The sequence below is a fragment of the Mus caroli genome, chromosome 1 (assembly GCF_900094665.2).
Source record: "Mus caroli chromosome 1, CAROLI_EIJ_v1.1, whole genome shotgun sequence".
NCBI classification, from domain to species: Eukaryota; Metazoa; Chordata; class Mammalia; order Rodentia; family Muridae; genus Mus; species Mus caroli.
Genome location: NC_034570.1, coordinates 5,806,648 through 5,878,736, shown reverse-complemented (window position 1 = coordinate 5,878,736; position 72,089 = coordinate 5,806,648). Strand labels below are relative to the sequence as shown.

At 37.8% G+C, this 72,089-nt stretch overlaps 2 protein-coding genes across 5 annotated transcripts in view; both read left to right on the top strand.

The window, feature by feature from the left end:
- The window catches only part of Vcpip1 (valosin containing protein interacting protein 1), a 25,015-nt gene extending 18,850 nt beyond the window's left edge, over positions 1 to 6,165 (top strand). The window contains exon 3 of the mRNA XM_021155371.2: positions 1,253 to 6,165. Within this exon, the coding sequence (XP_021011030.1) occupies positions 1,253 to 2,121 (869 nt within the window). The 3' untranslated portion in view covers positions 2,122 to 6,165. The remainder of the gene's footprint in view (positions 1 to 1,252) is intronic.
- An 11,994-nt stretch (positions 6,166 to 18,159) lies between these two features.
- Positions 18,160 to 50,887, top strand: Mybl1 (MYB proto-oncogene like 1). 4 transcript variants are annotated; one of them, XM_021167681.1, is made up of 16 exons: positions 18,160 to 18,434; positions 24,501 to 24,606; positions 24,901 to 24,972; positions 28,162 to 28,254; positions 30,548 to 30,768; positions 32,522 to 32,696; positions 35,167 to 35,238; positions 36,454 to 36,558; positions 39,804 to 40,037; positions 41,982 to 42,350; positions 44,411 to 44,553; positions 45,102 to 45,216; positions 45,663 to 45,779; positions 45,999 to 46,109; positions 46,563 to 46,742; positions 48,302 to 49,486. In XM_021167681.1, exons 1-16 carry the CDS (start codon positions 18,415 to 18,417, stop codon positions 48,428 to 48,430), a joined length of 2,262 nt encoding a protein of 753 aa, XP_021023340.1. In that variant the 5' UTR covers positions 18,160 to 18,414; the 3' UTR covers positions 48,431 to 49,486. The 4 variants fall into 4 exon arrangements, with proteins under 4 accessions (XP_021023340.1, XP_021023349.1, XP_029337062.1 ...); XM_021167690.1 differs by lacking the exon at positions 46,563 to 46,742 and having other exon boundaries at positions 48,302 to 50,887; XM_029481202.1 differs by lacking the exon at positions 36,454 to 36,558 and having other exon boundaries at positions 18,173 to 18,434; positions 48,302 to 50,877.
- The last annotated feature ends 21,202 nt before the right edge of the window (positions 50,888 to 72,089 follow it).

The following is a 72,089-nucleotide window of genomic DNA, read 5'->3' as shown; positions in this document are numbered from 1 at the left end:
TGGTGGAATATCAAACCTTCTGGCAGTTCATTCAGTCTGGCCTTGAACTTCTGATCCTTCTGCCTCCACCTCTTGAGTGCTGGGATTAAAGGCATGACCACTATGCTTTGTTTTTAATAAATAGCCATTTAGATCTGACTTGATGTTTTCTTTCTTTTGTATGGTTTGGCTGGACATGAGGATGTGCGTAGTGGAAGCTCCCTGCTCCTGAGCTAAAGCTCTGGCAGCTTCGGGGGTTTTTGTCAGTTGACTATGCCAGAAACATGTTAGGAGAAATTTCTACCTGAATTTTTATTAATTCACATTTTTCCTACTATTGAAATTAATATTTGTTTGAAATTATAGTTAAATTTTAGTAAATAAAATTATATTTTCTTCTTGGTTTACATTGTGATTGGATATTGTTGTTTTTTTTCTAATTCAGATGTTTAAACTTCTTTTCCTAACTTCTCAATAGGATGATGATTTCATATATATATATATTTCTCATTCCCTGATAGAAGTACTTTAAGGTCTTACTTTTTTTTTTTTTTTGGTACTATTATCAATTATTTTTTAGCAAATAATTTTTAAATTTTATTTATTTATTATGTCTAAATACACTGTAGCAGTTTTATTTATTTATTTATTAAATCTAAGTACACTCAGACACACCAGGAGAGGGTGTCAGATCTCATTAGAGATAGCTGTAAGCCACCATGTAGTTGCTGGGATTTGAACTCTGGACCTTCAGAAGAGCAGTCAGGCCGGGTGTGGTAGCACATGCCTTTAATCCCAGCACTCGGGAGGCAGAGGCAGGCGGATTTCTTGAGTTAGAGGCCAACCTAGTCTACAGAGTGAGTTCCAGGACAGCCAAGGCTACACGGAGAAACCCTGTCTCGAAAAAAAAAAAAAAAAAAAAGAAGAGCAGTCAGTGCCTTAACAGCTGAGCCATCTCTCAAGCCCAGCAAATAATTTTTTTTTTTTTCTTTTTTTGGTTTTGGAGGCAGAGTTTCACTGTGTAGCCCTGGCTGTCCTAGAACTTACTCTGTAGACAGGGCTGACCTCCAGCTCAGAGGATCTACTTTTGTCTGTCTCCTGTGCTGGAATTAAAGGCATGCACTAACACTGACCAGCTGCAAATAAATTTTGATAGTTGTTCATCTATCAATTGCATTCAGAAATTTTATTTTGACCATAAATGTCTTTGCTATGCTTTTGATAGTATTGTAAACAAGATTTTAACATGTTAAATATCTTTCCTTTTCTTTAGGCATGGCTGATGGCAAACATTGTACTTTTCCACATCTACCTGGCAAAACCTTTGTTTATAATGCTTCTGAAGATAGACTGGAGTTGTGTGTCGATGCTGCAGGACATTTCCCCATTGGTCCTGATGTTGAAGATTTAGTTAAAGAGGCTGTAAGTCAGGTTCGAGCAGAGGCTACTACAAGAAGTAGGGAATCAAGCCCTTCACATGGGTTATTAAAACTAGGTAGTGGTGGAGTAGTGAAAAAGAAATCTGAGCAACTTCACAATGTAACTGCCTTTCAGGGGAAGGGCCATTCTCTAGGAACTGCATCTAGTCACCTGCACATTGATCCCAGAGCTAGGGAAACTCTGGCTGTGAGAAAGCATAATACAGGGACAGATTTTAGTAATAGTTCCATTAAAACAGAGCCTCCTGTGTTCACAGCTGCTTCTAGTAATAGTGAGCTTATTCGAATAGCTCCTGGAGTAGTAACAATGAGAGACGGTAGGCAGATTGATCCTGATGTGGTTGAGGCCCAGCGAAAAAAATTGCAGGAAATGGTTTCTTCTATTCAGGCTTCAATGGACAAGCACTTGCGGGATCAAAGTACAGAGCAAACACCATCTGATCTTTCCCAAAGAAAAGTAGAAGTTGTGAGTTCTGTGAGGCCTGGGAATCTTCAGACTGGTTTGCCTGAACCTTTTTCTTTAACTGGTGGCACTGAGAATTTGAATACTGAAACAGCTGATAGTCATGTAGCAGATGTACTGGGAGCAGCATTTGCCACAAGGTCAAAAGCACAAAAAGAAAATTCCATGGAGGAACCTGAAGAGATGGATAGTCAAGATGCTGAGACGACTAACACAACTGAGCCGATGGATCACTCGTGATTTAATTTAGAGGCTAATAAAGGCAGAATGTTTATTGTGAATATGTAATATTTGTTGGCTGGGCCACATAACTTGAGTAGTCATTAAAAATCTTGTACGTATATAATTCAAAGATTATATCTTGTTATTCAGTGCATGATAGCAAGTGTGTGATTGGCAATAGCTTTTAATATACTGCTGCCCAGGCTGGCTCTGAATTCTTGTAAATTAGTTTAGATCTTTTGAAAGGGTTTCTTCCATATATGTGGTTCATTGGAAGTTCTTTGTCATTTTTAATTCCATGAAAGTCTTAATTTCCAGACATGAAAATTCTCTTGTTAAATGTTTGGTTTCTGCACAGGCCAGAATTGACAGTTTGTACACATTGTTATCAAGGTAGCCGTCCTACATTTCATGAGAATGTTGATTTCAAGTTTACCTGAACTAAATGTATCTTAAAATACATAAAACACTTTATTAGATTACTTATTATAGAGACAGCTATTGTTGGCAAAAATATCTTGACAGAAGAGAGTAATGATACAACATTTTCCTGATTTGAGCAAACTTGGGAAGAAATATCTACCCTAGTATGATAAAGTCAGTGTGATTCAGTTAGTTGGTCTGAGGTATGGCCAGTTGTGTGCTCTTGTTGATAATATGTTGCCAGTATTTTTTTAATCTTGGCCCTGTCAAGTTCCACCTATTATTTTTTAAATCTTACATAAAAGAGAATGGCATTTTGTTCTAGAATATTTAAAAATAATGGTAGCAGTAGTTAATTTCTAATTTTCAGAGTATGTCAGAGTCACAGAGAGTTTATCTGTATGAATGGTTCTATAGTTTTGACACAGTGGTGTGTAAGCCTGTATATGCTAAATGTCTCTAAGCCCCTTTGAACCAAAAATGTTTTCCTTTTTTCTTAGTGTCCTTAAGATTTTCTTTTTGTCAGCTTCACTTGAGTTTGGATGCATAGTTTACTCCAGCAGACCATTAGCATTTGCTTATATTGCTTTCATGCTTATGTAGTAAAGACTGCATATTCCTGAGATTGTTTGGTACTGCTCTTGTATTCTGTTCTGTAGATTTGTATTTGTAAATGTGCTTTTCAGTCCATCTTCCTTTGTTTACTGAAATTAAGTTGAATTTGAATGAACGAATGACAAATGTATGTTAATATAATCTCTTAGAGCATTCAAAGCCTGGCTGTCTCTGTTTGCACATGTAACAGATGCAGAACTGTTTGCAATTCTACAAAATTCTATGTCAGAAAATACATTATCAGGTGTTTAAAAAATCTCTTCCTGTTCATTCAAAAGGGATGTTGTACTTGAACTTTTTCTAGATAAGGGAGGTTTTGTTTTTTTCTGTGATAGTATCTTAACTGAAAGTCCACTTTGTTGAATGTGGAAGGAAGGGAGAATCTAGGCAAGTGTGGCTGAGGTTAAGATAATGTACAGCACCACACCACCTGGGTTAGTGTTTACCACATCAGACTTTGAAATATTATATCTCTACTCATTCACTCATATTAAAGTTCCAGGAAAATATATAGCTTTCATATACTAATTTTGCATGAAGTAAGATAGCCAAATTCTTAACAATTAGCTGTGCTTTAATGCCCCCTCCCCCATCCCTCCACTAACCACTATTATTTTGGCTTAGCCACTGAGATACTCTTCTCAATTTTTTTTTTCCTGGTTTAAGTACACGAAAACTGCTCAATAAGCAGAACATGTACTGCGTCAAATAAATTATATAATCATCCTGCTTTAACAGATGCTCTTCTGTGGCTTGGTATTTTAAGTTAATAACTGGCAGGATCTCAAAGTAGGAATATCAGAAACAAGTTTTGTTTTTTCCAGACATGGTCTTACTACTATGTAGCCTTGGCTGGCCTGGAGCTCACTCTATAGACCAGGCTGGCCTTAAAAAGAGATCTGCCTGCCTCTGTCTCCCAAGTGTTGGGACTAGAAGGCATACTCTACCATGCCTGGCTAGAGACTAATTTTATCTCCCTGTTAAATACTTGAATTTAGTGTAAATTATGCACATGTGAATGTTAGAAGATGGATTTAATCTCTGACAATACTTCATTGTCTCTAGTGACCGTACTGGTATTTAGGGTTAGAAAATTGGGTATAAAGAAAAGTTTGGGTTCTCCCTTGATAGAAAATACAAACAACCAAACAAAAAACAGGTTTGAGAATTCATCAGAATTCTTGAACATATTTCAAATCAGTTGAAATTTAATGAGATTATTAGTGGTTTGGGGTAAATTTTGAGAGAGTTTGTTTTAAACATTATTTGTGTATTTTATGTGAGTGTAGATGCATTTTTACCATTGTGGTACCACTGTGCTATGTCAGTGCAGTACAATAGTTTGTGATCTCAAGTAAAAATGGTTTTTTAGCCCTAGAAGTAACCTAACTGTAACTTAAACCTATTCAGTTCTATTTGCAGTGTTCACTGAATACTGAAGTAATACTGTAAATATTTTTCTTCAGTAATCCATTTTGTAACCATACCAAGTTTGAGTTGATGACCCAAAGTCCAGGCAGTTAAAGGTAGTGTATGTCCAGAAGGCTGGTAATGAACAATTGCTCAAGTTGAAGGAAACAAGACACTGCCAAGTATTATGAGTAGTATACAATTAGCTCCAAGGGAATGGTCACTCAGGAACTAAAGAACAAGCCTAGATAGCCCATTCATCTCCCACCCCTTAAACTATGTTTCAGGTGTTTATTGGAAATAATTAGGAAAGAGGCCTGAGAAATTTAGCAAATGCTAGTATTTGAAATGCTTTATACCTTCCTATAGTCTTTAGTTTGGTTTTTAACAATTAAGCTTTAATGCTTGCAGTTGAGATAGCATTCTGGAATGTACTTGTGAGACTAGCCACAGGTCTTACAGGTCTTTATTGCCATTATTTTAAGGATCATATTCATTGGATATTAACACTGTCTATTAAATAGGGTCTCTTACCTCAGGGAAGATAATTTACTAGCAACTCCTATATTATTATTGACAGATTTTGGAGAACTACTTTGACATATCACATGTTAGCTATCAAATGCAAAAAATGTATTATGTAGTTACCTGCTGTCTGCTACTGAACATTTCTCTAGATATTTAGGGCCCTATTATTAAGTAACATTTAGATACGAAATAAACTTCTAAGTTCTGTCATTAGATACTTCATGTTTTCACTATAGTGATACTATATTTTTTTAAATTTCAGAACATTAATATAGTTTTGTCCTCATTTTTCAACAGTCAATTTAATTTGCCCAAACTTAAATACTCAAATACAAACAAATCTTGAGAATTTTATTTTTCTTGCTTCCCCTCCCACTACCCTTGATCTCAAAGCAAGGTTAACCTTAAGATTCTTATAAAATCAGAGCCCTTGCAAAATTGGTTTAAATTCCACTCATTTTAACTTAGATTCAAAGTTACTTTTTTATAACATAAATAGATGCATATTCTAGGTTGGCTAGATGTTCAACTTTCCAAGACTATAACAAAATTGTACAACGTAGAGGCTCTTCACAGTTAGATTTTTTTTTTTCAAACAAGAACAGCTCATGAAAATAGGCCATGGTAGTAAAATGTGTGTTTAACAAAGGGGAGATCAGTCACTAATGTCACAGAGTTAATTGCAAGTTCTGCCATTCTTTGAGATGCCAAGTGTTTCAGTTCATATTTAATGATACTCAAATCGTGGAAATTTTAACGTTTGTTCCAAAGTAGCAGAAACTGTAAAAAAAAAATTGTGAATTATTGAAGAAAATACCATTACTTGTATACCTGACATTTAAAGTTTTTAATTATGGAGTTGACATGTTTTTGTAGTATAATAATACAATGACTATTCTCTTGTAAAAGAAAAGGAAAAACTAGTAAAGAAAAAGTTTTAGTTGATGTTATTTGCTTGTATCAATTACTAGTATTTTAAAATTTTAAAATTTAAGGTATTGCATACTTTTCTTTAGAATGCAGAAATCCCTCCTGGAGCCTTTATGCCTGTTGTAGAGCAATAAAGGACTGAAAAGCTTATCAATATTTTCAGGTTTGTTTGACTTTAAGTATTAGTGCTAAGAATTGGAGAGTCTCCTTTTTGGAGGGAAGTGCTTCTTAGATTAAAACAAAGCCATAATAGTATAAATATTTAGACAAAAAACTAACAAGTACTTTAATTGGCAGTGAAGTAGTGTAGATGCTATTATCTGTAAGGCACTAGCTGTTAGACATTACTTTCTGGTTTCATGATTCTTTGTATATATTAAAATTGAGACTAAATAATTGGTAGCAGTATAACAGTATAGTGTTTTTGAGCACACATCACTGTACAGTATTTGAAATTTTGTATTAATAGAAAACTAAATAATATATTCCTGATTCCCCCTCAACTTCACATTGGCTTTTTAAAAAGTAATGTTCTTTAGTTTCCTCTAATTAGAGTTTAATATCATAATGCATGAACAAACAGTTCAGTTTTATAATAAAATTTTTATCATAATAAAGTTGTTTTTAAAACTTACAGCCAGGCAGTGGTGGCACACGCCTTTTGTCCCAGCACTTGGGAGGCAGAGACATGCGGATTTCTTAGTTCGAGATCAGCCTCGTCTACAGAGTGAGTTCCAGGACAGTCAGGGCTGTACAGAGAAACCCTGTCTCAAAAAAGGAGAAAAAAAAATCGAAAACAAAAACAAAAAAATGCCCATACATATGAATTACACAGGAACTGTAATGTCTTTCCTTAATGCAGGTTTTAATATTAGATGAAATGAATCCAATTATAAAAAAAAATAAGCAAGGGTCATGCAATGCTTACTAAATATTTCAAAATGAGGTATGTTCTAATTGAGAATTTATTTTTGAAAAAAGTACTAGTGATGATGAGGATATGAAGAGAAAATATAGAAAACAGCAGTGAAGTCCTCATAGCTCACCACTCAACTCTCCACTTTGAGTTATTTTTAAGCCTTAGTATATTTATTTAATATCTATTGTATCAGTGGTTAGAACTGCCCTAGACTCCAGACTTGGGTCCCAGTCAAGCATACAACCTACTGTGTAGCCTCTGTATCACTCCCAAGAAGGATGATAATGGCATTTATCAATAGCGCTGGGAGGATTGATGAGTTATTACCTGAACATTAAAACCATGTCTGGTACAGTGTACATTCAAATACTTGCTGTGGTTATTATGCTTTTAAGTTGTGGTAAGAGTTCACCTGCCACTGACATGCAGTACAGCCTTACATGTAGGCCATGTGTGTTACACTCTTAGATCTTTGTTGAATGTGTATAGTATGTTACCAATTAGTAGAAACTGGATATTTTTACATCCAAATATTTCTATGAGAGCTTAATCTCACAAACTACCAAGAACCTGGAGAGTTGACATTCTGTGCTTTGTGATTGAGATGTGCTATGGAGCCTTTAAAGGCCCATAAAGCTGCTGTAACCTTGAGGTTTTGCAGTTGTACCTCTGTTCTGTTGACCATCGGTACGCTTGCTGAGAGTAGTGCTGAAGCAACAGGCACTGCGAACTCATAATGCTGAGACTACAGTCACAAACTTGAGCTTGAGGTCTTCTGTGTGTGCGCATGCCATTGGTCATATACCATCAAGATAGAACTCTCAAAACTTCAGTCAATAAAGAAGATAAACATTCCACTTAAGATAGTTCATTACTGGTTTTAGTTTTATTGACTGGCTGTCATACCCCAGTAAGTAAAATAAGGCTGAATAATTGATTGTTTCTAATAATTAAAAATGTACAGAGAAAAGTTGAAGTAAGTCCATTGATTTTCTACACTATGGCACATGGAAAGTGAAAAATGGTCTTCAAATTTATGCTCTTTAGAACTAAACCAGCCTTTGGCCCACTTCTTAACATATGTGTATGTGTGCGTGTGTGTGTGTGTATTTGATTATTCCTGTCTTGGTTTTATGTATAGAAACATAGATGAGATGTAGTCTGCCTGTAAAATTACTAATTTTTACATTTGATTTATAGAACTAGAGTATTGTGTAGTCATCCTGTAATCATTCATTCAAAACAAGTATTTGTAAAAAGCCACACTTTTCTAGGAGCTGGTGAAACAGTTCTGAACAACAAATTTCATGTGCTCTTGAGTGCCTACAGTCAAGTAAATGGTGCAATCAAGTAAAGACCACACTTATTACAGTGATAAGTCACTATAACTATTAAAGTATTAAAGTGATTGTTTTCCATGTGTTTAGACAATAGCTTAAACACTTAGCAAACGGACGATTAACCTAGATGTTTATGTTGGGCTGAAAGCTTATACAGATTAGGCAATTAACCCAAGAGTATAGAACTGTGCCTCTGGACATGGCATGGTCATCATGGTCTTGAAGTAACCATCAGAAGACTAGCTCCCTCCTAGAAATTGGTTGGGTCTGAAGAGCTCTTGAGATAGTGTGCTGAAGGAAACAAGGTCCCTCTCTTCTTGGGGCTATGTAAGCATAGTGGCTCATGCTCCTGTAGTCAGCTTCTCATCCATGTTCTTGAAAGTAGACCTGATCGATCTCTTTACCAAGCTAGTCTTGGGTGGAATCCTTTCTTAGGTTTGTTGTCCTGTTTGGAGTGAATAGGCATTTTTTTTTTTTCACATCTCGCTAGGAAAAGTCACAAAACACTAGTGTCTTGTAGTTAAGTGGCAGAACTAGGTAGCAACTGAAATAAACCCAAATGTTTATGACTACACAGCCTATGCTCTAAACCTCGATGCTACATTCGTAATTAAAAGAGTGGTCCTAGGTCTTTTGAATATCATTTAAATCTAAATTTTATGTTCACCAATCTGCTGAACTCTGAAAGTATAGTACATGGCTTTAATATTTCCCGCTGTTTTGAAGCCCAGCTACCTACCCAAATTCCTACTTGGGGCCTATATTCCTGCCTCCAAATGTGCATGTTCCTCAAAAGAAAAAAAAAAAAAAAAAAAGAAAAAGAAAGTTTCATGTTTTCCTCAGTGACTAATCCTGGTAAATTTGAGAATCAGTGGTAAGATAAATGTCTAACAACTTTACTTCAAAGTTCTAGAATACTGATATGCTAGCTAGTTTCTCAATTTGGCTGGAGGGCTCTCCAAAGGTCATGTTTAGTTTGTGTCCCATATGCACTGCTAGAATTCCTGTGGAATCCTGTGGCAGGAACTTTGCATTAGTAATATGTGTGAGGATGTGGTGTGGTTGGTAGATTTCTTATCTAGTGTGCACAGAGCACTGGCTTTCAACTCTAACACTAGCTAGACTGGGCATGGTGGTGCACACCTGTAATCTCAATGCTTGGGGGGTGGAGTTAAGAGGATCAGAAGTGCAAGCTCTTCAGTTACAGTGTGTACTTGAAGCCAGCCTGGGCTACATGAAAATGGTTGGAGCAGTGGGTCTCAACCTTCCTAATGCTGTGATCTTTATTTAGTACAGTTTTTTCTACATGTTGTGGTGACCCCCCAACCATAACATTATTTTCATTGCTGCTTCATAGCTTTAATTTTGCTACTGTTACGAATCATAAATACTTTTGGAGAGAGAGGTTTGCCGATGGTTACAGCCCACAGGTTGAAAAACACTGGTCTTGAAAAATAGACAAGGAGCCGGGCGTGGTGGCACACGCCTTTAATCCCAGCACTCGGGAGGCAGAGGCAGGCGAATTTCTGAGTTCGAGGCCAGCCTGGTCTACAGAGTGAGTTCTAGGACAGCCAGGGCTATACAGAGAAAGAAACCCTGTCTACAAAAACAAAAACAATAACAAAACCAAAAAATTTCCATTTATGGGGCTGGCGAGATGGCTCAGTGGGTAAGAACACCGACTGCTCTTAGGAAAGTCCTGACTTCAAATCCCAGCAACCACATGGTGGCTCACAACCACCCGTAATGAGATCTGACGCCCTCTTCTGGTGCACCTGATAAATCTTTAAAAAAAAAAAAAAAAAAAGCACTGACTGCTCTTTTAAAGAGCAACAACCACATGGTGGCTCAAACAAACAAACAAAAACAGCTAGAGGCTGTAATTTTGATGGGGACTGAGGTCAAGATGCTCTGTAGGAAAAGATGGAGGCGGCCAAGACAGAGTCGACTTAAGATGCAATTCATAGACTACTTATAACTTTTTTTTTTTTTAAGATTTGTTTATTTATTATATGGTACACTGTAGCTGTTTTCAGATACCCCAGAAGAGGGCAGCAGATCTTTTTACGGGTGGTTGTGAGCCACCATGTATTTGCTGGGATTTGAACTCAGGACCTTCAGAAGAGCTGTCGGTTCTCTTAACCGCTGAGCCATCTCTCCAGCCCCCTACTTATAACTTTTTAAGAGCACTTTATTTCTTGTCTTGTTTTGATTTTTGTTTTTTGAGACGGGGTTTCTCTGTATAGCCCAAACTCAGAAATCCACCTGCCTCTGCCTTCCAAGTGCTGGGATTAAAGGCGTACACCACCATTGCCCAGCATCTTATCTTATTTTGGATATACTTTGTATGTCCCTCAAGGTTTCATTCATGGAGGTTTGGTCCCTAGAGTAGCTGTGCTAGAAGATGAGGTCTTGTGGAAGTCTTCACGAGTATTGCTGGGACTCTTACCTTCTGGCTTTCTGTATTTGACATGATATTTTCTCACTCCTATGCTTGGCATCTTCACCCTCTCTCTAGTTAGGTTAATACTGTGGGCCAAATCAATGTTGCACTCTCCAGCATGATCTTGGATTCTGAAGTTTCAGAACTTTGAGCCAAATAAACCTTAGGCATTTCATCACAGTTACAAAAGATGGGACCAATACAGACTTCTACTGTAGAGAAGAAATAGAAGGTCTCTTGTTGAATTTGGAACTCATCAATTTACCTACACTGGCTGGCTAGCAAGCCCTCTGTCTCCACATCTTCAGCATGGCAACTGCAGGATTACAGATCTGCACTGCCATGTCTGGCATTTTGCTTGAGAGCTGGATCAAACTTACATCATTAAGCTGGAGGCAAGCACCCTTAGCTGGTGAGTTATCTGGCTAGTATGTTCCAATGTATTTTTAGACAGTGTAAAAACCAGTCACAAACTTGTGTTCATGTGTGAAAAGAAATTAGGGCCACACATCGTTCCTTTAAAGCAAGGTTTCCAACATGAGAACCATTTTCTTCACCATCACATGAGTACATATATGTGCTGCTTCTGTTCCATTCCTACCCTGAATGTTGTCACCTTCTATTTTATCAGAGGCAATATTTCTTATTCTTTTTCAGCTTTTTTGTCTCTACAGATTGCATGTCTAGGTGTTTCCACAGGGAATAGCGAATTTTAGAAATTCACCGGTTGGTGAGTTATCTCTGCTTCAGCTGTTGAGATCATCTCTCCTGGCCAGGAGTTCCTGTCCTCCAGTTTTGAATACTGGGGTAGGATTACTTGTAAATATTGGACAAAATATGGACACTGTGAAAGAACATTTTTAAATATTTGAAAGCATGATTTTTACTACTACAGATCAAAAATTTGAAAGTGAGTTAATTTTCTATTGGTGCAATAACCAGTTACCACAAATGTGTAACTCAAAATAACACAAATCTCTTATCCTGTGGCTCTGAAGGCCCGCAATGAGAAAAGGATCGCACCGAGCTAAAAGCAAGGCGCTAGGAGAGCTACATTCCTTTCTTAAGTTCTGGGAGGAAATTTGTTTTCTTACCTTTTCTGGCTTCTAGAAGTTGCCTGAATTCCTGGCTTCATGAGCCTTTCCTATTCACAGCCAGTGGTGCGACATCTTGTAATCTCTCTCTTCTGCTTCCCCCTTTACTCTTTAAGTACCCTATGATTCGTGCCTCGGGGCTAACAGGCAGTAGTATCTCCACTCAAGATCTTCTATGGAATCATTCCTGCAAAATCCTTTTTATCATGAAACATAATATGTTCACAGTACTAGGGATCAGGACATGGATAGATTGGGGGAATTGTATCTAACCCCAAAATACAGAGGGAGGAGACGCACAAGAATACTTGAAACATTTCTCACTGGGCAGTGGTGGCACATGCCTTTAATCCCAGAACTTGGGAGGCAGAGGCAGGCAGATTTCTGAGTTTGAGGCCAGCCTGGTCTACAGAGTGAGTTCCAGGACAGCCAGGGCTATACAGAGAAACCCTGTCTCAAAAAACAAAAACAAAAACAAACAAACCCCAATTCTCTCTCTCTCTCTTTTTTTTTTTTTTGTTTTTCGAGACAGGGTTTCTCTGTATAGCCCTGGCTGTCCTGGAACTCACTCTGTAGACCAGGCTGGCCTCAGACTCAGAAATCTGCCTGCCTCTGCCTCCCAAGTGCTGTTTGCAACTTTTTCTTGCAGTTCAACCGCTTTTATTTTTAAACTTAAAAGCTGAACTCAAAAAAAATTCTGTAGTTGCTTGTGTTAGACGGTGTGACATCTATTAATAATGTCCATCAAATTTTAAATGGCACTCTAAATATGGGGATCAGTAAAAGTATTGATAGTGGGGGAGTCAGGTTGGAGCAAACATTTCTGTACCCAAGATCTAGTTCTCAGCTAGAGTTTTGTTTTCAGATGAAATATGTAATGTTTAATAATGTATGTGTAATAAATGTCTCATCCTTTCTGCTGAAGAACATTTCTTTTAGCATTATCGATGCAGGAGTAGAGATCTTATCATCTTTTTGCTGCATTAATGAGATAACCAAGAGGACTTAACAGTTTGGTTGTTCCAGTTCATGGGTTGGCCTGGTCTTTTGGGGGTTGATGAAGAAACACATCACAGCAGGAGAGCATGGTAGGGAAACTGATTAAATCAAGAGCTAGGACCAAAGGAAAGAAAAGGAAGGGGCCAGAATCCCATAGTTTCCTGAGGTATACACACCCAATAATCACCTCTCAATGGTTATACCGTACATTAACAGTGTTGCTCTGAGAACAAACTTTTCACACATGAGCCCTTGGAGACATTCAAGATCTGTAGAGTATGTATCACACCTGTGCTGCTTCTAGAGTTTTCAGTTATTTTTAGCATTTAACACCATCTTAAAAAAAATAAAAACAAACAAAATAAATTAATGTTTTTAAAGAGTCAAATAATACAAGGACAACCCGTAAAAAATGCAAAGCCTCTTTTGCTTCATTTGACTTTTTTCTTCACAGTCAAATATTATTAATAGTTTATTTAGTCTACAGACCATTTTCTAGTGTGATAGACATGTGCTCATTACATCATGCATGCTTGTCGTAAATGATGTCATACTCATTGTAAGCACCATAGCTCTCTCTTTGCACTGCACTATCTTACATCTCACATGCACTGTATTTATAGCTGAGCACCCACAGTCACTACAGGATTAGGAGTGGCAGCTTGGCTCTCATTCTAGTCTGCCATTGTATGCCCCTGGACAAATTAACCTTTGGGTGTCCAGTTTTCCAGATTTAAAAATAGGTGAAAATAATACCTATACTTCTTCCGGTTGTTATGATTAAAGAAATTGTGACTATTATCTAAGACAAGTGCATGTGCAAGGCCTTAGAAGAGAAAGAGCCATTTAGTGGGGTCTTAACTGTATACAATTTTTATTAGCCATAGAACTATTTAAGCCAGTCTAAGTGTAAATGTGTTTCACTTGGGGTTATGATGAAATATACTACTATAAATATTCAGACACATTGTTTCCTCAACTGAATTATGTCCTCAAGTTAAAATATCTGTCAAAAACATTTGTCAAAGGCTGTATATGTATTTATGGATTTTAGTCATTATTGCTTTATAAAAGAATGACATCAGTTTTCAGTACCAGTATTAGGGAATTGCTTAGATGCTGTTCTCAGAACTTTTGGGAAATTTTCTGCTGCAGTAGCTGGTACATGGCATTTCAAATATACTTTAATTTATATTTTTTATCACACTCTTGTGTGCATACATATTCAAATGCTTGGCTATCTCTTGCTTGTCTTCATCTATTCTACAGAGATTTGATTTATTGATAGCTGGGTATGCCCCAAGGTAGCCGTAAATAAACATAAAAAAAAAAAGTTCTCATGGAGCTGGGTGTGGTGGTGCACACCTTTAATCCCAGCACTTGAGAGGCAAAGGCAGGCAGATTTCTGAGTTTGAGGCCAGCCTGGTCTACAGAGTGAGTTTTAGGACAGCCAGGGCTACACAGAGAAACCCTGTCTTGAAAAACAAAAACAAAAACAAAATCTCCTCATGGAAATGGTTGTGTACATACTTCTGTTAAAATAATTTCATAGGTAGTACACGAACCAAAGCTTTTCAAACTAGCAAATCTTGGGTGAACTTGGTCTTTCTTCATAGAGGATGGGAAGAAGGTACATCTCCCTATGGAGGAATTTACTTAATAATCTCAGGAAAGGGAATTAGTAAAGTGTGTGTGTGTGTGTGTGTGTGTGTATGTGAACAGTGAAGGAACAAAGTTTCTCACATAGTATAAGCAGTTGCTCTGTAGGTGAACTATGAGCCCTAGTAAAGCATTTAAATATTATTTTTATAATAAAAATATCTGCCAGGTATGGAAGAACATGCCTGCCATCCAAGGACTGGGAAGGCTAAGGCAATAGGAGGCCAGCTAAAAGGGCAGCGTGATGACGACAACAACAAATTCTAGAGAAATAAATAACAAAATAAATTTATCACGGAATATGAATATAAAGATAGCTTGAAGGAATTTTCATTGTGAAAGCTTGATAGAAGCCTTAACTGTCCAAACCATTCGTAGCTGTTGAGGCACAAAAAGAAAGCTGTCCCTTCTTAGGTTTATGCTTCTTTGTTTATTTTTTTTTCAGACAGAGTCTCACACTGTAGCTCAGGCTACTGTAGCTCAGGCTGCTTTGGAGTTCATTATGTAGTTTAGGCTGGCCTTGAACTCACAGCAGTCCCTTGGCTCAGCTGGGATCAGAAGCCTGTGCCACCCACCATCCTGGCTTATGTTTGGTTTATGATAGACACACACCCAGTTTTGCCTGTAGTGTAGTGTTAGTGGAAGCCAGAAGAGGGCATCAGATCGCCTGGAACTGGAGTTGCAGTCCACTGTGAGCTGCTATGTGGGCTGGGAATTGAAACCTGGAAAAGCTCTTAACCACTGAGCCATCTCTCCAGCTCCAGCTTTTTTAAATTAAAAATGAAGCAATTATAAATGCTTTCCAAAGTGCTTAACCCACCTGCATTCCTATGAGCAAGCAGGGAAGTTCTATTTGCTTCAGTATTTTTATCTTTAGCTCTTTCTTTTTTAAATACCTCACTACTACTAAGTGTATGCATTTTTACCATATATTGTCAGACAAGGTCTCATTGTATAACTCAGGAGACTCAGAACTCATAAGCCTTTTGCCTCAGCCTTTTTAGTTTTGGGGTTACATTTCTTGCTTCTCTGTGGTTGAAAATCGTGTGAGAGATTGTTACATGTGCTTGTTACTTTTCTTTCTTCCCCCCTTCCCCCCACCCCACTTCCTTTTTGAGACAGAGTTTCATTTTAGCTTAGGCTGGGCTGGAATTGAACTCCCAACTGCTGGATACTACTGGATTACAATGTAAACCACCACATTCAGCTCGCTTTTATATCTTTTGTTTTTGGCAAAATAATCTAGTCATCTTTTGTAGATTTTAATTGTTTTTATTCCTCTCATTGAATTTTGAGAGTGTAAAATCTCTGAATGTTATATTGTGTGTATGTGAGTTCATGTGAGCATGCATATATGCCACACTTCAAATATGGAGGTCAGAGTATAAAAACATTGGGTGTTGATCCTTGCCTTCTACTCTGTAAGATTGTAAAAGTACCGGGCTTTTCTATGCTTGCTCTTGTTCTGAAATAATGACACAGGGACCTGGTATATTTATTAATAAGTTTCAAGTACTATAGCTGAGCATATATCCATCTATTCTAACCAACTGTGCTTCCTACTACACAGCCACATGACCCATTACTTGCCATTTTAAGCTCTCCCTGGCTGCTCATCTCCATCTGAGTCCACAAGGTCATTCTCTTGTCTGGATATCTCCACCTGGGACTCCCTCAATGGAATTGGAAGTTTTACCTTCACTCTCCTCCCAATTATAGCTTGATCAGCTCTCCATTAACCAATCAGAAGTGGTGGGGAACAATACACAGGAAATGTTTCAATAATAATGACAATGCTAACTCTCAGATCTCAGGGCACAGTAGCAGCATCTGAATACACAGCAGACAAAACTATCCCCCAACAACAGAGTTCAGCACTACATAAAGCAGTCCAGCTGGCCAGAGAACTTCCAAGTGTTCTCCTTTATCTGCCATCATCTGCTGTAGGAGCTCTGGAGATCTGGTCAGCCTTGAGTACATAACACCACCTTGTCTCAAAGTATTTTGTAATACTATTTTTGGGAGATCGTTTCCCTATATAAAACAATGAGAATAAATTTTACTTAAAAATCTGATGCACTTACCTTCAAGTTCTAAAAAGGTTGTTTGTATAAAGCTGATCATAACCTAAGAATATCAGTTTTGCTTCCTGTTAGAATAAAAATGGAATAATGTATACCCAAGAGTAAATATGCTTCCAAATGACAAAGACTAGGAGGAGCATTCCATCATGTAGCCCTGGGAAAGTTAAGGTAGATCAGGAAGAAAGTCTGGGCTCTATACTGAGTTTAAGATCAGCCTGGGGTACATAACAACACCTTGTCTCAAAAATATTAATTTCTAAATTAGTCTCTCTCTTTAGAAGCTACTATGGAACTCAGAAAATAATTTAAAAGTGCTTTTCCTTCCCAAAATATATCTTGAGAAAAAGGAAGTTATTATTTTTTTTAAAGCGAGTGTGTATCTGCCTGGTTGTTTTGAATTGCAAGCTCATCTTGATTTGTATTTGCACCTGTATCTCTGATTTGCAAAAGACGATGCGTACAGTTTCAAAATAGCAAAAATGTCAGTCTGTAACAGTATTGATCTGTGGTTCATCACTCTATGCAGTAGAGCATGGTGCCTTGCAAATTTGGGCTCTTCGCCGTGTCTAATCGTTACTGTAGTTAATAATCTCCCTGTATGCTTCTTTAACCGTGTAATTGTTGGGAAGTTGCAACTGTAAGAGGCTCCTTCCCCTACGCAAGATTTCAGTTACTCCAGCTTTCAGGCGCACCTCCGGGACTCTGGGTTCCCCGCGCAGAGCATCCCGCCCCCTCTGTAGACGGAGTACGAGGTTGAGCTTCTGGAGCACTATCAACCTTTTCCCGGTCCACGCAAGCCTCGACATAGCAACTCCCCCCTTGTCACACTTTTATTCATCTCTGGGGAAAACAAAAGACACTACAACAGGGTCTCGGCCCGTTTCCTTGTCCTTTCGGCGCAGAACTAACTCACACATGCTTAAAAAAATAACGGCCGCGCAAGTTTCCTGGCTAGAAGGTTAAGTAGATGACCGCGCCCTTAAGTGGCGAGGCTCACAGCGCGAACTAGCGCCCGTGAGGTCCTCCCCTGCCCAGGACCCCGACTGTCCCCGCCCCACAGGCACGCTCCGCACCCCTCCGGGGGTGGCGGCGGCTGGATCGGACCGGCGCCTCTTCCGGCACACACCCCGGAGCGCAGAAACTCGCCTTCCCAGCAACCTCCGCGCCCACTGAGTGGCTCACACCGCGTTCCGTGTCCTGTCACCTCGGCCCGTGAACCGGCCTCGCGCCTCCCCCATCCCGCCCCGCCCCTCCCCCGGCTCCACGGCGCTGCGGGACTCCCGCGAGTTCCAGTCCTGGCTTCTAGCCCCGCCGGCCCCGCCCTCTGCCGCGCGCGCCCTCGCCGCCCCGCCCCCGCCCCCCTGCGCGCGGCCGCCCCAGCCAATGAGGTTCGGGGCCGCGTGCGCAGATTCAAACGGCGGCTCTTGAGGGAGGCTGGGCGCGAGATTCGGCGGTGCGGACAAAACCCTGCAGGAGGCTGCGAGTGCTGCAGTGCTGCTCGCTGCGGGGAGAGGGCGGGGGTCGGCGCCCGTGACGGAGCGGCGCAGGGCCGGCAGCTCGGAGGCGGAGGCTGAGGCGGCGGGCGGGGCGGGCGGGGCGGGCGGCGGGCGGGAGCACGCCTCCTGACATGTCCAGGGCATCCCTGGCCCGGCCCGGCCGCGGCTAGGAGCAGTGGGTCTTGATCCGCCCCTCTGTCCCTCAGTCCCGCCTGGCCCTGACCTGACCGGGCCTGCTTTCCGCTCTCGGTCACCTGAGGGAAGGAGTTGGGGAAGCGGCGGGTGGGTCTCGGAGAGGGAGCATTGGCCCCAGGCTGGAGGAGGCTGACCCCGCGTCCCCGCCCAGCCCGCGCCTATGCGGTACTTGAAGGATGGCGAAGAGGTCGCGCAGGTGGGTGCCATCCCCTCGGACCCGGCCTAGCGGCCCTGTCTCGACTCCTGCTCTCTGTCCTTTCCTGCTGGTCCCCACTTAGGCCCTCTCGAGCCTGGGGGGGCATAGGTTTTCCTGTTCGGTGTCCCACACCCGCTTCGGCCGCGCTGGCCTGAGCATCTATCATTATTAGACTCCATCATTATTAGACGGCTGTGTGTAAGACTCAGTCTAACAAATGCTCAGGTTGCTGCATTGACGGATTCTCTCTCACAGCTCACGCCCAGACTTCTAACTTCTAACAGCCACTTTCAGGGAGGTTTCTTGCCAGGTAAGTTTGTGCACTGTCAGGGGATACGCCACGCCAGGGGAAGCGGCTGTGTTTGCCTGGATGACTTGAAATGGGGTTCTCTCCTCTGACTTAATCGTGCCAAATCAAAACAGATCTCCTTGACAAACCTGGGCGGGCACGGTTCTGGGAAATCTTGAGAAGGGAATCCGCTAAATCTCCCCTGTGCGCACTGCTATTCTGAGTTTTTCTTTTTCTTAGTATCTTCAGAGGACATTGTTACATTGTCCTCATTGTATCGAGTAAACTTGATCCTAAACCAATGTGTTTTAGTTACTTTGTATCTCAAGTATTCATGTTTGATTCTGATTGTATCTGCATTGTAACAAGTAGGACACAATGTTGTTGTTGTAGAAAGATGTGCTAGGATGTCTTTATGCACATAACTTTTATTTTATGCTATTGTAATAGCTACTCCTAAATTGTGTGGCATAATCAGATGACAAAAAATCTAGTGTCTCCATTTTCAGTATTAAGGAAACCTGAAAAGTATTTGTCAGAATTTCCATTATCTAGATACACAGCTTCAAAATCTTAGAGTCATATTCCCTGAGCTGAAATTTACTACTGAGAGTCATCCATTGCAGAGTTTGATTTAAAATAGCTACGCATAAAATATTTGGCTTTATTCATATTCTTCTATATGTAGGTTGGTTCTGCAGATATCAACATAAATTTAATTATGACATAATAACTTTATATAAAGCGGCTGCAGAATAGATTGAACATTGAAGTGGAACAAGTGTGCATACATGCATACACCCACAGGCACACTACCTTGGTCTTTTATCATTTTGGATGAGGTAGTTGTAGAGGTTTTTAGCAGCACCTTTACCTTTACTCAGTAGAAGACAGTAGCCCTTTTTCCTACAGTCGGGACAACTAAAACTGTTTACAGATGGTGCCATATATCTTTGGGGGGGATGGAAACAGGACCATGCAGGTAAGAACTGCTGATCTACAACTTCAAAGACATAACATTCCCATCTTCAGAAAAGATGCAGATTTAAAAATAAGATTGCTGGAGTACTGCTTTAGGCTTTTTGAGTTCTGAAGTCTAACAATGCTTTTAAATGATGTGTAAGTTAATTGAGACAATATAGAGTGATGTAAAAAGTTATAGTTCTGGAGTAATTGTGCTGCAGTGAAACACTTCTCTGGAAGTATGTAGATAGAGGGTGTGATGAGAGATCACCATCTCTGGTCTGTTTCTTTGGGTTTTCTTCAGTGAGTTCCAGGTGCTGTTAAATTTCTTGTATATGTATGTATTTGATTTTTAAACATTTTATGTATAGTTTCATTTTATGGTATGTGTGTGCTCATGCATGAGTTCATGTGTGCCTGTGTTCATGCAGTTGTGCCAGGGTGTGAAAGATGAAAGGACAGTTATCTGGAAGTTTACTGCTGCCATAGTTGTCCTGAGGATCAAACCCAGGTTGACAGGCTTGGCAGCAAACACCTACTGAGTCATCTTTCCTGCCCTAGTTTAGCTTTTAAAGGCCAATTAACCCCTAGAAATAAGTTCACAATAATTCTGATGCTACAAAGCCTATTTACTAGGTATAGGTTAAGATATTTGTACTTAAGATGACCAATGATTAAATTAAAATGATAGGATGAAAGCTAGGTCCTACATAGGAACTTTTTTCCTTTGTGGTGTGTGTATTTGTGTATGTGTGTAGCAAATTCATGTTTGTTTCTAGAAACATGAGTGAAGTGAATGAATACAAAACTATAAGAAATATTTTTAGGATAATAAAGAATATTTTTAGGATTTTTTTGTGTCTTTAGCAATATTATTTTGGGGAATCAGGTAAAATCTATTTCAGTTTCTTTTTGTTTATATATGGGACTTGGACTTTTTAGTCTGTAAGGTAGCTTATAGTTTTAATCCAAATCTTTGAGGATTTTTGTGACCATCCTGTTCTGTTTAAAAATAATATTCTCTAAAAAAGTAGAAATATTATCCATTGTTTTTATTTATGGATAATTATATAGTTTTTAAAAAAGTATTTATTTCAGTGTTTGTAATATAAATGGTTCCGATTATCTGAAGTCAAACTTTGTCTTTCTCTGATAATGCTAGTTTGCAGTCTAGAGGTGGAAGCCAATATTTGCTATATGCAGTACAGCATATTAACCGCTGGGTGGCCTGATTTCACTTTGTTAAATCAATTTGGTAAATGGACATAAATTGAGTGCAGTTGAACTGAAAATAATTAAATATACAGTTGCCCTGACCTTAAATTGACCTGAAATTAAAGACTTTTTTTTTTTTTTTTTTTTTGAGACAGGCACTCACTCTCTAGTACTGGATAGCCTTAAAAATTCACTGTCTCACTATGTAGCCTGGGCTGGACTTGAATTTGTGAAAAATCCTCTAGAATCAGCCTCCCAAGTATCAGAATTACAGATATTAGCCACTATGACCAGCTTTGTATTATTTTTTTTCTTAAAGATTTTTTATTTTATATATATATGAGTACACTGTCACTGTCTTTAGACACACCAGAAGAGGGTATGAGAACCCATTGCAGATGGTTGTGAGTCACTATGTGGTTGCTGAGAATTGAACTCAGGACCTCTGGAAGGGCAGTCAGTACTCTTTTTATAATTAATTAATTTATTTATTTTTAATTTATTTACATTTCAATGTTATCCCCTTACCGGGTTCCCCCCTCCCAGAAACTCCCTATCACATCTCCCCTCCCCCTGCTTCTATGAGGGTGTTCCTCCACCTATCCACCCACCCACCCACTCCTGCCTCCCCATCCTTGATTCCCCTACACTGGGGCATCTATCAAGCCTTCATAGGACCAAGGACTTCTTTTCCCATTGATGCATGACAAGGCCATCCTTTGCTACATATGCAGCTGGAGCTATGTGTACTTTTTGGTTGGTGACTTAGTCCCTGGAAACTCTGGAGGGATCTGGTTGGTTGATATTGTTGTTCTTCCTATGGGGTTGCAGACTCCTTCAGCTCCTTCAGTCATTTCTCTACCTCCATCACTGGGGAACCTGCACTCAGTGCAATGGTTGACTGCGACTATATATTTGTAAGGCCCTGGCAGGGCCTCTCAGGAGACAGCTATATCAGGTTCCTTTCAGCAAGCATTTCTTAGCATCCACAATAGTGTCAGAGTTTGGTGACTATATCTGGCATGAATCCCCAGGTGGGACAGTCTCTGGGTGGCCTTTTCTTCAGTCTCAGTCAGTGCTCTTAACCACTGAGCCATCTCTCCAGCCCAACCTTCTATTTAAAAAAAAAAAAAGATTTATTTATTTATTTTATGTATATGAGTACACTGTAGCTGTACAAATGGTTGTGAGCCTTCATGTGGTTGTTGGGAATTGAATTTTAGGATCTCTGCTCGCTCCAGTCAGCCCTGCTCTGGTCAACCCCACTCGCTCAGTCCCTGCTCCCTCTGGCCCAAAGATTTATTTATTATTATAAATAAGTACACTGTTGCTGTCTTTAGACACACCAGAAGAGGGCATCAGATCTCATTACGGATGGTTGTGGCCACCATGTGGTTGCTGGGATTTGAACTCAGGTACTTTGGAAGAGCAGACCTGCTGAGCCATCTTGCCCACCTGTATTTTTTTTTTTATTATGATAAATATTTGAGACTTGAGGAAATTTGGATTAAAAATGTGATCAAGTTGAGGGAATTTTACTAGAAATTTCTAATTTCTCTAATTTCAGACTAGAGGTTACTTTTTCAGTAAACTATTTTTTTTTTGTTTAATTCACCTTTATTAGGTTGTCTGTTAGTCTGTATTTTCCCCAAAAGTTTTATCTTAAAAACCAAGTTTAATTTGTGTATTGATATATAAGTAAAATCATGACTGTTGTATCCTATTAGCTTATAATACCCCAACATGTTAAGATATTTTTTGTTGTTTCATAATCCTCTTTATTTACTCATAGAACAGTTTTCATTGAAAATAATTTGCTTATGTATTAAAAACTTATAGAATTAACACTTTCCTGGTAAAGTATGGTGGTGCACATCTGTAATACTAGCTCTTAGAGACAGGAAGGGAGTTCATTAGTTCAGTGCAACCTAGGTTACACAGTGAAGTTAAGGCTACCTTGAAATAGTAGTATATTGTTTTAAAACCAAACAAAAACAAAAAGAAAACAACAACTAGGCCAGCAACACCAACTTTAAAAAAATAATATTTTTCTTGACTCTAAATAAGAACAGTAACAGTGATTGTGGAAACCAAGCACTAGATTGGTGAGCTTTTAGTTTTTAATTAGAGTAACATTTTATTCTGCTGCTCTCTAGATTAATTATGTTAGAGTAGATATTATTTATTTCGGGGCTGGAGAGATGGCTCAGCGGTTAAGAGCACTAACTGTTCTTCTAGAGGTCCTGAGTTCAAATCCCAGTAACCACATGGTGACTCACAACCATCTATAACAAGACCTGATTCCCTCTTCTGGTGTCTGAAGACAGCTACAGTGTACTTACATATAATAAATAAAATGAATCTTAAAAAAAAGAAATTATTTATTTCACTATAAAAGTAGAAAGTTCAAATTTATTAAATCATTACATATTACTAGCACTGATTTCTGCAATACAAAAATGCCTCCAAATGCTATAAAACATTGAAAAATGATTACATCTTTCTTGGTAGTTTCTAACTACTACTGTTGAGAGGTAGAATAATTTCATTGTTAAATAGTGAAAGTGGAACTTTGGCAAAGTTACACATGAAGATTAATCCTTTTCCCTTAAAATTTTTTTATAGCTGTGTATCTGTTTAGACAAATGGATTTGATAAGTCAGAGGAAATTAGGGGTTCCTACATAGGGTGTATGTATGTATTGTGTATAAAATCTAGAACTTGATTTTTGTGAGATTGAATTTGTATATTGCATTTAGATATTAAAAGTCATTCGTATAGTGCACTAAGAATGACCAAATCTTCAGACTTGATATTTGATATCAGAATGAATTTTTAGGAACTATATTTAGTAAGGCAAAAATAATTTTGAATTCTATTATATTAGACCATCTATTTACAAAATGCTGCATTACCTTTTCTTAAAGGTAGGTAATATATTCATCTTACAGTTGTGCGAAGTTAGTATGTTTAGGGTTATACAGTTACAACTTGAACCTCGTTCTCATTTTAGAATACACTTAGGTTAATCTTTGGTAACTTCCAGTTTCTTAGTATGCTTTTTTCAGTTTTAAAATGTGTTCTATATATTTAAGGTGGTTGAATCATGAACTTTAGCAGTCATTCTTGTCGGTGTTATTTTCAGATGGTCATTACTCTGGCTACTTAGTATCATCTAATTCATTATCATGGAGGCTTCATTCTTTAAAATGTCCCTCCTTCCCTTCCTTCCCTCCTTCCTTCTTTCTCACCCCCATCCCCCTTTTACTCCATACAGTTCAGGCTCTGAGTTTGTAATCCAGCTTATTTTTGGAGACAGTGTTTCTCACTGAACCTATAGCTTGCTGATTTGCCTTCCCCCAATTGCCTTTACTCATCTTTTTTCGTAGGTCCCCTTCCTTTCCCAAATAGTCTCTTTTTGCTTTCATTTCACAGATATTCCAGTACCACCTAATGTTCCCGTCATCCCCTTTAGGACTTAATTTTGTATCCTCTGATTAATATTGAGATTGTATCATTTATTCTGAGTAGCTTCTGTAGTCATGTGTGCACACACAGACTCAGCGCTGTCACTAATTTCGCATTGCGTTCTTTTGTAGTGAGGACGAGGATGACGACCTTCAGTATGCTGATCATGATTACGAAGTACCTCAACAGAAAGGGCTGAAGAAACTCTGGAACAGAGTGAAGTGGACAAGGGATGAGGTAGCTGCCTGCGGAGCTTTGCTAGGCTCATAGTTATCAGTATTATAGTCACGGAAGGAATTATGGAAACAATGTGAGAAAATTATCAGCTTAGTTGTGCATTCTTTTTAAAAAATCAATGACATGAACAATTGTTTGACTTTGGGACTGACTGAAACAGTATAATAGAGGAATTTGTGCAATAGTGACCTAGTTCTTCTCAAAACAAGTACCAAGTATGACTTCAGAGTATGAGAATATCATCTACATACCAGGGGTGGAGGAAATATTTCTAATTTTTATTCCTCTCAATAGGATGACAAGTTAAAGAAGTTGGTTGAACAACATGGAACTGATGATTGGACTCTAATTGCTAGTCATCTTCAAGTACGTGAAATGCCAAGTTGTATTTCTGTAGCAACATGTCTTTATTTAAGCCATTAGTTTATATATTCTATTTTTCAGAAATGTGTCTGTATATTTGGGTTTCATCCTTAAAACATCTGGTTAAATTATTTTCTGGTATGTTTGTAGTTGTTTGTTAATGGTTTAGAAAGTAATTTTCCAATTCAGGCTGAGTACCTGAAATCCAAAAATTGGAAATTTCTAAAGTGCTTCAAAATCTACAACTTTTTGAGTACTGATTTAGAGCCACAGTTTTACACTTGACTTAATGTAATACATCACAGTAAAAATGCCAGGTATGCTTGAAATGTTACTGTTATTAGATTATGTGTATAAGGTAGATATGAAACATAGATGAGTTTCCATCTATAGACTTCTGTTCCATCCCCAGGACGTATTATTTTATGTATATGTACATATTTCCATCTATAGACTTCTGTTCCATCCCCAGGACNTATTATTTTATGTATATGTACATATTTCCATCTATAGACTTCTGTTCCATCCCCAGGACGTATTATTTTATGTATATGTACATATTTTCATCTATAGACTTCTGTTCCATCCCCAGGACGTATTATTTTATGTATATGTACATATTTCCAGATCTCCAAACTGAAATCTGAATTTTAGTCTCAAAAATTTTGGATAATGGCTGCTTAACTTGTAAAGCATTTTTCCAGGGGCCTCAAAGAACTTTTACTATAAAACAAAAATGGCATTAACTTTTGGTAGAACTTCACAAATATTTGTGACAAGTGGTTTTATTTTATTTTGATTTTTGTATGTTGGTAATTGAACCTAGGGCCTTGTAAACTCAGCCAAGCACTTTACTATTGATCTGTGTCCTCAACTGTGACATATGTGAAAACATTTTGACAGCTAACAAATAAAATCAAGAAAAATTGTTAGGTTTCTTATCTAATGCATATGTTTTTGAGTATTTTTATTGATTTTTTTTTTTTTTGAGATGAAGTCTTACTATGTAAGACTTCCAGGCTTCCTGGGTAGCCTGGAAGTCATTATGTAAATCAGGCTGGCCTCAAACTCATAGATACCTGCTTACCTCTTTCTCCCGAGTGATAAGGTTAAAGTTGTAAAGTATCATAACTACCTATTTACATTTTTATTATTTTACACTGTACTTGTTCATCATACCAATATTCACATATTATTGGCATATAATTTTATATGCAATATGAAAGTACTTCTGCATGTACTCATTGTTTCTTAAGAGCATTGTGAGTTGTTAGGTAAATTACCTAAATTTTAAATTTCAGTGTTGATTCTTTTTGGTTTCAGAAACAAGGTTACCTTTGGTTTTTTGTTTGTTTAATTGTTTTCATATAATCATAGAATCTCTCAGTGTAACATGAAAACTGAGAATGAAATAATGGGAGAAAACAGATTATAGAGTTAGTGGAAATTATATTCAAATGTCAGCTCTGTTAATTTAGAGAGAATACTTCTTTGGCCTTCCGCTACTTGCTTCTATAGTATTGTGAGAATTACAAATATAAACAAGGTTGGCACAGTTCCTGACATTTAGCATTTAGTCAGTAAAAGCAAACTCAAGGGCTGGAGAGATGGCTCAGCAGTTAAGAGCACTGACTGCTTTTCTAAAGATCCTGAGTTCAAATCCCAGCAGCCACATGGTGGCTCACAACCATCCATAATGAGATCTGATGCCCTCTTCTGGGGTGTCTGAAGACAGTTACAGTGTACTTACATATAATAAAGAAATAAATCTTAAAAAAAAAAGCAAACTCAATTAGAAGTTATATATACTAGATTTAAACTAGAGGTAACATGAAAGTTATTTTGAAGAAAGCAGTAGCTTTAAATGGATCAGCATTGACATATAGAAAGCATAATGAAGAAGCTCAAATTAAAGTAATGAAGTCTAGTGGTACAAGGCATTAATAGAGAAGATGTTTCCATGCATCCATTATATATTTTTAGATAATCTATAGTGTTGCATATGAGCAGATAGTTTTATAAATTGTAAATTAGTAACAAAATAGGTATTATTTATTGTTATCTTAGCAATACTTTGTAGATACTTGGTCATAAACATATTAAAATAAGGCTTCATTTATTTATCACTTTTGGAATTTAGTCTATTTCATTTTCTGTGTGTGTGTGTGTGTGTGTGTGTGTGTGTGTGTGTGTGTTAGTTTCTGGGATTAAACCTGGAGCCTTGTGCATGCTAGTGGAGCATACAACCCCAGAGCTGTATCCCCAGTTCATTTTTAAAAATTTATTTTATTTATATAAGTACATTGTAGCTGTCTTCAGATACATCAGAAGAGGGCTTTAGACCCCATTATAGATGGTTGTGAGCTACCATGTGGGTGATGGGAATTGAACTCAGGACCTCTGGAAGAACAGTCAGTGCTCTTCACCAATGAGCCATCTCTCCAATCCCCTCCCCAACCCCCCAGTTCATTTTTTAAAGTGTCAATTTTTAATCTACTTAATTGAAGTATAATGTATATCTTCTATGAAAATGTTTCATGTTTTATTGGTAATTTGAAAGGCATAATTTATAAATATACTGTCACTACCACATAGAGCCTAGTGATGCCTTTAAGATGTTTGTACTAATTTGAGTTGCTATGCTTAAAGTCTTTTTTTTTTTTTAAAGATTTATTTATTTATTTACTATAAATACACTGTAGCTATCTTCAGACACTCCAGAAAAGGACATCAAATCTCATTACGGATGGTTGTGAGCCACCATGTGGCTGCTGGGATTTGAACTCAGGACCTCTGGAAGAGCAGTTAGTGCTCTTAACGGCTGAGCCATCTCTCCAGCCCGCTTAAAGTCTTATATCTGCTTCATATATCTGCTTCTTATCTGTCATTTATTTCTCAATTCTGGATTAATGTTTTATGGACTATATCTTGCTGCTTGCTGTATTATAAGTATAGTATAGAGGTACATGTCTTAATTTCAAATATGTTGTTTTTAATTTGTAGCCTAAACCTATGATTAATTGAAAGAGCAGAATTGGGGTTTTACGCATGTAAAGTAAGCATTACATGTAATAGTATGATATTGAATATGTTTTTGACTCATATTTTGTTCATATGGGTATACTTAAATTTGGGCTAATTTACTTCCTGGGAGATATATATTCAACAATAAAATTGTCCAAATTTTTTCAGAATCGTTCTGATTTTCAGTGCCAACATCGATGGCAGAAGGTTTTAAATCCAGAATTGATAAAGGGTCCTTGGACTAAAGAAGAAGATCAGAGGGTAACATATTCATACGCTTTTGAAAAAATTTATTATTAATTTGTGTGTATATGTTTGGGGACATGTATGTGTGTTCATCCTTATGCCACAGCTCACATGTGGAGGTCAAAGGATAATTTGTGGGAACTAGTTCTCTCCTTCCACCCACTGTGTGGGTCTTAGAGATCAAACTCGGTCATCAGGTTTAATGCCAAGTGCCATGGAGCCATTCCTTGCCCCTTGTTCATATTCTTTATGTTCACTGTACTGATGGATTAGATTTATTTTCTTATTAACATGGTTTAACACAAAGTATGATATGTGTGTGTGTGTGTGTGTGTGTGTGTATGCTAAGGTTGGAGGTGAACATACATGTATTGCATACATATGTGAGGAGGCTGGAGGACTGGTGGTGTTTCTTAAGACAGTATCATTCAGGATTTATTTTTATGACATGGGGCTCTCATTGGTCTTAAGGTTGCCAAGCAGGAGTAGGTTGGTGGGCCTGTGAGCATGATGGATCTGTCCCATTGCTGGGATTGCATGTATATGCCATTATGCCTGGCTTTTAAAGATGTTGTTTCTGGGTATGGAATTCAGGTTTTCATGCGTGCAGGGAAAGCACTTCAATAACTGAACCATTTCCCCAGCGCACACTTTAAGTTTGTTGGCACTGTTCTTTGGAGGCTATAAGCATAAGCCTTGAAATGTAGCTTTTTCTCTCCTAGGGCAAGAATAAGTGAGACAATTTATAATAAGTACTGTCCTTTTTGAGAGCTTCATTTACAAAAGAAAAAATACTTTAAAGTTTGGTTTAGCAACATGTCAGGCATAGTTTCCTATCAAAATTTAATTAACATTAAAAATAAAATTTAATTTTATTTTCATATTTAATAACTTGATATATTAGGAAATCACTCTTAATTTTTCCTCTTGACTGTAATGAATCTCATGATTAGACAAGTCTCAGGACATCATGTTTCCAGAGGGGTTGTAATAAAAAAACAATTATTTGTGCAATTAAAGTTGTTGAAGAATAGAAGCATCTGCTCTCTACTAGAAATTGCTCTTTAATTCTTACCCTTAGCTTTCCTGTGGCTAAGGTGCCTGTGAAATTAGGACACCCTTATTCCCATAAGAGCAAGCAAACAAAAGTTACTTTATGTGGCTCAGGACTGATCTGACTTGACTTTTCTTAATGGGCGATGATAAGTTTTGAAAATGTGATGGGGGGCTAGTGAAGAGGACAGTTGTCCTCTGTCTTCTACATAGTCACTGTGGTTTGTATGTGTCTAATACTCATACTTACAAATCATAAACATGCAATAATAATAAAAATGGTTAAGTAAAATACAATGTGAGATCTTTTAAAAAGATATTTAATGGCTGGATCTAGTACATTGTCGATAATTCTAACTACTCAGTAGGTCTAGATAGGACATTTATGGCAAGTTTAAGGCCTACCTGGGTAACTTAGTGAGACCCTGTTTAAAAATCGAAATGAAGAAAAGGGCTGGGAATATAATTCATGGTAGAACACTTGTTAAACATACCTAGTACTGGGCAAAAAAAGAAAAACCAAAAAGCTGTAATCAAATAATCAAAGCTGTACATTTAACCTTTAAGTCTTATTTTTAAAAATATGACAAGTAGACACATTTCAAGAAAATTGTGATAGATGTTAAACTTAATTAATCTACCAATACAGAAAGAATGAGCATAATTCTTTGTGATTCATATGATACTTGACTGGGTCAGAGTAGCAGTGAAGTAAGTGGGCCAAGGAGATGAACTGTTCTTTAAATTTTAGTTAAACTAAAAGCAAACAAAATATAAGACAAATGTACAAATGTTACTTCAGTTACTTCAAATTACTTCAGAATAATTATCTATGAGTAATTAGCCCCTTGAACTTTTTGATGCATTTTGGGTATTGATTTTTGAACTCGTTGAGTGCTGAGGGATAGCTATTATTAACATTACCTTTTGTGAATTATAGTTATAGCCGAAATTTAATCCATGTTTTCTTTTTTTGATTTTTTGAGACAGGGTTTCTCTGTATAGCCTTGGCTGTTCTGGAACTCACTCTGTAGACCAGGCTGGCCACCACACCTTAAGTGGAATTCTTGATTTGGAGTTTTTTTTCTCTTTTTGTTGTTGTTGCTGAGGTGCTTCAGATCAAACCTAGGACCTTGTATTGGGAATAAAAGAAAAACCAAAATGTTCTGTAATGACCCCAACCTTGACTTGTTTGAGTTACATTTTAAAATTCTTTCATAGTAATAGTTTTTCAATCTTTGATTTTGCTTCTTAGGTTATTGAATTAGTTCAGAAATATGGACCAAAAAGGTGGTCTTTAATTGCAAAACATTTAAAAGGAAGAATAGGCAAGCAGTGCAGAGAAAGATGGCACAATCACCTGAACCCTGAAGTGAAGAAGTCTTCCTGGACAGAAGAAGAAGACAGGATCATATATGAAGCGCACAAGCGCCTGGGAAACCGTTGGGCCGAGATTGCTAAGTTACTTCCTGGAAGGTGCTTACATAAATAAGTTTCTGTGCTTCAACATGACCTTTACGACCTTACTATTGAATATATTTTCAAGTACTTCCTTTCTATTATTCGTAATTCAAGTTTAGTCTGCATACTATGAGCAACCACTTGGGTACATTTGTAATTTTGTGGTAAAGAATATAATTAATTTGTACAATAAAATGGTAAAAACTGTAAGCTTTGCAAACATTTTATCTACTCCACAAGTCATGTTTGTGTGTTATTGCCAGTAAGGCAGAACGTTGTACAGCTGGTGGAGTGATCTCTAAATTAGAGATTTCTTTCACATACTGTGCACAAGGCCAGGGGACTAGAAGACATTGATTGAAGTAAATTCTTGTGAATGTATGTTATGGAAATTTAGTTCTTAAGCTGTGGGAGTAGAATATGAAAGTCCATGTAACTGAAGTGTATAGTATTTTCCTCTGAAGCAGTGATATACTAAGTACATTCTCCATTGTACTATTCAGACACTTTCTGACAGTCACTAGGACTGCAGATCTTATCTTAGGCAATTTCATATCTTAACTCAGAATATATATCCTTATGCTTCATAGCTATAATCTCTATGTAGTACTTCATAGTAACTAATATGCTTTTATATGCATTCTTTAATCTTTGTATACTTTAGAAATATGTAAAGGAAACATTAATGCCTTTGTTTCATAGGAAATTAAGATGCAGTATTATATTTTCTTTTGTCCAAGTTACTATCCCTGGGCTGTGAACTTCTGATATATTCAGTATTTTATGTACCTTTTTACTTTGTGTAGAACCTAACTTAGTGCTTTAACAGAGTGGGTTTCTAGTAAGTGCATATTTTATGCAGAATGAAATTTATACTACAAATAGCTTTAGGTTCATCTTTATAAAAAGAACCTTGGGCAAAAAGGGAGCTGATGAACTCATTTTTTAAAAATATAATATTCCGGGAAATAGTTAAGAATATTTGAAATCTGTAACTTGTACTTTTCTTTTTCTTCCTGTCTCTTCTTAATGGAATTGAGGATTTACCCCAGGGCCTCACTCATTATAGACCACTAGACAAGCATGATTTGTTTGTTTGTTTGTTTGTTTTTGTTTTTTGGCATTTGGGGTTTTTTTCACCTTTTCCTGTTGCAAGGCCTTTGTACTTAGTATGCCTTTTATCCAGAGGCTCTTTCTTTTGTTTTTTGTTCTTGAGACAGGCTCTTACTATGTTGTCCAGGCTAGCCTTGAATTCCCTCATCTGTTACTTTCAGGCAGATGATCCTACGCCTGCCTTTTTTCCTGTTCTTGTACTGCCAGCTCATCTCCTCTTTGAGGTCTCGTGGCTAGAGATCTTTCTGGTCCACCTAACCAGACTTAACCCCACTGCAATGATAATCTTGTTTTTTATTTCTTTGTTTTTGTCTTTCTTCTGTGTTACCACGCTTTCAGTGAGAATTTAACCTTGGCGACACAAGGGACCTTCTAAATACTCAATTTTACCAGTTGTAAAAATATGTCTTATAAGCTGGGCGGTGGTGGTGCACGCCTTTAATCCCAGCACTTGGGAGGCAGAGGCAGGCGGATTTCTGAGTTCGAGGCCAGCCTGGTCTACAAAGTGAGTTCCAGGATAGCCAGGGCTATACAGAGAAACCCTGTCTCGAAAAACCAGAAAAAAAAAAAAAAGTCTAACATATTTTGTTCAAGTTAGTGTTAAAATTTGTAGAATTCCTTTCGCCTTTTAAAATTATATACTTTCATTTCTTAGGACTGATAATTCTATCAAAAATCATTGGAATTCTACCATGCGAAGAAAAGTGGAGCAGGAGGGCTACTTACAAGATGGAATAAAATCAGAGCGGTCTTCATCAAAACTTCAACACAAACCTTGTGCGACTATGGACCATTTGCAAACCCAGAATCAGTTTTACATTCCTGTTCAGGCACATATTTTTAATATCTTTATTATTTAAAAACAAGTTCTTTAGTTGCTATATGGGAACTATTGGATTGGGTTGGGCTTTTTTTTTTTTTTTTAGTACAAGTAAATTTTGTTTTGGGGAGTAACATGGATAGACTTTTAAATTTCTAAAATGAAAAGTAAGCCATAGTTTTGACAAATATTTTAGTACAAATTTCACTTGAAAGTTTCCTTCTATATGTGATTTTCACATTGAGAAATATAGTGTGTGCATATGATAGTACTCTTTAATTCATTTCATTTATGGACATAAAGATGTGCTTTAACATCTATGTCATTTCTCCTCCAACATTGTTCTGTGTAATGCAGTATTGCCTATCTCACAGGTGTGTACAGAGCAGTCTAAAGGAGAAGTAGTAAAACAATCATTTAAACAGTCCTTTGGGAAACAGCAAATAGCTGATCTTTGATCTTGTTACACTTTGCTCTTTGCTTGAGTGATTTAGCCTTCATTTAGACAGACTCATTAGAGGTTACCCAAATTCAAATTCAGGGAGCTCTGTGTCTTGTCCCCGACAACACACGTTTACCCACCTGTAAGAAATGTGTTTAGTGATCTTGATACGACTTGCTTTGCTCTGTCTGTGTATGTATTTATAGTAGACACTTATTAGTTCTTTTACATAAAATGTAAAAGGCTGTTAGGACCAAGTAGTGTCTCACAAAAGATAGACTTGGGCCCAGTGTTAAAGTCTGCTTCCTAAGCCTCAGGTTTCATTTCATTCTACATTTTATGAACATTACTAAGTTCTTTTAGACTTACTTTTAAAAGAAACAAAGTAGTCTTAATTTATAAATAGGAAAACATGGGACTACAGCAGTGTAGTTAACTGCTGTCACTTGACCTTAAGGATTTTAATGTTTTGTTTTTTAAACATATTTTCTTTAGAGTTTTAGATTTCAATAGTGTTAACAGCAAGGTTTTGCTTCTGTCTTAGAAAAATTACCATTTAAAGTTTTTTTGACTTACAGAAAGATAATTTTAAAAATTACTTGTTGCCAAGGGAGTGTTTGACAATCTCAACCAAAATGTGTTGAAGAGGATAAGGATAGTGTTTAAAATATTAAGAATTGTTTCCCATTTAATAATTTTGAAAACTTTATATAATTTAAATTTTAAACTATTAAGAAGATAATTCTAGCCTGGCAGCTGTGGCGCATGCCTTTAATCCCAGCACTTGGGAGGCAGAGGCAGGCGGATTTTTTAGTTCGAGGCCAGCCTGGTATACAGAGTGAGTTCCAGGACAGCCAGGGCTACACAGAGAAACCCTGTTTCCAAAAACCAAAACCAAAACCAAAACAAAAACGGATAATTTAGTTTTTCTTAAGAAGTGTAACATGAAGAAAAAATATGTTGGCTTGAAATACTGTGGCAAATTTTCATTGAAAACTTTGAGAAAAATAAGTTTCTAATCTATTGGAGCTTCCAAGTTGAGCAATAACTGATCCTAATTGAGTATTGTCAAAGCTAACCTCTAGGTTAGAGCTCAGATATAATGATTTTTGCATTAGATGATGATTTAGGCCATTATAGAAAGTAGACAGATTATACTTACTTGTATTTGATTGCTAGATTTTTTTTTACAAACATCTCATATATTTTATTAGTGCCCCTAAATTAAAATAAACTTTATAATTTTTATAACCAATGTTTTAGGAATGAGGCAGTGATACTTAGTGTGTTGTCAGAGTGTCTGTTAGGACTACAGGCCTGGCTCTGATTGGTTTCTACTTGAATAACAGAAAAAGCCCTCTTTTCTTTTCTTCTTAGAGATTGATATTAGGTGGTGATAAGAGTATGAACACAATTTATTATCTTCTGTAGGCATTAGGGCAACCCTCAAAAACTGACTTTTTAAAATATGTGGTAGATGATGTTGTAACAGACAATTGGCTGAAACAACCAGAACTAGAAGCCAAGTGTGGTAATATATACCTGTAATTTCAGCACTGGGGAGGTTAGGGCAGGAGGATCAGGAATTTGAGACCAGTCTCAGCTATATAGTTAGCTCCAGGTTGCTTGGGCTTCAAAACAAAACCCTGTCTCAGAAATCGAAAGACAAAAATAAAAATCTAAATGTAGGTTATTTCCTACACTTATGATTTTATCAGTAGATTCTAAGGACAGATGATACAATTATTAAATAAAAAACTATTGTAGTTATGAGTTTTCAAAGTTGCTAGACAATATTCAGTCTCCAGGTTTTTGTTTTGTTGTTGGTTTTTTGTTGTTTTGTTTTTCTGATACAGGAGCTCAACATCTAGCCTTGAGATTTTATAGAGTTCTGTCTGTCTCTACCTCTTAAGCATTAAAGGCATGTGCCATCCTTCCCAGTATTCCACTTTTAATGGACATTTTATCACAACCTTTCTTGACATCAGATTCTTAAAAAAACGTATCACCTCTAACAATAATTTACTTCTTTTTTCAGATCCCCGGTTATCAGTATGTGTCACCTGATGGCAATTGTGTTGAACATGTACAGACATCTGCCTTTATTCAGGTAAGGCTAATTTGTAACAGAACCACAAAGGAAGATAGTAACCATGTATTGCTTACCTATAATCCCAGTTTTTGAGCTGAGGCAGGAGGATTGCCACAGTTCAAAACAAGCAGAGCTACATAGCAAGTATCAGGCCAGTCAGGGGTACAGAATAAGAAGCAAAAACAATAAAAGTCTAACAAAAGAAATGAAAAACAGGAATCCTGGTGATATGTACAGACCTGTGATCCCAGCACTTGGGAAGATGAGGCAGGAAGATGCTGTGCCCTCCCTCCACTAAAACAAAACAAAACAAAACAAAACAAAACAAAGCATTTGACATAGTTTTAGATGTTGAATAGTACTAATTTCCTTATCTATTAAACTAGGATAAAGAACATTGCTGGGTTTTTTTGTGTGTGTTTTGTCTTTTTAATTTTTGTTTTTACTTTAAGTATTATTTATCTAAAGGAAAATGTATAAATGGATTTGAAAAATAAAAGCCATAAAAGTATGAGGTGATTAGCAGCACTAGTGTGGCAATTTGTTCACTTTTATAGCTTAAATCATTCAAACAGTTCTGAATTGTATAAAACACTTTACAATACATTTATCTAAAAATATTCCAGAGGTACATTTTTGAAACATAGTTAATGCAATATGTTTTTAGGTTCCCCCCTGCTATTCATTTGTAAAAGTATTATGTAGCCCTGGCTGGCCTTGTAGTTGATATGTAGCCCAGGATACTCTTGGACTTGTAGTCCTCCTATTTGCACCTTCCTACTGTAGGGATTACAGCTGTATGCCATCATGCTGCATGGTTTTAGGTGATGCTGGAGACTCGCCTGGGGCTTCTGCATACTAGACAAATTACTACCTGAATTATATCATTACCACTGTTTTTTGTCTTTTTTTGCTTTGTTGCGATAGGGTGCTACCATGTAGCCCAAGGATAGCTTTAAACTCGAAACCCTCCTTTCTTTCTGTTTCCAGAGTGAAGGAATGACAAGTGTGCACTACCATGCCTGAAATAATGCCCCCCCCCATTTAAATTTCCCAGTTTTCTTTTACAAACTTGAAAATATTTACAAGTACCCTTTTAGATTCCAGAGGAAGTGTGGTATAGATTAGTAACATTTGGATTTAGTACTATTACGTTTTTTTATAGGCTGATGAAAACACTATCTTAAAGCAGTTGTGATGGTGCTTGTTTTTCTTTTATTTAACTTATTTTAGCAACCCTTTGTTGATGAAGATCCTGATAAAGAAAAAAAAATAAAGGAGCTCGAGTTGCTTCTTATGTCAGCCGAGAATGAAGTTAGAAGGAAGAGGCTTCCACCTGTAAGGAACGAACTTACGTGTTTGCATTTGATTGTTGGAGTCCTCACATGGACGCGTTCATTCTTTTCACTAGCTGTGGAGGACATTTTCTCATTTAATTTGCAGTTTTGATGTTGCTTGATTATGACTTACATCTCTTCCAGAGTGTTGACATTGTTCTGTATTAGGATACTTTTTTTTCCTTAAAAAATGTTTCTTAAATCATAAATGACTTAGAGTAAAATCTTTCATTTGTATTTTTTTGTGTGTGTTTTATTAGGCTTTTAAAACTTGATATTCTATGTAAGGGTGGATTAAATTGAAAAGCTTGTAAAATACATATAATAGGTATAGAGAGATAAACTCTAAATTATTTTTATTTTCTTTGAGAAATTGTCTTTCAGTTTATTTAGGCTATGAGTCAATAACTAATAGCAGAAGGGAACATTTGGATTTACATTCTTTAAAGAACTTTTTCAAAAGAAGAAGGCTGATATGGATGCCTTTGATTTAGCCAGAATAACTAGGAGTATTAAGTTAAGATAAGCGATATAATTTCTAGTAGAATTAAACAGGTTATGCTAGATGGATTAGAGAAAAAAAAAGATGTACGTTTAATCTGATACCTGCAGTCTTTATCTTTAGAGATGGGTTTTCTTAGACTGGGCCTACAGCTCAGTGGCAGAGAATTTATCTAATAGATATTTGATCTTGGGTTCAGTCTTAGCACTCAGAAAACTTGCTTTTCCCCTTCTTGACTTGAGACTTAATGAGAGGGCAAAAATGTTGAGAGTTATGGGAACTTAAGGTAGCATCACTCTGAGAGAATAAGCCGACATCTTCAGTTATTATCATGAAACAACTGGTATTATCTTACAGGATTTAAGAGGGTATTTAAATGACATGTTATAATAATTATTATAGGTGAGATTTTACTATAGGAAAGGCAATTTTTGTTTTGAAACTATAACCCATCAGTAAATAATAAGATTGCAAATGTGCATATTTCAATAATTTTAGCTTTGTTAAAGAAATGACAAGTAGTCCTTATTTGTAGATGACTATGTCATATTTAAGCCATTTTAGAAATTTTTGGGCTGGGATGTAGCTCAGTGTTAGGAGCCTTTTCCTATGTTTGAGGCCTTTCGCTTTGTTCCCAAATGCTTCAAAACAAAACCAAAACAAAACAAAATCACGTTTTTAAAAAAATAAATGTTAATTTTTTCATTTTGTTTTATGTGTATGGGTATTTTGTCTGCATGTATATCTGTGTACTGCATATATGAAGTGCCTGAGGAAGCCAGAGAAGGTCTCAGGTCCCCTGAACTGCCATGTAGGTGCTGGGAATCACACCCAGGTCCTTTGGAGGTGCAGCCAGGGTTCTCAACTGCTGAGTCATCTTTCCAGTCCAGTTTGGTTTTTAAAAAAGTAATAGTGTTGGGGACATGTTAGGAGGGTGTGGGGGATACAGAAGGGGAATAGCGGGTGGAAATGATCAAGGTACATTGTGCACATGTATGAAGTTATCAAAGAATAAATATTTTAAAACTAATAACAGTACCTTAGCTCAGGATGCAGTATATCTGTCTCATTTAATAACAAAAACATACTAACTCTAGTAGTTCACATTTTATATTAAAAGAGAGAAATTTGCTGACTTCTTTTTAAAACTTGATGTCAATGTCTGGCTAAATGGGCTATTTTAAATCCTAGAGGGAAGTTACTTCAGTCGGTAGTATAGACTTCATACAAATTTATTTATTTTTTAAACAGATGTATGATAATAACTATTATTATTTTACTGAATTCTATTATGCTGTACTTAGCTATTTCATGTGTATACTTGGTGATTCTCATATTAATTAAAGTAGATGGAATTCATTAGAGATTAAGATTAGGTCTGTATATTTGCAATGCTGTGGTTTTTCTGTTTGGTCCAGTGGCTTCCATCTTTGTTTGCTTGCTTGTTTGTTTATTTAATGCGCATGGGTATTTTGCCTGCATGTGCGTCTGCATCGTGTGTGCAGTGCTCATGGAGGTTAGAAGAGAGTGTAAGATCCTTGGAAACTGGAGGTGTGGATGGTTCTGAGCTCATGTGTGGGTGCTGTGAACTCTGGAACATTGAATCCTCTGGAACAGCAGCAAATACTCTTGTCCACAGAGCCATCTGTCAGGCCTGATTCTTTTTTAAACAGTAGAAACCATTTATTGAGTGATTTCTTTAAAATGGGCTATATATTCTTAAGAATATTATTGCTATATGCTATATTTCATGTAAAATATAATGTAAAATTCCCCATGTGCACCAGCCTCATTCTGCACATATGACTGCTGGTTCCCATACTCATTTGCTAAAGATAAAGAATACTTTCATATTTCAGAAAGTTCTATTGAATAGTGCCATACATGTTACAAGTTATCTTTCCTTCATGAGTCTTCAAGATCTCATTATTATAAGAGCAGGAAACGAGGCTTCCAAGATAAGTAAAATGCCTTGGTCATATTTCTAAAAAGAGAAAGAAAACTAGTATAGCCCCTGATATCAGAGTACTTAATCTGCAATGAGAACAGAGATGAGGAATAGAATATGGTAGGATGAAATAAGTCACTTAGTTTTATAAGAATTGAGGAGAAATATGTACTTTAGATTCACAGTTGGGATATGTTCTTGGAAGAAGTCCTATTTGAATTTAGTGAAAACTCAGGATGACTATATATTAGCAAGATAGATGAATTAAGGCAGTATTGTAAATAGAAGAGATGAAAGTATATTGTCAGTCACACGGCATACTTCTTAATAGTTAAACTGTCTCTTAAATCAAGACTAGCACTTTTTGTGGATAGTGGGCATATTCTAGATAAAATAACAGTGTGTAAAGAGACTCTCCAGAGTGAAAGAGATCATTCATCAGGGAGTTAAAACTGCTATAGCTTTGTATTCACATATAAGGAGAGTTGTAAGTGGACTTGTGGAATGAACTTTGTAAAGAAAATGAGGCCAGGTTTTAGGTCTTTGTTATGTTAAGTGCTAATTTTATTGAGACAGTGACTTTATACTTAAAATTTATTTAGGAAAAGGAAATCTAGCTAAGGTATGAGATTTAGTGGAAACAAATTATATACTAATATTGAAGACTGTATTTGGGTACTATATATTTTTAGCTAAAATGATATGAAGTATGTTATTGAAAATTTTCATTTAAAATCTAAATTTATGACTACATTGAGAATGGCAAATAATACTCAAATTTCTTTTGTACTTTTAGCAACCTGGAAGCTTTTCTAGCTGGTCTGGTAGTTTCCTCATGGATGATAGTATGTCTAACACACTGAATAATCTGGAGGAACACACTACTGAGTTTTATAGCATGGATGAAAATCAGACTGTTTCTGCTCAGCAGAATTCACCCACAAAGTTTCTAGCTGTAGAAGCAAATGCTGTGCTGTCTTCTCTACAGACCATCCCAGAATTTGCAGAAACTCTAGAACTAATTGAATCGGTAAGTTTGAAGTTATAAAATTAATTATGTAATCTAATGTAGAAGCTTAGTGTAAATATTTAATAAACATGTAACAACTTAATGTTAAGCATTGCCTAATTTTGATCTCTTTTGTAAAGGTTTCTGGCAAAAAAAATTAAAAGCTTAAGTTCTTAAGTGTGTATCTTAAAAAGATGTTTTTATAATTAAGAACAATTCATTGTTTATTAGATTACACAAATTACACAAATATTTTAGAGTGTTCGAAATTAAGGAAACTATAAAAAGGAAAATTAAAATCCCCTGTACATTTAGTCTTGATCATTTGATGTATATAAGCACAAATATATAACTCATGTTATATTTTTATCTTTTACTTATATTATGAGCCTGTCTTTGGTTTCTCAGCATACATGTAATTTTTTAAAATTAATTAATTATTTTATTTATTCCTTCCTGAATGTTGTCCCCGATCTTCCCTCTCAGAGTTCTTTTCCGCATTCTACCTCCCCTTTGCCACTAAGATATTCATTCTTTTTTTTAAGGGATTTTTTTATTAGATAATTTCTTTATTTACATTTCAAATGCTATCCCCAAATCCCCCTATACCCTCCCCGCGCCCTGCTCCCCAACTCACCCACTCCCGCTTCCTGGCCCTGGCATTCCCCTGTACTGGGGCATATGATCTTCCCAATACCAAGGGCCTCTCCTCCCATTGATGGCTGATTAGGCCATCCTCTGCTACATATGCATCTAGAGACACAGCTCTGAGGGGTACTGGTTAGTTCATATTGTTGTTCCTCCTATAGGGTTGCAGACCCCTTTAGCTCCTTGGGTACTTTTTCTAGCTCCTCCATTGGGGGCCCTGTGTTCCATCCAATAGCTGACTGTGAGCATCCACTTCTGTATTTGCCAGGCATTGGCATAGCCACACAAGAGAGAGCTATGTCAGGGTCCTTTCAGCAAAATCTTTCTGGCATATGCAATAGTGTCTAGGTTTGGTGGTTGTATATGGGATGGATCCCCATGTGGGACAGTCTCTGGATGGTCTTTCCTTCCGTCTCAGCTCCAAACTTTGTCTTTGTAACTCCATCCATCGGTATTTAACATATAATTTTTGAGCAAGGTCTAACTGTATTTTCCTGTCTGGCCTGAAACTCATTATGAGACCAGGCTGGCTTTGAACTTACAGAAATCTGTCTGCTTCTGTTTCCTGAGTGCTGGGATTAAAGTGTGTGTGTGCATGTCTGGATCTTAAATATATTTCTTAAACATGCTTTATAGTACTCCATTATATGACCGAAAGGCAGTTGATTTACTCAATGCATCATTGTAATTGTGCATTTTGAGGGTATCTAGATTTTCAGTATCACCAACAACAAGTAATACTAATAGAGGATGTGTTGTTGAGTCATGACAATTATGTACTTGGCTGAGTGGAATTTCTAAATCAAAGTATATGTTCCATATACATATTACCAAATGGTTATAGAGTTTCATGGTGTTTTCTTGTTAAATAGAATGGTTGTATGATAAATTATGTTTTTAATAATAGCCTAAAATAATCTGTTCTTTTTATGTAAAATATTCTGACAGAAAATTTCAGCTACTGCATTAGATGAAACATTATCTTGGTATTATAAAAAATTGTAGTATTTTCTAAGGTGATCATGCTTAATTACAGAAAGATGTCTAGACAAAGCTTGCTTTTACTGGTTAAAAATGAGTAAATAACTTTTTTCTTTGGTTTCTCTGTGTAGCCCTGGCTGTCCTGGAACTCACTCTGTAGACCAGGCTGGCCTCGAACTCAGAAATCCACCTGCCTCTGCCTCCCAAGTGCTGGGACTAAAGGCGTGCTTCGCCACCACTGCCTGGCTGTAAATAACTTGTTAAAAATTATCATCATGTGTTACTAAACTGTTAAGAGCTTAATTTTATTAAGACTTCATTTTTTTTTTTTTGTAGGATCCTGTAGCATGGAGTGATGTTACCAGTTTTGATCTTTCTGATGCTGCTGCTTCTCCTGTCAAGTCTACTCCAGTTAAATTAATGAGAATTCAACATAATGAAGGAGCCATGGAATGTCAGTTTAACGTCAGTCTTGTACTTGATGGGAAAAAGAACAGTTGTAATGGTGGAGACAGTGAAGCTATTCCTTTAACATCCCCAAATGTGGTCAAGTTTAGCACTCCACCAACCATCCTCAGAAAGAAGAAAAGAATTCGAGTGGGTCAGTCTGCAGGCAGTGAGCTTGGCGATGGCTCACTTAGCGAAGTTGGTAATGCAGCACTAAAACACACACCAGTGAAAACACTACCATTTTCTCCTTCTCAGGTACTAGTGTTTTACGTTTGCCAATGTTGACTAAATTAGATCTTTAGTATCTTTAAAAGCAATTGACTGTTTTTTTTTTAAATAACAAAAATAGATATGTTTAATTGTATGCATGAGAATGGTAAACCCAGAAAGTCAGAAAGGGTAATATTTGAATCACAGCACCATAGACTTTCAAGAGTTAAAAGGGAAGTTTCCTTTGTCATGTAGTTCTATTTCTCGATAAGACTGAGGAAAACTGGACCCTAAAAAGTAAAATGATTTATTTGCCCAAAGGTCTCTAATGCAGAGCTGAGACTAAGATCTAGTATGACTCTTTGATTCTTGATTGTTTAGCATATATTCCTGACATGGTATAAAGAGACCTTATCAGGAATTTAGATTTTCATTTATATGTTAATTTTCCTCTTTGACATTCTTTGGAAGAAATGAAGACAGCGGTTTACTCTAAGAATGTCATGTTTTGATGTCCGAGACCACCTGCTCTAGTCCTTAGTGATGCTCCAAGGAGCAGATGTATACATTAGGATGATTTTTTTATTGGGCACTTGTTATATTCCAGGCTGTGTGTCTCTTCTTACAGCATCTCCTGTTAATCTTCTTTCAAATGACATTGGAAGCCAAAGGGAGTAAGTTTTAAAATGCAGCAACTTGTGTTTTAATATTTTAATTTCTTTCCTGTTGCTGAGATAAAATATCCTGACAAGCAATGTAAGGAGGAAAGGATAGAGTTATTTTAGCCTCCAGTTCCAGGTGACAGTGTTGTGGAAGTCACAGTGGTAGAATTTGAGACAGCTGCTCATGTCAATATGCACAGCCAGAAGACAGCTACAAGTGCGTGCATGAATCCATGCTGCTGTTGCTGCTCAGCTTCGTTTCTGAGGCCATCCAGAGTCTGCTACTAGGGGAATGGCTCTTCCACTTGTAGGCTGGGTTTTGCCACCTCATTTAACCCAATTAAGGGCCTCACAAGCTGGCACAAGCCCATTTCCCAGATGATTCTAGGTTTTGTCAAGTTGACAGCATTAATCATCACATAGATGTTAAAAGAGAAGTAGGGAGCTTAATGATCAAATATGGAGAATTCTGGAATTTATTGAAGGTTTGTTTTAAGGTTGGGAAGATAGTAGGTATGGCAGTACATAATAGCTACTGTGGTCTGAAAATGTTTGAGGTAATACAATTTGCATGGTCTACAAAGTCCTTTAGCTCTCAAGTTCAGAATTATCCCAGGGAAAGTTTCCATTTCCAGAGCTTTATATGTTAGTAATTTTTACTGAAGTCAATTCTATCTAGAAAGCAAGTAGATGATACTTATATCCCATGACATTTGGGTTTTATCCTGTGAAAGACTTTGATATTTAATTCTAGGTGTGGTGATTCAAATATTAGGAGACAGGAGTGATAGAGCTTGAGTAGATTGCACTTGTAAGTGGCACTCTTGAAGCAATTTCTACTTCCTCATATCACTACTGCTAGTCTGCTAGCTACAAAAGGAAATTAGGATTTCATAGTAGTATGAAATGTTAAGTCTCATTGTATAGTTTAGAAAGTGATCTCGTGTATTGTCTGCTTAAAGTATCTGATCTGTCTTCTAGACAGGCAAGTTTGCCTGGCATTTAACTTTCAATAAATAAGCCAACTGGTGTCTTTACAGGTGTGCACATACACCCAGTCTGTTATTCTATTCTGAGTTCAAGATACTCTGAGTTACTTTTTCAGTTATACTCTTCTCTAAGACCAGGAGATAACTGTTGTAACAACTATGTGGCTTCTGTAGATGAGCACTTGATGTGCACTGCTTTACATTTCGTGCTGTTAGAAAGCCTGACCATTTGTGAGTCAGAGTTTCCTTAATGTTTAGTACGTGCTCATCTGTTCAAAGTGCTGGGAGGGAGGCAGCAGTGAACAGAACATGAGGCTTAATTTCCAAGACGTAGAATGTAAATGTAATATTACTGATAATCTTTTCCTAAAACAATACAGAAGTCTTAGCAGTTTGATATTTATACAGGAGCTTTGATGTTCTAAAAATTGTCTGAATTCACTTCCTCATTTAGTTTTTTAACACATGTCCTGGAAATGAACAACTTAATATAGAAAACCCTTCCTTTACATCAACCCCAATTTGTGGGCAGAAAGTTCTCATTACAACTCCTCTTCAGAAGGAAGCAACCCCCAAAGATCAAAAAGAAAATGTAGGGTAAGTCTGTATTAAATAATTATGTTAGGAAAAACTGGAATTTAGCATGTTAGAAGTATGTCAGCATTTTATTCAAATGAATGGTGTATCCATAATCTTTAGTTCTATAGGATTTAGAAGTTTGTAATTATTGTTTTTAAAGTCACATGCTCTTGTTTCTCTAGAATACTGGAAACTGGCTAAATTTAGCATAAAAATTTTATTGCAAGCAAAATATTCTTAGTACTTTTTTCTAAGTCATTTTTTTCTTTAAAATTATTCGATTATAACCAACTCTAGACAACCATACTTTAGATACCTCTGTGATGCATTAAAAATCATATGTCTGGTCTATAGAGTGAGTTCCAGGACAGCCAGGGCTACACAGAGAAACCCTGTCTCGAAAAAACCAAAAACAAACAAAAACCTCCCAAAACCAAAACCAACCAAACAACAACAAAAAATCATGTCTATATAAAAATATAGCTTATGTTTTTTATGGCTTTGCTTTTGTTAACATTTATGACCTCACATGTGACAATAATATAAATATCTGAATGACTGACTAGATTCAGAACTCCTACTATTAGAAGATCTATACTGGGCACCACACCAAGAACTCCTACTCCTTTTAAGAATGCACTTGCTGCTCAGGAAAAGAAATATGGACCTCTTAAAATTGTGGTATGTGTACTCTTTATTCTCAAGCACTTTTCTAGTTTTAATTTAAAAAACTGGGTTTTACCATTTTGAATTTTTTAGTATTAAAACAGTATACATTGAAATGGAAACATTTTGTTTCTTAATTTATGAATATGAATTTGTTTAATCTTCCTTGGTCTTTAGATAACCCTTTGCTTGGATTATTTTAAATTTTTATGTTCTCGTGTTAACTAGAAGAAAACAATTGTTAGTGGCATGCTTAATATTAAAACATGTATGTAGTAGTTTAGTAGTTTCACTGTAGTAGAATTAATATTTTGATATATCTAATCTCTTAAATAATGTTGCATAGGAAACTAATGGGTCAGGGAATCTTCTTGAAGTTCAGTTTTTTTCTTCTATGTACAAGGGAGGTGGGGAAGGAATTTCTGGCCATTGCCTTTTAAAATCTTTAAAAAATAATTTAGTCCCAGCCACTTGCCTTTTTGGAAGAAGACATTCGAGAAGTTTTAAAAGAAGAAACTGGAACAGATATATTCCTCAAAGAGGAAGATGAACCTGCTTATAAAAGCTGCAAACAAGAGGTAACCTTGAGTATTGTATATGCATTTCTTTTCAGAGTTAGTTAGAGGCGGGTCTTTATGTAATTTTGGCTGCCCTCAAACTTCCAGACTCCCCGCCATCACTTTCTGAACGGTGACTGCAGATATGCTCCCCATCCCAGCTCTTCCAGTATTGTAGTCAGTGTTGACCATGCTGGAGAGACTTGGCTATAATGGTACCCTGTAAATTCCTTTTCTTAGCACTCTGCATCTGCATCTGTGAAGAAGGTCAGAAAATCCCTTGCCTTAGAGAGCTGGGACAAAGAAGAACCAGGCACTCAACTACTAACTGAAGACATTTCAGACATGCAGGTTTGTAAAGAATTCATACATGGTTTTAAATGGCTGTCTTAAGTCATAATTGTTCTCATTTCGTATGGATTGCTTGGCCAGATAATTTAAAAGAGAGTTACAGAAAATTTAGGGTTATTTTGCCTAGTTCAGAGAGAATCTATTATCTATGAAGAATATATGATTTTTTTAAACTTATTTTATTTTGAGAAGTTAGCTTTTTGTATGATATCAAAAAGTGGAGGTTCATAAAGCTTTAAGTTTTAGTATTTTATGAAATTACCAGATATTACTATAGCACTAGAAATTTATTTATGTAATTACCAAGATATTACTATAGAAATTAGTGAGATGTTATTATAGTGCCAGATGCTTCCTAGGAGGACAGTGAGCAGGGCTTCTATTACCATTTACTCAGTAGTTTCTTGTCTCTGTTTTTGAATTAGTTATTTTCCTCTTTCTTTTTTCTCTTAGTCAGAAAATATTCTTACAACATCTTTATTAATGATACCATTATTGGAAATACATGACAATAGGTGCAACTTGACTCCTGAAAAACAAGATATAAATTCAGCCAACAAAACATATACACTTAATAAAAAGAGACCAAACCCTAACCCTTGTAAAGCTGTCACATTGGAAAAGAGTCTTCAGGTATGGATGCATAAGTTTCTTGAGTGATTTTTGTTATTGTTTAGTCAATGATCACTTTAAACTTACTGATCACAAGTTATACTTTTTCTTTTAAAGTTAAATTGACAAGTACAACAAAGAATGATTATTTTGTCACTGAAAGCAGGTTTGGGTTTGAGAGAGACTCATTCATCAGTGCACATGTCATCTATACAATTGGAACTGTAGTCAGAGATTTTTCGGCTATTTTGTTTGTTTGTTTGTTTTGTTTTTTTGCTCATTTTTGTTGTTGTTTTGAGACAGGATCTCACCTCATTATGTAGCTGGGCTTGAACTCATATATGCAGCTTCAGCTTCCTAAATCCTGGGGCACAGACTTTTGACACCATGCCTGGCCCTTTGGTGATTCCCTAATTTTTGTGTGTGTGTAGATATTTAAATCCACTTGTGATAAGTCATTGGAAGCATTTCAGCATGATTTTGTTTGTATAATGGCTCCCAATAAACTTTGTGGATTAAAACTATAAAACAAAACAAAACAAAACAAAAAAATCCCCTATTCCTGTGTGTTCAGTAAATAGATGAAAATGAAGGCTAGAGAAATTCTTATCCTGTTATTTTAGGAGTTTTCCCAGAGAGGAAAATTAGAGAAGACGATTTCTTCTTTATGCCACACTGTATGCAGAGTAAATTCCCTGACATTTAAGCATTCCTTGAAAACATCTTTGGCAGTCAGACATAGTAGCCACTTGTCTGTCTTGAGCTATGGCTTTCAGAGAGTGACATAATACATGCCCTTAGTTGTTTAAAATGTTTTTAATTCCCGGTGTTTAGTTAACTTAGAGCTCCTTGGAAAAGTTCACTATATAGTAGCTCTTATATATTAATATAGGAACTTTTATCCCTTAATAAGGGAGAAAACAAAGAAGGTGCACTCCTTGTTCACATTTGACATTAGATCTTCCCTTTAAGTCAGTCTGTCTCTGTCTCTCTCTGTATCTGTCTCTGTCTCTTTCTTCTTGGCACTGGAGTCTAAACCTGGGCTCGCACATGCTAGACAAATACTCTACCAATGAGCTACATCTCCAGCTCCTTTCTTTGTTTGCAAAATTAGAGGGCAAAAAGGGATTATTTTTTCCCTATTATAATCCATTTGCTTTGTGGGGAGTTGTTGGGAACAAAACTATTATACTGTCATTATAGGCCAGTGAACAGTGTACATAATTGTAATAATTGCACAAAATTATCATAAATATTTTAGTATGTATTTAAAATCAAGCATCATTTTAAAAGATACAATGTTATCAAAACATTTTTAATGCAATTACCTACAAAATTCCTAGACAAAACAATTGATTTTTGAAAGTCTAGTTGTATGGATTGGCAATGTGGCTTAGTGGATAGAGGTGCTTGCTGCCAATCTTGATGGTTTGAGTTCAGTTCTGCAGCCCACATGGTAGAATGAGAGGACTAACTTTTGAAAGATGTCTTGACTTCTGCGTATGTTATGTGCGCTCTCTCTCTCTCTTTGGTATTTAATTTTACTAATTTTCATATCTCTATTCATCTTTCCTTCATAGTCGAATTGTGAATGGGAAACAGTGGTATATGGGAAGACAGAAGACCAACTTATCATGACTGAACAAGCGAGAAGATATCTGAGTACTTACACAGCTACCAGCAGCACATCAAGAGCTCTAATACTCTAACTTTTACTAAAGCTGATAAAATGCCCTACCCCTTTACTGTATTTTATGCTAAATTAGGTTGCAATGAAATTTGTCTCAATTAATTCTTTTAAAGGTTTTAATACATCCCTAAAATGGTTCACATTTTTTTTTCTATATTGAACAGGCAAAAAACTAATAAGCTACTTAAAGTAAGGGGTAGGCAAATTTATTATTTATATGTTTAAGAAATGAGAGTTTTAAAATTTGTTTTTAAAGAACAAAATGGGAAAATAAGCATGTTCCTGGGTATTCCATAGTAAATTCTCACATAATTTCTTTACAGGATATATGTTGCTACTGTCTCAAGGCTGTAGTCTGTTATAAACAAGTTAAGTGTGTGTGACCTCTGAAAGTCTACATTTAGGAAGCACAGAGGCTTTATGAAGTACTTTTGCATGTGTGCTGATTTACTTAGACTACCATTCATAAAGAAACACAGTGGGAAGGAGTCTCAAGGAAGCTAGAAGTTGCACTACTAATTTTGGTATTTTTCAGAAACAATGAAATTAACTACAGTGTTAAGGATATTTATTTGTGCATAGTACTAAAAATGCATTGAAAATGGGCTTTTTCTTACTAGTAAAGAGTCAGTATTTCTTCATAAGTCTCAGAAGAGCTGAGAATTTTGTTGAATGTATTGTACAGTATATAGGAGCAAGAAAACTTTGTAAATTGGAAAGATGTCTGTTTTTATAACTTATTTTCATTTTTAAAGCTTAAATGTAGATATTTATATATACAGGGTGTCTAGAAGCCAGTGTTGTTTCTTGCCATTACAGCTAACATAGTAAAGAATAACTTTGACTTTCAAGTATGAAATAGTTAAGTTATAGCTGCAAAGAATACAATATCTAAACTGTATGTCACATCTACCTAAATATTGCACTATATCCTTTAAATCATGTTGGTTTTAAAGTAGTTCTAAAATGTACTAAATAATAATTTAATATTTTCTTTTTAAATTATATTGGAGGGTCATATAAATTAATCTGGTGATTTGTATATGTGTTTGAAATTTTCATTTTGTTTAAAAAACAGTACGGTACCTTGTTCCCTAAAACAGTCTGCACTTAGAAGTTGTATTTACTCAATGTTTCAGAAGTAGAAAATATTATCTTTATTTATACAAATATTTTTGTCCTTTTATAAATGTTTTGTGTTTCCAGGTTACAACAGTTGCTTCGGTTGCCTGTTTAGGTGTTTGCACTTATTTTATCTCTTTTGGAAAGAATGTCTTTGCTTATGTGGTAGAGATTTTATGTAATTTTTTGAGATGTATAATGGTGTGCTGTCAACCTAAACACTGACAGGCAAATAGAATTGTACACTGTAGTTTGAATTATTTATAATTGACACACTCTCTCCCTCTCCACTCCTGAAGTATGCTGCTATAGAAAGTAGCAGAATCGGCTTGCTGCTATGAGAGATGGAAAGAGCGACCACCACTTGCACTGTGTGAAAAGATAAGCAAATGATGGCACGTTCTCAAGTTAACTGATGGATTCAACTATTCCCAAGCAGATTCTTACAAAGACCAAAACACCACTATGCCTCAAAACCAAACCAAACAGCTTAAGATTTTTAAAACTCTATTTATCTGTTAATAGAAATGGGACTACTGAATTTTTTAATGCTTAGTTCTTCAACAGTAGACCTAAAGGGTTTTAAGCTTTAAATCCAATTGCTAGTTTTTGCATACTCTATGTTAGTGAGAAGTAAAGGATATGTGTGGTGGTATTAAGATTATGCCTTCTTGATAACAATAGGTAAAACAATTTGAATCTTCTTAGCATGTTAAATATGTTTATTTTTTTCTAATTAATGAACTTCTCACAGAAATTTTGCTTTGTAAAACCAATGATTGTGGAAAAAAAATCTATATATCATTTCAATTACTTTGGGGTAACAATAGCACATAATTCCTTTTTTAAAAAATGTAGCCTTCAGCTGATTGGATGTAATAATCTCCAGTTGCCAAAGTATATAACTCAGACATGCTACATATTCTAAAACATATTTTTTCTTGAGCATTAAGTTAACACAAATGTTAATATATTATACATAAGCCTCAGCTTATGGGACAGAGTACATATTTGGGTTGGTATTGGTTGAATCCTCCAGTTAACTGCTTTGTTGTTTTTTTTGCAAGATTTGTAATCATAAAAATGTTAGGCATCTTAAGTCATCTTTTTCTACTGTTCATTTATATTCTTCAGTTTTCTGAAGATGCCAGACGTACAGGTAGCAGCCATACATGCATGGAAACTGACTTCACACATACCAATACTGCATTTTGTTGTAAGGTTTTCACATTAATACAGCAATTACACTGATTAAATTGAGTTTTTTTAATATATGAAAAACTTTGCATTGTAAGAGAATCTTGCAGACAATGTTGAAATCTATTAACATCCAAATAAAAGCATCTGTGTACAAGCTGGCTTGGCATTGCTCATTTCACTTTGGCTCTGTGTAAGGGATTTGATTGAACCCTTAAGACCTGAATTTAACATTGAGTTCTTAGAACTCCCTTTACAGGAATTTCATCTATTAATAAATGTGGCCTCTCCATCAGCCTTCATGCAGAAACATTTTCAACTTCCTTTTAAATACTTGCATGTAACTTTTATTAACACTGGAAATAGGACATTGAAAGATTCCTGTTTCCCACCCGGACCTGCCCTGTTTGTTGTGATGTTTCTAAATGGAGCCGCGTTGCCTTTGCCCATTCACTGAATCATCTTTTAGCTATATCAACCTCCATATGAGATTTGTCATAAAGGTTGTGTGTGTATGCAGCCACTTTATTTGAATTATTGTACATTGCTTTGAGCTTCCTTCTATAGAGATAGCAAGAAACTGCCCTGGCATTAGAGTGTTATCTGGAAAGGGTCAAATGGCCACAAATTAGGTTTTTGGAAATATTGCATTATCTTGATGAGTTCATCACCATTATTTAGTTTTGTAGGTTTAGCAATCTGTTGGAATTAAGTTGCTGAAAATGAGTTTGCCTCTCAGTAGAAGTCTTACATAATTTTTTAAAGACTTGGTATGTAAAACCAGAATTCTGTTCATTTGTATGTAAAATAAAACTGCAGAAGACTGGGTCCATTCTCACCTTAGAAGAAAACAGAAGGAAATAGTAACCACAATTAGATGTGACCAGATCTCTAGGGTTGTCTAATAATAATGATTCTTATTTATGTTCAACTTGGGGCTGGTTTCCACACTTCATTTCAATTCTTCCGGTGACTTGGCTCTCCCAAGAACATACTTTTTTCATGCCTGTGTTTGCAATGTTACCTTTTTTATATTGTTTCTAAAATGTTGTCAGCCATACAGCGCAGGCCTATGAAGCATTTCCTGAGTGCTTCGTAACATGTTCCTTCTGAGCATCAGTGGACTTAGAAAATCTTGTAAATGTTTTAATAATTAGTTATTGCCAGGGAATACTAGTTATACGTACACAACAGATTTACAAATAGCTTTGATTTCCTATTTACATAAAAAGTTTTGCCTATATTCAAGAAACTTTCTGAAGATCTTTTAGCTCATTTTTTATAACCATGTAATTTACTGCTTTACTTATCAGTTATGGAGTGATAAGCCAGCCAGGCAATCAGATCTTTAATTTCTTTTGTAAAACAGTTGATAGTATTTGAAGAGATACTTATTCTTGGAGAAATGAAAGTGTATTAGAGAGTGGAGGGTAAACTGAATTGAGAGAGATGCTTTGGGAAATTAGCTCTCCTCTGTTTTGTTTTAATTAGTACAGATATGCTCAACAAGAATATGTGAGATAGACAAGCTAAAGTGCACTTAGAAAAGAAATTTTGTAGCCAGTGTGGTTGAAAACTTAGTATCTTGGTGCAAATACATTTAAAGCTATTGGATTTAAGGTACACTTAATTTCATGTAGTGTATAGTGTCCTTTCTAAAGTTCCTAGGACTGGTATGATTATTCAAGAGCCAAGTAGAGGATATGTTTGAACCACATGGGGTACCAGGGATGGAATTCAGGCAAGCACCTTTTACCACCTATGAACCATCTTGTCAGCTCTATTCAGTTTTAACTATATAATTTTGTCAACGATAGCTCAAAGGTTTCACTGTATTCTGACAATTTCTTAAGTACTAATGCAGTTAGTACTTAAATATTCAACTTTAATGAGTACTTTCCATGCCCCCATGCTGGGTTCGGGGGATACGGAGAGGGCAGTGGGACAGCCATTATGGTATTTCATTAGGGTCCTCAGTAACAGAGAAGCTGATATTCTAGGTAAAGGGATGAATGTTTAACAGATAATTTTCCTTTGGCTAAAAAAGTGAGCTAGATCCTACAGCCAAGTTTGTTATTATGTGTGAGTAGAATGTTTGGACTCAGCCCAGAGAGTGAATAGCCCCCCCCAGCCCCCCTGCTCACCAAACAGAATTAGAGTTATATGGGGCCTTGGAGGCTTGCACAGCAGTATAGCAACTGCAGCCACACGCCAGTTACTATGCTAAACCCTGTATGTACCTAATCCCATTTTACTCCTTACAGCACTCTTTTGAGATAAATACTGTTGCAGTCACCTTCTGTGGATATGGAGTAGGTTTATGTTAAGAGACTCGTCTAAACACCATACTGAAGATGGGCTTCAGTTGTCCACGATTTAGACTGATTCTTCAAAATTAAGCATAGGGTACAAAACAATTACATCATTTATATAAAAATTTAAAAGTATAAAGCTAAGCAAAGCTAATGTCTGCTGTTAGAAGTTGGGATGGTGTTCACTCTGTGTGCGTAGCTGTGTAGGGTGCTGCAATGTTCTCTCTTGCTCCAGATGCTGGTTTCATGGATATGTTCACAGCTTGTAAAAATACAAGCTGCGGTATTAAAGATGGGGGAGCTGCTCTCTTTGTACATTTTCAGTACACTGTAAAAATTAAGCCCAGCTGAATCAGAGCAAATGTATGAGTATTCCTGGTACTATTCTACCTGGGTACAGCAAAGCCAGCACTCAGCTTAATACATTACTTGCCAGCAGATATGCCAGGCTCATTTCTCCTGCTAAACTAAACTTACCTGAAGCTTCCGCATGGCACAAATGACTTCCTCCTGGGTGATTACATTCATGTTTTTATGAGTGGGAGCTGATTCTGTTCCAGTACATGAGTCTTTGATAGATACCATCCCTTCTAAATTCTCTGCAGTTGCCCACCTGTTAACCTTTACCCAGCCTTTCTCTTCAACTTGATGTTTGTACTTCCCACACAAATGCAGAAATGTTCATACTCACCAAATCAGTGATCATCAAATAGTTACCAACCTAACATGCAACACTGAATGGATGTCCACTGATTCCTTGTGCTTTGTCAGCTGCATTTCTTTATAACACATGTGTTAATATTTTGTTTATTTGGAGCTGATATCCTCTATGCTATCACTTAACTCACTCCTCAGATTAACCTAGTCTTTGTTCCTAAGGTCTCTGTTTGCTCATGGTGGAGCAGACTGTAGATCTCTCATTTGACTGCCAACTTTTGTTCTTACCTAAGCTCTGATAAGAGAGAAGATATCTAATTTTTTACAGTTTAGTAATCTGTTTTGTTTAAATCAATATATTGAAAAGATTATAAGTTTTAACATGGGACTACTTTACAAAATTATAAATTATGTTTTTCTCTCTAAGTCTTTGAAATACAATGTTCAGTATACTTCAAACAAGGGACCAGTATTCATAATTTACTAAGAATTGCAGAAATTAAATACCAAGGAAATAAAACAGCCAACCAACAAATGGGTAAATGAACTGAGTAGACAGTCTAAAAGAAAACAAAAACACAAATGGCCAGTAGTTACATTAAAAGGTGTTAAACATTCCTAGCCATTAGGAAAATGGAATTAAAACTGCATTGAGATAGCACCTTACTGAAGACAGAATGGATCCTGAGAACAGCCTGACAACAGCTAGAGAGGGTGTGGTGAGAAAGGTACCCTGTTCACTGTGGCAGTACAAATTGATACAGCCATTGTGCAAATCAGTTCGGAAGTTTATCAAAAAGTTAAAACATAAGTACTATATGATTTGTTATTTCACTCTTGGGCATATGCCCAGAGAATTGCATAACCTATTATTAAGGTATTTTTGTTTGTTACTGCTTTACTTACAATAGCTAAGAAGATGAATAGATTAATGAAAATTTAGTACATATAAGTACTGTTCTGCTCTAAGTGGGAAAAACTTACAGGAAAATGGATGAACTTAGTGTTTATAATATTAAGCAAGGTCACACAATTCCGGAAAGAAACAACCTACATGTTCTCATGTGCAGAATCTAATGTGCATGTGAAACAAGTGTGTGTATGGTACAGTATAACATGAAGAAGAAGTAGGAAAAGCTATAAGTGGACAAGGAGGGACTCTGTGCAAGTGATGGGTATGAGCTGTAGAGAAGGATATAAAGTTAAGTTCTAATTCTCTTGTAGACTAGGTTTTTGTTTTGAGTTGTGGATAAAATACTGAAAGTGAAATTTAATCCATAGCTCCACAGCTTCTGTTCCTAATGCCTATTCTATTATATAAAACTTGTAGTTGTATGGACTTTGGCTCTGGTTACTCTGTGTGTGATGTTCTTATTTATTTGCAAGTTTTTTTTTTTAATAATGAAGTTTATAAAGTTAGGGGGAAAATGGCCATTTTGCACATAAGAAATTCAGAGCAGCCACATTTCATGGACTTAAAGGCCACATGTACTAAGTGACTATTATATACCAGTCAGTGCATTCACAGTTCTGGGCAATTTTAGATTTCTGGGCATTATCAGGAGAGGTTACTGTAATTCAGAAGAAAGTTCAGGTCACAACAGATAATTTAGTAAGTTACAGTGAGTGTCTTCTCTTTCTTGAATCTTTTGAATTTAATCTGAATTAAACTGTAACTGCATGCAAAATCCTGGCTTAGGTTTCTTCATTAGGAAAATAAAGAAATATCATATATTCATTATCATATATAATATCATTTATCATATCCTCTGTCAGCAGATTGTAAGGTCCCTGAAGCCAGTCTTGTTCACCAGGATCTACCTAACACTTGGCAAACAGTCAAGGACAGCAGTGGTGGGCAGAGCTGAGCAGCTCTGCTGGGAGAACACACAGACTTCTCAAGTACTATGTGGGAAATAACTGCTGTTGCATATGAGGTTGTGACAAAGAAAAAGGATCTGCTTCCCTTGGGAGAAAAATGTGTCTGAAATGATGAATCTCTGACTGATTGGCCTGAGGCAATCAGGCAAATAGATTGGGGAACAATGGGTAAAGACTTGGCGCAGGGACGGGGTGGGGTTTAGTTCCATGTTTAAAGACCCTAAGTAGACCCACATCAGAGCATGCCTCTAATCTCAGCATGTGGAAGGCAGAGGCAGGCAGATTACAGGACAGCCAGGAAGACAGAGAAACCCCGTCTCAAAACCCACAAAAAACTGGAGAGATGGCTCAGCGGTTAAGAGCACTGACTGCTCTTCCAGAGGACCTGAGTTCAATTCCCATCTTAAAACCATCTGTAAAAGGATCTGATTCTCTCTTCTGGTGTGTCTGAACACAGTGACAGTGTACTCACATTAAATAAATAAATAAATAAATAAATAAATAAATAAATACCAAAAACCAAAGAGCCCAAGTCTAGGGGTATGAGCGGAGGAATTGATGGAAGAAGGATGGTACTGAAGTGGTTCCTGAAATAAGCCTGCCCTGGTATGCCATGCATTCTGTAGGAAGCTGACTGGAGACCAAAACTAGCATGCAGGCAAAGTGAAAAGTCAACTGGCAGGGCAAAGCTGGGCTGCCTTGAATCTCTGTGAAGGCCTCTGCTAACTCCATGAGAATCTCTGAGACTCCATGCCTCTTCCAGTTGTACAAGTTGAGGTGAGAGGAGCAGGTCTTCATTTCATGTAAGCAATCTAGAAGTGAGATTTGCTTTTGGGGAAGGACTTGTGTGAGAAGATGCAATTCCTTAAGATGTTCATTCGTTCATTAAGAAGACTGCAGAATCATCTGCTGAAAGGAGAAGGAGGAAATATTGCTGTAGGAGACATTGTCAGTGATCTCAGTGCTTAGTGTCGTCACTGGTAAGCTGCCCTGCTAAAATAAACAACTCCACCCATGCTCTTGAAAGCAATCCTAATTACATGCACGGGGCCATACGTCAAAGACAAGAAAGAAAACCAAAGGAAGGAAGACTTGGGAAGAAAAAGGGACTTGACAGGAGGGGATAATGTGAAAAGCTATGTTTAAAGAACTTGTGAACAAAATTGTGAAAGTGAAAAAATTTAGTTCTTTAAGAGAACAAGGAAGAGCTATGAATAAGGAAATACTGTGAGCTGCCAAGAGCATGAAGGGCTTGTTTTCAGTTGGTAAGCATTAGTCCAGGTCTCTACTAGGTCCCTAGCAATGGCCCTGTGGTAATATAGTTTCCCTTTCCGTACAACCACAGGCAGAAGTCCAGTCTGAACAGTGACACAGGCCTGCCCTGACTTTGGTATGATCCTTCAGGGCAAGGGCAAGGATGGCCTGGAGTAGCCAACGAAGAAGCAGGCAGAATGCCAGTACAAAAGATGGAGAAGCAAAGGGTATGGAATATTACCAAGAGGCATGGTTCACAGATGAGGCAGGATAGCTCACGTGTGCTGCAGCAGGCGCAGATTCATCCCTGGGCATGCTCTTTCAAAGTCTACCGTACCTCATCTGATTCCTTTTGGGTGTAGTTCTAGGGGTAGTATAGCTGGGTCATAAGATAGTTCAATTTTTAGTTTTCTTTTTCTCTTAAAGATTCTTTATCTGTTTCTGTAGTAGTAATACTAACTCATACCCCTTTCAACAATGTGTAAAGATTCCTTCTCCCAACATTTCTCTCAGCGTTTATAATACAATATTTTTGTTTTCTAATGGGGATAGGATGACACTGTAATATAATTTGAAATTGCATTTCCTTGATGACTAAACATGTCAAATGTTTTCCCTACACTATTCACTTGTATTTCTTTCTTTTTTTTTTTTTTTTTTTTTTTTTGGTTTTTCGAGACANGGTTTCTCTGTNTAGCCCTGGCTGTCCTGGAACTCACTNTGTAGACCAGGCTGGCCTCGAACTCAGAAATCCGCCTNCCTCTGCCTCCCGAGTGCTGGGATTAAAGGCGAGTGCTCCACCACTGCCCGGCACTTATATTTCTTTTTGTGGGAATTGTCTGCTTAGTCTTTTAGGTCATCTATTGATTGAATTACTATTTCTTTGAGTATTAAATTATTTAGGATTTTTAAAATAATCTGGGTATTAATCCTTTATTGGAAGACTAGCTGCTAGAATTTTCTCCTATTTTTTTAGGCTATCTTGTCACTGTGTTAATTATTATCTTTGTTAAACAGAAATGTTTATTTATTTACCTTCATGTAGATTGAACCCAAGATTCTGGGCATTTAAAGAAAGTGTCCTATTACTGACTATACATTTCAGAAACTTTTAAATTTAATAGCATCTAGTGTGTCAGTTTGGGTTAAGTATCTCAAGAGGTAAAATCTAAGGTTTACCATAGCATCAAAAAGTAATAAATCAAGCAGGTGTTTTTGGTTTTTTTTTGGTCTACTTTCACAAATTAATTAATTTTGAATTTAATTTAAATGTATCTACTATAAATATTGTCTGTATATATAAATATATATATATATACATATATATATATATATTCAACTATTTCATCTCTGAGAATTTAAAATATATTATTTACCTCCCCCACCCCCTTTTTTTTGAGCAGGGTCTCATAGAGTCTAGGCTGGTCTTGAACTTGCTATATGTGTGAGGATGATTTTGAACTTCCCATCCATCTTTCTTTACCTTCTAAGTATTGAGATTATTGGCTTGTGCCAACAAAGCCAGTTCATGATGTGATGTAGATCAAATCCAGGACTCTGTGCACGCACTCCCAGCCCCGCTTTGTCTAACTTGAGAAGAAGAGTAAAGCACAGAGACATCATGGGGATAATAAACAAAAGGTATATCCCACTCTGTGCCTTGTTCCTCTGTTACCCTAAGGCTGTATGTGGCTGTTTTCCTGCCATGTCACCCCAGATCTGTTTGGGTTAATATCTCCTACTCCCCTTATAGTGTCTCTTCCATTCCTTCTGTGGTTATTACAGAAAAGCAGCTAACTCTGGGCTGTGGCTGAGGAAATTATAATTGCAGAAGCATTTAGTGAACTGTGGAGTAGTGACTGAGGGACAACTTTCATTGGCCAATGCCAAAGGTTTTCTTCTCTTATTTACTGTAAACAAACCATCCAACCAACCTGCAGTTGTTTACTTTTTTAGATCAGTCACCAGAGGGAAGTGTGTGTCTGGTGAGAAAGCAGGGAAATAGCTTACAGAAGCCTTTGTGGTTCTCTTAGGCTCAGAAGATAGTGTCCCAGCAGGAAGACATGGAAAGTCTGTGCAGCCCAAGCTGGATTTCCCCAAAGAGACTGTAAAAGCAGCTCACAGAGCCCTGAGCCTCTGATGAGTTCAGGCCACCAGAGAGGCCAGCCCTGGGCAGTGTGTATGTCCAGTGAAGCGTGAAATAGTGTCTCCAAGCTTTTGTTCAATACGCTGACCAGCTTGGGCAGGAAATCCACTGGAGACGGTTCTGAATTAGGGACTACAAATTTACGAACGGCCCGTCTGCTTCCAGGGCAGAGCCGTTGGATCTTTTGAATCCTCTAACCTCATTTCTAGATGCTTCAGTGCTCAGGGGTGGGGGTGGGAATCAGATCTTACTCTGTATTATTTTCAGAAAGATCCAGATAAAGCATTGCTTTACTGAATTCCCATTTGGGCCATTCATGGCTGGTGAAGCATTGGTAAAAATGCATAGAACCTGCTATTCTAAAAACAAAATCCATTAAAAGTGATATAATAAAGGTAGAGATTGTGTGCTGAAAACTAACAATAATGTATTGGAAAAGACTTGGTCTCTCCAAGGTGCAGGACACACTGCTGGGTGTGTTTTAGACAGTACTCACCACCTGGCCTCTGGTACTAGAGGATATTGACTCTGCTCACTGAAGTTCCATGCTTTCTAACTTGTAACCGTGACTTACACGTGAGTCACGGTAACCCCTGAGTCCGTTTGATGAGTAAGCAAACAGAAGATTGGAAGTTATTTCACCTGCTCAAGGTCATGCTCATAGAGGTGAATTTATTATTAAGTGATGCCTAACTGTCAAGGCTGCTCACACTGGTCCCCGCTGAGTCCTGAGAGTCTCAGGGTATAGATAGGGAATTAGACTGAAATTATTGACAGGCTAAGCTTTTTTTTTGCCATTGAAAAGCAATAATCCATCCCATTTCTACTTTTGTATAGTGTTGGATCGCAAAGAACCTTCCATATATGTAGTAAGTTACAGAGGTAGGGTGGAATTTGGGTCTTCTGATTCAGAAACCTAACTTTACAATTTTGTAAAAGAAAAAAATATATAAATAGGACATTGGGTTGAAAGTATGAAGGAGGGGTGTGAGAATTACAACCACAACCCGATTAAACTCTGTTTCAAATCAGAGATGAAGGAAGCACACTTTCAAGCTGAGAGCAGTGTGTTAGAACCCGTGCATTAGTGATTGTTCTGCCTTTCCTCTAGTGAAATGCTAAGTTACTTAAACAGTATAGACAAATTGAAAACACAAATTACTTACATTTAAAACTTTTACCATTATAACAAATCATACTGATAGTTTTTAAAGCTTTAATTGAATATAAAGCAAATTTTAAAACTTTATATGCCCCAGTACAGGGGAACGCCAGGGCCAACAAGTGGGAGTGAGTGGGTAGGGGAGAAGGTCGGGGGAAGGGTATAGGTGACTTTTGGGATAGCATTTGAAATGTAAATGAAGAAAATATCTAATGAAAAAATTAAAAACGAATTTGAATATAAGGCAAATTTTAATAAACTGTCAACTTCAAATGTTGGTATTTTAGATTTATATTATCTTGGTCAAAACAGTAAGATAGACTTTTATTTCCAAATATCAGTGGTTTCAATTATCTTCAATACATCTCTGACAGCTATCTCTCTGTCTGTCTGTCCATACACACACACACACACACACACTCATTGATCTATCTATCTATCTATCTATCTATCTATCTATCTATCCATCCATCCACCCACCCATCATCTATCTATCTATCTACCTATCATCTATCTATCTATCTATCTATCTATCTATCTATCTATCTATCTATCTAATCTATCTACCTATACTTTCCTACCTACCTACCTAGCTTTTCTTTTAGAAAATAGAGCTATTGTCATCTATCCTTCTTTCACGTTAAGCTCCCTTTTCATGACAGAGATGGTGAAACTGAAAGAGGGGTAGAAAAAAGCCAGGAAGCTCATTCTTGATCATGTACCAGCCTAAGTTGGCCAGCTTAACTCCTGCGATGCTAGGCTCTCCTTTTATAAAAAGAAAACAGAAGAATTTTGGAGTGAGGATGAACTGAAATAATAATAGTCTACAAAAAAATGAAATTGTACACAAAGGTGAAGCATTCTTATTGGCCAACTGAATTCATTCATTAAGAAAACAAGTTATTGTAAGTAGGTGTCCAACTCAAATTCTTTGTACAGATGGTCTAATTAACACTTATAAGGATGATTAAGAGAACAGAAAAACACACATTTTGTCTACAACTGTTGTTCAAGCACATATACTGTGCCTTGAATGTAGCAGGTGTTCAGTGGATATTTGTAGAATAATGTATACATGATTTATGCAAGATCTATGAAGATTTGGTTCTACTCCAATACTGGCTTCTGAGTAGGAATTGCATTTTAGCCAGAGAGAACAAGAATGGGCAAAACTAGAGAATGAAAAATTAAGGGCACACTTGGAATCACAAGTGGTCCACTTTGCCTTGAAGAAGCAATACTGTGATCATGTCTATGGAAGCCAGATCCTAGAGGGTCTTTAAAATCCTGCTGAGAAATCGCACTTTTGTCCTGAAAGCACCCAGGAACCTATTCCACTTTAAACATGATAGAAACAATGCTTTTAAAAGAACTATAATATGCATCAATAAACAATGCTTTTAAAAGAACTATAATATGTATTAATGCAAGGAGTGTTTTACTTCAACTCAATTATTACTTCAAACAAAAAGCAGGCAAGTTGGTCCTGGCCACAGGGAGACAAGCCATGAGGGAAGATATGCTTCAGGTCCCACGGTTTCAAATGTAATACAACTAAAGAGTTAAAGTTGTTTTCCATTCAGTTAAGCATGAAGAGTCACCAAGTATCTCTGGTGTGCAGATCATGGATAGCCATCACAGAGGCTAATGGGAAAGCTGAAATTCAGTGTTTAAAGTTTCTTCAGAAAGACAGACATTTATACACGAACATTTACTTTAGAAATCTTAGCAAAGAGATCCAGTCAGAGAATGTAGGTGGTTAGGTGGAATGACTGAGAAAAGACATAGAAGAAGTTGAGCAGATTTGAAAGGGGGAGTGGTTGGAGTTGGGGAGAGGAGGGATAGGGTCTTAAAACACATTTCTTGCATAAAATTTTTAAAGGACTAAATTCTTTAAAAGGGATAAGGACTTTGAGTGAGGACATAATCTTATTCAAGGAAAGTTGACAGGAATAATTTGAAAAGAAAATAGATACATATCTAAAATTCACGATCCAGGTACTTACGTCATATCCAAGATCACACAGACATAAAGTAACATGTTGAAAAATACAGCTCAAAACTTGTATCTTTTGATACAAAGTCTGTTATAGATTTTATATTTTCAAAATTTTATTAACATGTATTGATTATACATCATGGAGGAGCATCAGCCAGGAAGGGAGACGGAAGAGAAGCCTAAGGGAGAGGCTATGGGAGTGAGAGTTTAAATGAAGGGTTATTGGAGGGGTTCATGGAAACCTAGAACCGAATAAGCTCCTTAAAACATACACACAATGAAAGAAACCTAAACAGAACCGCCAAACACCAGGGAAGTTGAAGCTCCGACTGGACATCTCTTGTCACCAAATGAAATCTGCAGTGTCGAAAGCGGGTTACATCCCAGCGAATGGGTGGGTCTCCGCACCTGTGTGTGTTTCTTGTACTTTTTCTTTGGTTCTATTTAAATTTTTTGGTTTGTTTTGTCTTGTTTAGGTTTGTTTGTTTTTATATCATCATCTTCGTCATTGTTATTAGATGTCTGTTTTCTAATGAGAGAAAGAAAGGGTGTGGATTTGGGTGAGTGGGGAAGGTGGAGGATCTGGGAGGAGTTGAAGAAGGGGAAACTGTAATCAGAATATATTGTGTTAAAATCTGTTTTCAATAAAAATAACTATAGGTTAGCCTATATTGATTATGCTTATTGGGATTCATTACGGTATTTTTGTGCATACATATAATGCATTTTAATCACCATTATCTCTGTTACCCTCTCCTGTTCTCATTGGTCCTCTCTTTCTGGGTACTCTATTTTTCACTCCCCACAACTACCTTGCCTTTCTGATGACCCAGTGAACTTCACTGGGGTTTCTTATGGGGTTCTTCATCAGAGCATAAGCAGTTTACCAGTGGCTACACAACTCAAGAACTTATGTCCCCTCCCCCAGTTACAATTAACTATCCACCGATACCCAGGGAGGAGTATCGGCCTCATGAATCTCTCCCCTCTCTCTGACATTACCTTTTTATAGGTCTCAGGGAGGGGGTGGCTCAAGAACTCTTCCATTTCATGCAAGGGAATGCTGAGAGTTCCAATCTTGTGTGGTTTCTGGGCTGCTAGTTACAACTGTATAGAATCAAGAATGTAAGAATCATGGCATGTCCTGATTGTGTTTGTCCATAATCTACTTCATCTAGCTTTTACATTCTTTCTGACCCATCATCTATGATATTCCCTCAGTCTTGGAGGTGGTGATGTAGAAACCTTAAGTGTGGTTGAGCCTCTCCTTATGGCTGTAGAGATAACTCAGTAGATAAAAGCACTTGTCATGCAAGCCTGATAACCTGAGTTCAGACCCCTACAACCATATAAAAGCTAGATGTGGCCAGGCATAGTGGTGCATGTCTTTAATCCCAGCACTTGGGAGGCAGAGGCAGGAGGATTTCTGAGTTCAAGGCCAGCCTGGTCTACAGAGTGAGTTCCAGGACATACAGGGCTATACAGAGAAACCCTGCTTGAAAAACAAAAACAAAAAACAACAAACAAACAAACAAAAACAACAACAAAAGCTAGATGTGGTGGTAAGTGTCTGCAACCCTAGCACTCCTACAATGAGCTGGGAATTAGATGGCAGCTAGACTGGAACACACAGTGTGGTGGCAGAGACAAGGGAGACCCTCTCTCAAACAGAATGGAAGGCAGGAACTGACACCCAAGGTTATTTTGTGACACAGATGCCCTGTGGCATGTATATGCCCTCACACATGAATGTGTGTGTGTATCACAAATGTATACATAAGTAAACAAATAAGTATTTTTAAAACCAGTCCCTCCCTCTCAGTGCTTTGACTAGTTATAAGTCACTGCAGTTATTGCTCCTCACTACAAAACTGAGCTACTCTGACCAAAGCTGGTGGTACCAGTAATCTATGTTCATAAATGTAATTATTTAGGAAGCAATTTGAAGGTATATCAAGTCCATTTAGTAAAACAATAGCAACAACTTCTCCACCATGGCTCGTGATATCTCCAGCATAGGGTTTTGATCAGGTTTACAGTGCCAGCTATGAATTTGGACTCCAGTCTAATCAGAGAGCAGTTGGTTACTAACACTCATTAATTGACTTGCCACTATCACACCAGTGGGCACATCTTTCCTGTCTAGTTGCTAGTGTAGACTCAGGGTTCACAACAAAATATGACTTTTGATGATAATTCTCCCCTAGCAGCCCTAGGCCTCTTACATCTTTGAGTTCCAAGATTTTAATTAATTAATTAATTTATTTTGTGTGTACAAACGGGGAGGGAAGGAGGGGGAAGGGAGGCAGCCAGGGAGAGGGCAAAAGAGCACATTTGTATGTGCTTTTGCCATGGAGCAAGTGTGGAGGGAGGCTGAAAGACAAAGCTTTCATGTCAGTTTTTCCTTCCCTTTGAGTCAGGGACTCTGTTGTTTTTCTTCTAGGTACCAGGCTAGCTGGCCTGTGAACTTCCAAGGATTCTCTTATCTCTACCTCCAATTTCCCTGTAGGAACACTACGATGATAGAGACTTTTATTGTGCTTCTAGCTTTCCTGTAAGTTCTGGGGGCTTGAACTTTGGTTTTCTTGCCTGTGCAGCAAGTGCTTTTACCCTGAGAGCCATCCTCCCAACCTGTTTTTGAAACCACAAAATGAAATCCAGTATTCTGGATACCACTTGAGCTTCTTAGGTAAGGAACTTCATCCACATAGCTTTTTGCACTCGAACTTTAGGAAGATGCCCTTTATTTCTTTCTGAGTACGTTCTTGGATTGTTACATAGCTCTTGAACAGCATGTCATGAAACTGGCTGAGATGAGCTTGTGCTTCCTTGGCACCTACATATGGGAAACCTCATTTTCTTATCCTAGTCATTTTCACAGTATTAGGTATAAGAACATGGCGATGCTATCTTTCAATTAAGGTTACTGGCACTGCAGTCAGGATGGCATTTCATTAAGGTCATTGGTAAAAGAGAAGTAGATTTGTGTTTTAAGATCTAGGATTCTCGAAAGTACACAGAGTCAAGGAAAAATAGGGCTCATTGCTCTCCCAGCAGCTGCACAGATTTTCTTCTTATAATCCAGAGCAAATGGGAGTAAATGACAAGGCAGGGTGTCTAAGTCAAAACCACAAGGCTGGAAGAGGGTTGTATTGCTGGTGTTAGGATAGGAGGAGCCAGTGGCAGCATGGCTCTGGGCCATCAATTAAATCATCAGATGTCAGCTATCAACTTTCTCCTGTAGTGTAAGGAGAGACTCCCTCATTTATGATTTCTCCCCATTTATGATTATTTTCCCTCTTTTCATAAAAATAGAAGGTGGAACATGTCCTCAAAAGAGCTATCAAAACAGCACCACTCTCAAGAACATGGTTATTGTGTGATTCCATTTACTTCCCTAAGAGGAGAAATTGTTTACTGAAAATGATGTAAGTTATTCAACAATGACGTTTTGAGAGAAAAGGACAAAAGAGTTAGGACATACATGCTTGGAATGGAGTTGTAGGTACTAAGCAATTCATTTCATTAAAATAAAAAGCCTAATCATGTGCCTGGCTTTAATTACAGGAATAAAATTAATATGAACCCGGTGGTGTTGTGGTACAACTAAAATTTTACTAAAAATTGAACACTTAAAATTAATGAACTTTATAGCATGTAGATTATATTTCAATAGTTATTAAAATAATTGCCTGGGAGCACTAGCTCACTAGCACAGTAGCTGAGCTCTTGCCTAACATAGAAAGGATTTAAGTCCTGTTAGAATCCTCAGCAGCACAGATATTCCTCCTCCTTCTCTTCCTCTCCCTCCTTTCCTTCCTCCTCTTTCTCCTCTTCTTAGTGTTGTTTGGTGTATATAGCTAATGAAACTGTAGCAGTAGTCAGCCATGGTTGTTCACATCTGTGATTTCAACTCTTGAAGGCTAGAGGCAGGAGAATTGCTGTGAGTTCAAGGCTAGACTAGTTTGAATGTTTGGAGCAATGTAACTACCCCAACCGTGTTCAGTACTCAGCCGCTGACAGTGCTACGCGGGTGCTGAAGTACCTGTGGGGGACTTGTGATTTTGGGAGAATGACTCAGAAGATCCTGGTTAATATGAGAATAATTACAACTGAAGAGAACACATATCTAACCTAGGACAGTTTTGGAGCTCAAAACATGGTTTTATTAATAATGATGCTGTAACAACAGACATAAACAGATCATATACATAGTCTCTCTAATTCCAAATATTGTCTAATAATAAAACCAATGTTTATTTGCAACTCTTGTGTGTTTTATAATTAGGATTCAAGATGCAGCTCCAGGGCAGGGCACTTGCCTGGCACACACGAAGCCACAAGTTCTGATCTTGGCTCTACAGAACCCTAGAAGACCTGCTTGACTTCTGCAGTTACAGATGCAGAGATCTGCTGCCCCCTTTCCAACCTTTCCACACACAACACAGATTTATTGAACTCATGTTTCTATGTTTCACACCAAGAAGCCAAGAGATAACAATAAAGACAGTGCATTTTGGGGGGTCTAGTTTTAGAAACAGATTCCCCCATACAGTGACACTTCCTGTCCTCGGTGGTAGTCCTTGCCAGCATTCTGTCGGATATGACTCCCCTAATAGTCTTGAAGTCAGAACAAGTTTCAGGCAGGGTAGGAAGCTATTCCTAATAAGGAGGCAAAGGGCACTCGGACCCAGGGTTCTTCTTTGAGAAACAATGTAAAATGCAGCCTTACCTCCACCAGTCTGTCCAAGTTTGGAGGAGGTCCCATAGTGTACCAAGAGAAAAATGTCCAGAAGTGGCCACTGACTTGTGAACGACACCACAGAACCAAGCAATCCCTTGTGTGGTTGCCTGGAACCCCCTCTCCTGGCTCAGGGGGCTTGTTCTCATGTTCTTTACTCTTCCAATCCATATTGTAATCACGTGACAAACAAATTCCTCAGTCCTACCCACCGCATACCCAGCCAGTTCCCTGGAGTCATGGCCACTTTTGCTCTGCTTTCTCTCCTTGGCAAGAGTGGATGTCATGGTTCAAGTTCCATGTAAGTCAGGCCACCCACCACCCAGCCTGCCTGCCTTGGTATCTTTGCTCTCCAGCATCATGTCTCCTGTTCTCTCCACTGGCCATTTTATTATGCCCCAATTCCCTGTCTCTGTTGCTCTTCACAGCCAACTTCATCTCCTCACATATGTACCTTGCGAATGCCCTACTCACAAACAAGTTTCAGGGGTGGGAAGCTACTCAGGCAGGGTGGAGTTCCTTCAGTCTTTGACTGCCTCCTCATAGGGGCCCACAGCCAACTCTGTCCAGCCCTCCCTTCACCTGCCTGGCCTCTGGAATTCCTGTTTTCTGCTTCTCTTCTCCTGGCCACTCTTGGTTTCATTTTGTCTCTTTCTACTTCTGTGTCTAACTTGTAAATATTGGAGTCCCCAGGTCTCTACATGGGCTCCCTTCTCATTTTCACACAGAAAAGAGGATCAGTGACATCATTATTAACAAGTAAATGATCTGCACTCACAGATAATGTCATTCCATCCATGGCTTTATGTGACAGTTACACAGAAACACAACATTACCTAGAGTTCATTTATTTACTTTATAGTAAGGTATAAGAGCCCTAAAATACAGATAACCATATCTAGAGAGATTAAACCAGACCCAAGTTGACTACCTAGAAATAATCACCTTGAACAACATGCTGTGTATATTTTGTGTACATTCACATAACCGTGTATGTGTATATAAATGCAGTACATATTATAACAAGTTCTTTTATGTTGTAGCATTGAGCCCTTGTGTGTATCCTTTGATCCCAACACTCCTCCGGCATTATTTCTGGTCACTTAGACTATTTTACAGTGATGATTGCCCCAAAATTTATGTAACCCGAGCTATTCACTCTCTTCTCTCTGGTTTATTCTTTCCACCCCTTCCTGTATGGGATACAGGGCATGACTCATAGCTAGGAGGGCTAGAACTGAGACCGGTAACTAACCCAACCCCAGCCTTGTCTGTCTGTCTGTCTGTCTTTCATTTTATTTATTTTAATGCTTTTGGTTTTCGAAGCATGTTCTCCTCTGCAACTTAATATGCAGTCCAAGATGGCCTCAAACTCCTGGCAATCCTCTTGCCTCAGCTTCTAAATGCTTGGGTTACAGGCAAGAGCTACAACATCTGGCTCCCTCATTATTAGTTAAAATTGTGTGTCCAAAGTTTTGCTAGTACACAGAGAAGGTAGTGGTGCACACTCCTGGCAGCAGTGTCTGTAGATCGTTGTGTGTTAAATGCCAGGGAACTTCTAGATTGAAGCACTGAGTCAGACTGAGGAACGCACACTAACGGTCCTAGGGTCCCTAAATCGCCTGCCTGTTGCTGAAGGCCAGGAGAACAAACAGCCCCTGCACAGGCCTGAGGCTGACCAGCTGTCCTCAGTGCGGCCAAGGAGCGGGGCGGGACCCAGGGCCTTTGTCTGTTTGGCCCAGTGCTCCCAGCCTGCCAGAAGGGTATAGCGTTGGCTTGACGCGAGGCGGCTGTGGCCCGTGTTGCACAAATGTACAGCCTGACCCACAGCGGCTGCCAGCTTTTGTATTTGCTAGACACCAGATGGAGCAGAATTAGGGATGGCACCCACGGGTCAGATGGCAGGTGTCCCTGCAGACCCTCTGCTGCTGCTGCTATAGGCATTTTGGCGGGAAAAGAAAATTAGAAATGAATAAAATAGTAAAAGAGCCGTCTTCTCTGAAAGGCCTTTTGAACAAATGTCTTTTTGACTTTGTGTGTACTTGTGGGGAGGAGTTGTAGCTCAGAACCAGTCTCTTATCTTCTGAGATGAAAGCCAGTTGCCTGTGCGATCTGGGCCAACGAATACGGGAGAGTTTCCATCTGGCCTTTGAGGGCAGAGACCAGGGCGATGTTTGCACTCCAGCGAGCACCGAGCACCGGCTGGTCCCATGGGTCATTGTTAAGACAATTCTGAATGCAAGGATGTAAGAAATGATGGATTATGGATTCATGCTGAGTCCAGGGCTGCCCCAGCAGCTCCTACAGAGTGTGCACGTGCAGACAGGAGGACTCTGGTGAGAAGGCAGAGACACTGAGATCTGCAAGTTTCTCCCCAAGTACATCTGGACCAGAGTTTTTGGCAGGAAAGGGGAGATGGGTATCTCCAAAGTGGGCTTATAGTTTGACAGTAGAGTTGGATACGGGTCAGTAGAACTCCGTGCTCTGCTTGTAGTCATCTACATGATTCTGGTGAACACAGCTTATCCAGGCCTGTAGCTAGCTAAGGCAGTGGGAAATGAATCATTTGGATTTGAACAGGAGAGGTCAGCTGTAAAACAGTCCTGCCCTGGGACAGAGCTTTTTGTTGTTGTTGTTTTTGTTTTTGTTTTTCGAGACAGGGTTTCTGTGTGTAGCCCTGGCTGTCCTGGAACTCACTTTGTAGACCAGGCTGGCCTCAAACTCAGAAATCCGCCTGCCTCTGCCTCCCAAGTGCTGTGATTAAAGGCGTGCACCACTACCACCAGGCTATTTTTTTTAAATTGGATATTTTCTTTATTTACATTTCAAATCTTTTCCCTTTTCCAGTTCTCCTCTTCAGAAACCCCTTATCCCATCCCCTTCCCCCTGCCTCTATGAGGGTGCTTCCCCACCCACACACCCATTCCCACCTTCCCCTCCTGGCATTCCCCTACACTGGAGAATCGGTCGAACCTCCTCAGGCCCAAGGGCACCTCCTCCCACTGATGTCCAACAAGACCATCTTCAGCCACATATGTGGCCTGAGCCATGGGTCTCTCCATGTGTATTCTTTGGTTGGTGATCCATTCCCCGGGAGCTCTGTGTGTGTGGGGGGGTCTGGCTGGTTGGCATCGTTGTTCCCTCCATAGGGATACAAACCCCTCAGCTCCTTCAGTTATCTCTCTAACTCCTGCATCAGGCCCTACTCTCAGTCTAATGAGGCTTGGCTTTGAGCATCTGCCAACAGAAGCTTTTTATTATTTTTTAGTTTAGTTTAGTTTAGTTTAGTTTTGTTTTGTTTTATTTTTTTTTAAATGACCTCCATCCTGCTGACTTACCCTCTTCAGGTGGGTGTTTGCTTTAAAAGGTCCATCATAGATTCAAAGATGATCTGGTCACTATAACACGCACCTTTCCCATCCTCTTTCTCCATGCTCATGATATTTTTGTTGTTACTGGAGAGTAACAGCCAGTTCAGGTGATACATGTGATGGCACCCAGCACCAAAACCTGCTGGTGTGTGAGACCCAGGAGAGAGCTTGAGTGCCCAGCAGTGGGGTCCTGCTATGAAGCTACGACAGATCTTCCACTGGGGGACCTGAGAAGCTGCTTCTGCCATATTTGTCCTGCTTCCTTACTAACGGATGTTGAGACCATCGCAGAGAACATGGACAGGTGTCTATGTGTGTTTGGTGGCATCACCAATCTTCTAAAATGATAAAGCTGGGCATGGTGGCTCCCAGCATGTGGAAGACTCAGGAAGGAGGATTGCTCTGAGCTTCAGGCTACTCTGGTCTTAGAGTGAGACTCTACTCAAATAGACAAACAAAGTCCCAAACAAGCTAAAGAGTTAAATCTGTGGAGGGCTGACTCCTGCACACACTGCACCCCACATTCACGGATACGTGGTATGACCTTGGATGATAAGTCCTTAATCTGTTGATGCTCTGTTCTCCCCCCTCCTTCCCCATCCTGCATTTGAGGTGCTTCAGTTCTTTATTGGTAATCAGAAAAGAGGCACACCCAATTCACAGGGTCAGGCTAAAGATGGAACAAGGTTTGTAAAAATCAAGGCAGCATGGGATAGAGATGACTGTGACGATGGTAACCATGGCCTTCTCTGTACTTACGGTGGCTCTTCCCAGAGATTTAGCTACTCTCCTTTGTTTTTCCCTCCTGAAATAGGCAGCTACTTTTTAATGTCTCTATTAGAATAGAGTTTGGTTACCTTTACCCTCATGTTTACTTCTCTGACTCAGTACTAGTACTATTCAATACTAGCCGTTCACCACAACAAGCCACTCGTCACTTGAAATGGAGGCTGGTTTGAATCGGAATGTTATCTATGTGCAGAAAATATACCATACCATACCAGATCTATAGGATTTAGTTAGAAAAAGGTAAACCATATATATGTGTGTGTGTGTGTGTGTTTGTATACATATATACATACACACATATATATATATACATATATATATATCATATTTTGTATACTTTAGGGTAAGTTAAATTGACTTAAAAACTGTGGCATCTAAAAAAATGAAGCTTATGTACATGAAGTGCATTAAAAAGACAATCCTATTATGAAAGATAAAAAAACCACTACTGTTCACTGTCCAGCACTCATGCCCCCTCAGAAAGCTGGCTGGGGACAGTGGCAGGGTGGGGTGGTGGATCAGAGGGCCGTGACAGAATGCTCTGACCTGTCATTGCCTTCTCCTTGAGAAGTCCAGTCCTGGTTTCAGTGTTTCCTGGACGGCCACAGTGAGGCTGAGCTCAAGGGAACCAAATCTGTTCTGAAATGGAAGATCTGGCTCTGTGCTGTATCTTTTTAGCACAGGTTATTTGAGCAAGTCCAGATCAAAAGGTGGATCTGATGTTCATTTTCTTGTGAGATTGCAGTGTGTGCACTGTTGCTGTTTCAGCTGATGACTTCTAATTTGGATGTGCTCACGTTATTGCCTTACTTCACTGGCTTCTTTCTCCTTTATAACGTTGTCAAAGCTAAAGGAGGCTAAAACCTTACAGTGATTTGACTTGGGAGATCTGAGGCCATGTGGAGAAGGTGGCCTTCTTATTTCTCTGAGCAGAGGTAAGATCTCCATGCCTCATGAGGAAGGACTAACCTTGCACTTACGTGATTCTCCACAGGGATTATGAAATAAGAGGAACAGCTCCTCACCTCCACTGAACGTGTCTCACTT

What these genes read in the sequence shown, in the direction of transcription:
- Mybl1 (XM_021167681.1), top strand. Translation starts at nt 18,415, where the DNA reads ATGGCGAAGAGGTCGCGCAG. An exon ending in TAATTGCTAGTCATCTTCAA is followed by an intron (nt 24,973 to 28,161) that starts GTACGTGAAATG and finishes AAATTTTTTCAG; the next exon opens with AATCGTTCTGATTTTCAGTG. An exon ending in GCTAAGTTACTTCCTGGAAG is followed by an intron (nt 30,769 to 32,521) that starts GTGCTTACATAA and finishes TTCATTTCTTAG; the next exon opens with GACTGATAATTCTATCAAAA.